The following is a 60,948-nucleotide window of genomic DNA, read 5'->3' as shown; positions in this document are numbered from 1 at the left end:
GATGTTGGGTGGTTAGGGACAAGATTTAGTCAAAACTTTATACAATTTTTTCTTTATCTTTAATGAAATGTGTCTTATAACTTTTCAAAATTGGAACTCAAAAATACAATATTATAACTTCAGTTAATGGAATGATAGTTTTGAAATGAAATTTGAATAATTTGAACTTGAAGAAGTAAAGGTACATAATTATTTAAACATTATTATATCTCTAATTGTTTTTACACAAAAGCTATTATGTAGTTAAAAAATGCAAAAAAGAAGGGACCAGGGATTTAAATTCAGCAAATTAATTCGAAGACTACACAGAAAAATTTCCGTTAGCAACAGTACTAATAATTGAAACTTTTTAGATTCCTTCTCCTTCTTTTAGAAGGAATCAAAGCTACAGAAAACAATTTTCTGACTTTTATATGTAAGTTTTTAACTGCTATCACTATCTGCCAAAAAAAAAAAATCTTTACTATGAATATTTTAGTGATAAATAATCTATGAATAATCATAAAACCAAATTTAACTTAAAACAAACTTTTCTAAATAAAAAAAATAAAAAATAAAGAAGCAACATGGATAAGTTGAAGTGACACTGTGCTGATATTCTGAACCAAAAAACAGTAACTGTTTGGCTTCTCTTCTCTGTCTTGGAAGATGGGTGTTATATAAAGAAAACCAAATTCTGATACTTCTTTTCTTTTTTTTCCTTTGTTGACTGTTAACTTTTGACCGCAAGAAATGGAATATATCAGATTTACACTTCTGATATAACACTTTCATCTGCAACAAAAATTTTATATTATTTGCAGAAGTAGAAAAAAAATCAAAAACTAAGTGTTCCTAGATATATTCTGTATTTCGTATGTTGTTTCCTTAAAAAGGATTTAGAATAAATGGTGTTTTATCTTGCAACCTCGTAATTAAACAGTGTTACAGACATAAATATAACAGTGGGATATTTGGACCAATACATTCGCGTGCTTAAACTATGAGAACTTTGTGGTAGTGGATATTATCATGTTCTGGTGTAGTGATACATTTGGATTTGACTATTTCTCCATCCATAATGGAAGAACATATCTAAAAGCAAAAACCATTGAAGTTCTGCAGAGATTGTTGTTGTGTTGTTGCATATATTGCGAAATTCATGAAATGACTAAACATCGATATCTGGCATCAAAATTCCAAAAAGTTATATCATCTACTTTATGTAATATATTCTTTAACAATTTTGTATTCTATAAGTTTCTTTCTTTCTTTCTGTCGCTTTTAATTTTTAATTCCATTTTTCTCTTTCTTCTTTTCTTCTCTATCTTTATCGTTCTATCACGAAAGTTTACAAATACATTTTCTCCGATATTCCAAATGCTTCCAAATCAAGCTAAAGGGAAGCACAGTTTACACGTTTCTTGATTTTACTCTGCCCATATTTTATTATTGGGTCATAGTTTTTTCACAGCTTCTGCTAGAAATTATATTTCTTTCTTTTTATTTTATATATTAAAGTTATATTTGAAAATTCTCTTATGAATTATGTTTATCTACTTATTTTATATCATTTTTAAATTATTCACCTTATAAATTATAAATAATAAATATTTAGGTATTCAAACTGTGATGTGTCTAATATGGTATTTATATTTCTCTTTGCTTGAAAATCAGTATAGATAAAAAATCTGTAGTTAAGTTTATTTATATTTTAAAGTTTTTGTATTAGAAATAAAATAATTATTAGTCAAAATTGTTTATGTACACAATTAGTAAATGTTGATAAACATAAAAATATAAATCCTATCCTTGTACAGAGCAAAACTTTTCAATTCGTAGTTAAATTTTTTAAGTTAAAGGTAAGAAATTTTCTGTGAATTTGTTTATCTTTTCAACGTATTAGTAGTAAAGATACCGGTTATATCATTTAAGGATTGCTTTTTATATTGTTTTATTTAGATAAAGTACTTCTAAACTTACGATGTAAAAAGATATTATTGATGACTAATGGTTATGTATGACATGTACTAAATTGATTTTTATTATAATTATCTTTAAAATTGTGCTAATAATTTGTTTTGTAAAACGTTTGCGTAAAATTTGTGTATTGTATATCACTATTATTTCATTATTTTGTTCTATTACTTTGTTTATATCTCTCTTCTTTTTGTATCCTCTCGTGGATAAATAGTTTTTTTTTACAATCATATTTACAGATTCTAAATCGAGAATATTACTTAGCTAGCTGCACCCCCAGAAGAAAGTCGAAGAGAAAAATAGATTGTTCGAATCACATAAGAAAGTTTCTTTAACATTTTTTGTAAAATTAAGGTATATATATATATATATATATATATATATATATATATATATATATATATATATATATATATATATATATATATATATATAAATTTATTTATTTACAATACCAAATATTTTACGCAATAAACCATATTGATAACTTTTTACACTGTCATATATGGTAGTCAACATTTGAATTCCCATGCTTTTTGGCTATTGCACATCAAGTGCCATTAAAGTCAAGTAGTTGCTTTAAATTCATAATATGTGCCATCTTACAATTTACTAATTAAAGACAAGTAAAGTGCATATATAGTTGAAACCCTTAAATAAACACATTGACCACTAATTGTGCATATAAAAAGGCATAATTGAGATAACTACAATTTATTTTAATCGTTTCTGTTTAAGTTGTATTGCTTCATCAAATTGTTATATAAATATAAATGTACACTTCATTCTATCCATTTTTCTTTATAAATTTCTTGTATTATAATTGTTTTCTTCCACCATCAATTGTAATTTTACTATCTATACATGTCAAATGCCAAAGCTTTGATCTTTCAAGATTGTTATCAGATGGGTCAAATAACATTCTTAAAGACATGCTATTTGTTTGGTCTTTGTTTGTGATCCTAAATTATGTGCTATGATCAAGCTTTAATAATCATATTGAAAATTCAAATGGATAAGTTAATCAAAACTTGTTCTGAAAGTGGATATACAGTGGATCATCACCCAAGTGTCAATTCAATCACGTCTATAAAGCTATAAGCTGAATTCACAAATTGGAATACACTTAGGAAGTTATCCACAAACAACTAGAAACATACACACATCTGAGAAGTAACCCTAACACTTTTCCCAGGGATCATTGGACTTTGACAAAAAAAAAAAAAAACCACCACAGCAAATATGTCAGGGTAGCATCAACAAAACTATTATATGTAAAAATGACATGACAGCAATAGCAGCATAAATCCTTTTCTTAATGCATATCCAACCAGAGTTAGGGAAAGGATTCAATTAAGTGTTTTCTTAATTAAAAACACCACCAAGACAATTATGGGACATTAGCAAGAGCTTTTCTCAAACATTGAGGTTAAAAGAAAGATGTAAAATTTTATATATAGAGATAACATACAAATTAGCATTCACGAAATATTTTTCCCATATGGTAGTTGATGGGAAGATACCTTACCACATTACATGCCAAAAGGAAAGTAAAGAAATACATAGCATGATTGTATTTTATTCTGCTGACACAAAAACATGATGGGTGCAATCCAAGTTCAGCGCAAATACTAGATGTGATCGTTGTAGGTTTCCCAAGGTTTTCCCAAGGACTGAAATTCTGCAAATTGATGCTGCAAACAATTTCATCAATGGAACATCAGCAACATTACCGACACTCTTCGTATGAATAGAAAATGCATGGTTTTCATCGAAACAACAACATGCCAATGGTTAAACCAAGCATGCACAGACATATATATGAAATATAGTTTATAACCCAATGGTTTTGCCAACACAAGCTGTTAAATATACAATTGTTGTATCAGTAACCCTCTTTCAATTCGTTTAATTTCTTAACTGGTATTTTCCACAAGGGCTTTGTTAAATCATGGTATTCTTTTGTGTGGATGTGAAGTTAAAAAGTGTGATCGATGAGTTTGAACTTACTTCGTGAAGGATTGCTGAGTTGTTTAGAGAATTGAATATCATGGTTGGGCTCCACTTGTTCATGATCACCAAAGAACTATCTTCATGGCGAGCTATGTCCTCCACGGTTCCCAAATGTTCCTTTGCGTGAGAACTTGGTTCTTCGGTCTCAGGAAGGTGCACATCCAAGGAGGGGTGGTTCACGCTTTGGCTCTGAGTAGCCGCAGAGTCTTCAACCGTTTCAAAGGGGTTCCAAGAACTCAAACGGTTAAGGTTTGAAGCATCTGCAGCAAGCACTCTCCGAGTCCTCATCTTCTCTCTTGTTCTTTCTCTCGCCCTTTCTCTCGCCTTTTCCCTCGATTCCTTATCGATGGTATTGAATGCACTCTTTCTACAAACCTTACTTGTTCTTCTCTTCATGTTGGGTGTCTCCCTCTCTTGCTCCTCGTTAACCCCACTCACAACAACCTCGTCCAAGCTAGACACCCCTTCGCATTCGGAAGTCGATGATGCACTCTTGGCGCCACCAACACTGTTCTTTTCCCTAGCAAGTTGTTTGATTTCGACTTTAGCTTGGTTTAGTAGCCACTCGACGGTTTTGCTGGCCTTGTCAAAGCCTAGCATGTCTTGCAACCCGAAGAACCTCTTTGCAACTTCGAGGGACAACCTCATTCTCCGGTCCCTGAGGCCTCGCGCGGTGTTGATTTTGCTGTGGCGATCTCTCTTGCTGGATCTCTTCCTTGTGGAGTGGTCCATAGGGGCGGCGCCACCTAGTCCAGCGGAGGGAATTGCCGGGATTTCGGCGGCAGCATGAAGGTTTTTGTGTCCGGGGTCGGGTAATAGAGAGGGGTGAAGTAAGAGCAGGTCATGGTGGTGTTCGAGGAAGATATTTTCGTCAAAGGATTGGAGAAAGGACAAAGGAGGAGGAAGAGGAAGAGGAAGAGGAGGAGGAGGAAAATTGGATTGGTCTTTTGAAGAATTTGTTGGGTTGCTTTCAAAGGAAAAAGGCCTAAAGCAAAATGGTTGGCTAGGGTAGGAGAGTAGGTCATTGCCGTTGAGGGAGGTATTTGAGGAATACATATCTGGAATTAATATTAAGCCTGAGACTGCACCAAAATAACCCTACCCTTCAAGATGGAACTGGTTAATGGTTGGGACTTTCAAATTCTTGAGAACGACATGTTTGGTGGCTCTAATGAAAAAGAAAGAGCAGGTATTAATTCCATCATTTTCCAACCTCTCATTATTTTCTGTTTTGGCTGTTTCCCTGCAAGTAAAGGAAGACATAACATGGTTTGAGAAAGACAAGCATGTGAGTATTACTAATCAATACACTTACTAGGAGGTAGTAGTACTGTTATTTATTTTCACCTAGGGGTGAGTCTGGTGAGTGAGAGGGACAAGTGTTTGTGTTTGTGTTCGTGTGTGTGTGTTAGTTTGTGTGAGAGTGGTGGCACAGTGGAATTGGGTTGCTGAAGGAAATACAGTGTGAGAATGACAGCACATAGACAATAATAATATAAGCATGAGAGGGTTGAATTATGAGAGAGGGAGGGAGAGGGAGAGGGAGAGTGGTGTGTGAGTACTGAAGATAATGTGTGAGACAAAGGACCCAACATCAGCAATTTATTGTAGACAAGGGGCATCCTTTTTCTTAATCGTTTCTTTTCAGCAAAAAGTTTTTGTGATCTCTTTAGAACGATAACATAGCAAGAAGAAGTGAGTGGATAGGAAAAAAGTTTTAGTTTGTGCCACTTCACGTGGTGCGCACAGCACAGCACACACGCGACTTGACAGCAAACTAAAACCAACACCTTTAATTCCCTACTCTATATACCAGTTTCCCTTCTCGCACTGTTTCAGCTACAATTTTCTTCCACAAATCACAGAAAAACATTAGAGCATGAAAGAGACATGTTTTGTTATGAAATATATATATATATATATATATATCCGATAATTAATTAAGGAAACTGGTATTGGATAAATATGTTGAAGAAGTAATTGGATTGTTGAAATTAAGGGTACTATACTATTTGCGTTCAACGTTGTCCCACAGAGCATGGTGCGTAGGAGTGGGATGTCACATGCCGTGACTTTTTATGGGAAGATTCACATAACTCAAATAATTTCATTTCTTCTTATTATTCCCTTTGTCTTTTTTAACTATAATTTTGATTCACTGTTGGAAACCTCCACGTGTCCGTGTGTGTCTAACCCTAAAAGTAGATAATGGGGGAAACAAAGTACAATTATTTCCATGGAACGGCTTGCAATGGTAGCCAATGCTCCCTTTGACTGGGGTTGCTCAGGAGGTCACTTTCTCCAAAAAGAGATGCGCTATCATTCTCAATCTCACTATCATCACTCATCACTCATCACTCTCTCTCTCTTCTTTGTGCTGTGTTTTTGTGGTGGATGTCAATGTTTGTGTGAGTATCTATCCATCTTTCTTTCTATCTATCGATATCAGAGTGTGTTAGAGAATGTTGTTGATGTTGGCTGCTTCTCTTCCCATGCGTGCTTATCTTTCTGTGTTGTGCTTACTTTGATATTTATAGTGAAGTAGCTTGTTTCTCTCTCTCTATCTATGTCTGCCTCTGAGTGAAGAAAGAAAGAAAGAAAGAAAGAAAAAGGAAAATGGTACTTGCCACTGGCATGTATGTGTAGAGTATGAGACCCTCCAAGCCCTAATCACCAATTGCAACTTGCCATACATCTAAAAACACCCCATGATCTCTTCCAACTTGTTGTCAAAATGCTAATAGTCCATCAAACACTTGAAAGCACTCTATAGTACTACACCAAAAATTTGCTGTTTTTTCTCCCTTTCTCTTTCTGTCTTTCCATTTATACATGCCGTTCTCCCCACCACTTATATCTCAAACCCTCTCCCACACTATCTCACTATCTCTATCTATCTATCTATAGCTATAGCAGTCTCGATCAACACCACTTTAGATGGCATAATTGCAAGGACCACACGATAGATATATGGCAAAGCAAAGGCTTGTGGTTGGTCTGGGGTTGTTTTCAAGCAGGAGATAACTATGACAACCAAGCACTGGTGAATTTGTGTACTAGTACAAACATGTAGCAGTGCTTCATTATCCTCTATAAAGTCTTGCTTATATTTTCTCATAATGCGTTTATTTCGTTTCCATGTGGATGCCTTCCCTTTTTTTCTGTCTGTACTATATAAGGAAAAAGGAACAAGATAACATTTCTGCTTCAAATTCTATAACCTTTACTTTCAACTCATTTTGTTTCAAAACTTTCCCTCTTTCTTTCCTCTCCTTTTTTTCCCTTTGTATATAAATTTGTGGGCTTATGTATATGATTGATCAACTGTTTATAAATAACATGCCAAACCAACCCAACCCAACCCAACCCACTTGTTCAATACTGTTAAAAAGACAGACAGATGGTTTGGTTAATAATGTTTTTCTCTAGAAAACAATTTATCTGACTCTGTAAACACTTTGTTACCACAAATAAAATGTTTCCTTTCACCCAGAAATTGGTTTTTTACTGTAAAATTGTGGTGGATGATGGGTCTACAATTAGTGCAGTTCTCCTCGTGCTGAAAATATCTGAAGTTCATGAATTAATTCCAACCAAGCATGTGTGATAATTAATGTAGAAGTGGGCCAGAAGTAAAAGGACCTTGGCTAGTGATTAGGGCATTAAATCAAGCAACACAACCTGTTCTGCAAACTTTACATGAATACAGATACTTTTGATGTTGGAGTATTCCATTGGCCCTTCTCCAGAACATGAGAATTTGACTAGGTTGTTTGTGTTCTCTGAAGTTACTAGATACCAAGATAGAGTTGTTTGGTTCTTGTTTTGGAGTTTTTTGGTTGAAGCTGTGTTCATTATTGAAGTATAGCTTTTGACAGAAAGCAGCTTGGTCCATTATGAGAGGAACTTGTCTGGTACCTAGAGTTTTAACTGGAATGAAATGATAAATTATAACAGCAGCTTCTTCATTGTATTAATTACATTATCTTTTTTCTGCTATGATTTGATTAGATGGCCCTAAAGTTTCTTGCACACCCTAGCCAACTTTCCCAAATCAATGTTAATTGGTAGGGCCCCGTGATTTGATGATTAAAATCTACACGCAGTCGTTAGGGTTACTTCCAACGGTAGAATTAAACAGAAGCGACAAAAAAAGGTTTTGATTTTGATTTCTACTGTGGTACTTTGTCCAACGATTGTATTGATTGGATATCTGTAATTAATTACCAGTACATTATGTTCTTGAACATTACAACAATGCTTATTAAAGTAAAATACGGTGGTGAATGACTCTTGTCTTTTTAAAGTTAGGTCTGCAAAGGTTTTGCCATTGTCTTTTTTCATTAGTGAAGCATTAATACTTTGTACCTTTTTTATCTGTATCTATCTATCTATATGTAAACCTAGATATAAAAGTACTTAAAGTTATATACTTATTTTCACAGCTATTTTATAGATTACAAAGATCCGACAAGATTACTGAAAAGAAGCTCTTACATTTATATTACAGTATCTGGTTTATGTTGTCTAAAATTCATGCTGTTACTATATATGTAACCCTCATACTGAAATTGCTCTACTATTTTTTGTGTGATTACTACGTTTTAACTAATCATAACTTGAAAGTCAGATATAGTTAAAGAAATTACACTAAAAAGAAGAATATAATTACCATCTTTTTGTTTCTGATTCAAGAAAAAACTGCATATTCGTGTTTTGAATCAGGCTATAGAGATGTTTTCAAAAGGGTACATGAGACTATAGCACACAATTTTTCAAAAGCTAAATAATACTCATGAGCTAGTGATCCAAATTTTTCATACGTAGAGTGAGAAAAAGTAGTGATCCAAATTAAAGTAAGTAAAGATGTCTATAACCTTCCAATGGTGTAGAAAATTATGTTTGCAATTTGATGGAAAGAGGTATTTTAAAGTGAAGCCAAGAATTAAAGTGAGATGACAGAAGGATAACATCAAGAAAAATGAGGTTTTAAAGTTATCAACAATTTTTTGAATGAAAAAAATTGATGAGTTTTTTGTTAATGTAATTTGTAAAAGTAGATTTGATTTAGGTGGCAGCCAAAATTGACTTTTGAAAATGTTTGATGGTGGTGACTATGATTGTGTGAGTTTAAGTTTGGTTCTATCTTTGTTCCCCAAACTTAGTAGCAGCTGCAGCTTTTGGACCATCACACTACTACTCTACTCTACAATCACTTAGATCTCTTTGCCTACTCTAATATAGTGTTTGAAAACTAGTTAGAATTGAAGAATCACGTTTCAAATATGAATATATATAAAAAATCTTTTAAATCTAACATCTTTCTTTCAAGTGCAATAAAAAAATGGTTAAATAGTTATTATAAAGAACCTCAAAAAAAAAAATATTCAAAGAAAATTACAACATTAAAATAAGACGCAATCATAAATATAAAGTTAATTGAATCGAGACAAGATATACAACCAAACATGTTCTTAATTAGTAACTCTATGTTCTCCGGCTCTTGAAAATGACACTCTTAGCTCATACAGCTTGCGCGCTCCTTCCCATCATTGTTTGGAAAATGTTGAAGTATATCAGGCTGAGCATGCTTTTATAGTAAATAAAAAAGTTTACATAAAAGTAGTACCTCTTAAAAAGATGACAAAAAAGAAAATAAATCAAGGTTTAATTAAATTTTAAGTTTGTCATAAATTTGTATATTTTTTATTTTTTTATTTTTGTGTTTGGGTATTTAAAATTTTATATTTTTTAATTGAATATTCAATTTTTAGTGTAGTTATTATCTTGTATCTTATTCAATTATATATATATATATATATATATATATATATATATATATATATTAATAAATATGAAATTTTATGAATTAATATAAAATAATGTTATAGTTAATATAAAATGATAAATTAGATTTGTTGTTTTAATCTTATTTTATATTAACTCTTTATAATTGAAAGAAAGCAAGATGACCACATAGACAATAGTCGTGTCATCCAATTAAAGAAAACTTAAATATTAGAAATTCAATTAAAAAATTTAAAATTTTTGAATATCAATAAAATAATTTAATAAAAACTCAATTAAAAAATACTAAAACTTATAATGGATTTAAAACTTAATTAAACCTAAAATTAATCCCAGTAAACTCATAAGTAATTAATTTTTTATTTTCTTAAATACTTTTCACATTGTTCTTTTTATTTGCAAAATAATATTTCATTTCCTTATTCTATTAATAAATCAATGATGAAATTCTTATTTTATTTATATTTAAATTTATTAAAATTATATATAAATATGATAATGAATTAATAAATTTAACAGTACATTTTTATAAATATTAATTTCTTTTTGTATTCAAATAGTATTTTGAAAAGATGTAATCATGAAATCGTTGATTGGTTTAGAAAAAAAAATCAATTTGTATATTTAAAACTTTAAATTTTAGTTTTTTGTAATTTTATTATATTTAAATTTTAGTTATATAGTATTTTGAAATAGAATAAGAAAAATGAATATCTATTCCAAAATTAAAAGATGTTTTTAAAAATCACTTAACAACAAAAGACACTTATACAGTCTTTCTACATTTTATTATTAAATAAGAAGTAAAGTAAAAATACATGCATTTTTTTTTTTGAATTAAACTAACAAATCTATTTTTATATAAAGTGCAAAAGTGACCAACCAAAGTTCAAAGTTTTATTAAAGTAAATGCTTACCTTTAATATCATAGACTTCTGATAGAACACATGGATTGGAAGATAATTTAGAAGTGATATCTTCTAATTACACATATAATTTTTTTTTTCAATTACATATAGAATATATGGATTGGAATCTATGATGGTTATTTAATGAAGAATGATTAGTTAATTAATTAGAACTGATAGTAATATTAATAACATGAACATGAATATTTTTTTACTGTCTCTCCATGATTAAGAGTAGTGACACTCTAAACTCTCTTTTTTGTGGAAAGATGGTAAAAGAAAATGGTACACTGTAATCATAGGTACTTATAAAAGAGTTCTGTCATTTCATGTCTATACGAAAGGGTATTGTGTCTTTCACTTCTTCTTTCATGTTTCGTCTCATACGCAGACAAATTACAGCACAAGTTCAAATTTATTTCACAAAATCAAGCACTAACTATTGGAACCACATTGTTAGTTAGAACAACAAAATGCTGAGTTATATATTCATGGAATTCGTTATTGGTTCTATGTAAAATATTGGCTTTGTTCTTAAGCTAAATTTATTATCTTTATTTTATTGAATATACTATGAATATATGAATTGATACCCTTTTATATTATTATTATTATTTCTTTGTTCATTTAATTTTTTCATCTATATGAATACGGACAAAAAATTCAAAAAGAAAATTATCTTCCATCCAAGCCCGAAAAGGGTTCAATTTAAATAATGTAAAATAATAAAATGGTGATATTTGTTTTTAGTTTCTAAAATTTGACAAGAGATTATAAATTATTTTTATTATCAAATTTTAAAAGTGAATAAATATATCTTTTTAATATAATTATGTTAAATATTTTTAACATGTCAAACATATTTTATACTAGTATTTAAGTTATTTGACACATTCACATCTTAATGTTAATGAAAAACATGTCTAACATGTCAAAAAAATTTAACATATAATTGAGTTAAAAAATAGTATATACACTTCTTTTTAGAGTTTAAAAATTAAAATATATCAAAATTTTAAAGAGAAATGAATCTCAATTTTGCGTCAAAATTGAGAAACTAAAAACATACTTAAACATTAAAAAAAATTCTGTATAGTTCTTAATTTTATTTTTAATTAATAAGTAAATCATTTAGAATTTAAAAAAATGATAAATTAATAATGAATTTGAAAAATTATATATATATATATATATATATATATATATATATATATATATATATATATATATATATATAAAGAAATAGACATTAGAATGATAGAGGAGTGTGCACAACACTTATTTTGGAACATTTTCGTTTGACTGATGAAACTAGGTAGATTGGCTAAATGGTCAAACTGGGAGTATTGTCACTTTCAATGTTTCCCGTTTGGATTAACATTCTTATGAGTTTTCTCTAACTAGCTTCCGTAGCAACTGTTTAAAAATTTAAACAATATTCAACATTAATGCATTGAAAATTACAAAATAATGTACACTTTTATTGTATTGCGATGAAAAAAAAAAACTCTTTTAAGTTCTCATTGAATGTCTTATTTTATATTTTAAATATTTTGTTTTGTTTTAATCTGAAAGTGTTAATTACAAAATTCATTTAAATACATATGATATACTTTATACATAAATTGATTTTGACACACTGTCTCTTTGAATATAATTTTTCTCTATTATAATTCAATAAAACATTTTAACTGCAATTTTCAAAATATATTATTAAAATTAAGAAAATTTAATTACATTACAATTCATGGTTAAATGATATTATAAAATACACACACTCACAAACAAAACTACTAATTAAAATAAATCAATGTTACTGATTCAGTCTTATCTGGTTAAGAAAGATTGAAGTAATAAGTTTCAACCTTTTTATTGATTTCATGAATGGGGGTATTCAAAGCAATAATAATCAATGAGTTTTTGGCATCCACCATATGTATTTGATTTAGAAGTACTGTAAATAAAAGGTGATGAGGTTAACATATATAATGCGTATGATATGATGATAAAGATTATGGTATATGCATTAACTTTCTAACAACTTTTTGAGTAGTGATTATGGTTGTGAATGATGAGTGGAAATTATGAGAGTTTTTCTTTATGAACAGAAGAAGAAGAAGAAGAAAGGTATGAGGGGGGGCCATGCCATGCTACTGCTACAAATGTTTAGTTATTGTTTCACAAAAACAGAAACCATTGGAAATATATGTTTAACTCTCTTCTGCATATAATGAATTTGGTGAAGAGTTGTAAAAGGTTAATCACACACAGAATGTGAAAAGTTGATGAATCATGTTGTTGTGGCGTGCATGGAGAAACATAGCAGGGTGGGGACGACAAAGATATGTAGTTATATTCTGCTACAGAGGGATTCGTGATTTAGTTACAACATTGGGATATGTCAACAAAATAATCAAAAAAAGTTGAAGCAGTACACATAAAGTTGTGAAATCTTTTATCTGTTTGTTGTAAGAAATTAATATAAGTATGCTTTTAAAAGAAAAATGAACGTAACTTAAGTTACTTTAGGGTTTTTGGTGAAATTTAAATACATTCATTTGGAGAATCTGAAAAATTATATCATTAATTCTTTTTTTTAATTATCTGTAATTAGAAAATGTGACCAGTTATTTGATATTGATAATGAATTCTTTTTATTCAAATTTTTGGTGTATAGTGCTTCATTTTTGTTATGATATAATAATGATAATAATTTAATTATCCTTAGTTAGGTAAGTATATATTATGTTATAGTCTCTTAATTATAAATGTTTAAAAATCGTAAAGAAGTGGAGTATTAAATTATCCAATAAAAAGAGAAATGCCTTAGCTAATCCTTGGAGTATTAGCTAACATTTTCCTAAATTTATTGTACCAAGAAAAAATTATAAACTAAATGCTGAACGCAAACTGTAAGATCTTACATTATGAAAAGTCACCTACAATTATAACGCATTTCCACATCAATTAACTCTATTAGGTAGAGTGACTACTTACAGAAAAAGACCAACAATATTTGTATCCAAGTGATGTAGCTCATTTTTCCTTTTTTCTCTTTTCACTTTCTCACTTTATCCATTTTCAGAGATAAAATCATGTTTGAGACAAATGAATATAAGCTTTTTCAGTTAAAGTTTAAATCTCGATTCACCATGTTTTGCAAAACTAGCTCTTTTTATGCGGACTCAGCTCCCATTTCCGCTAGTTATACAATTAATTAACACGATTTGCAATGAAAGCACACTTCAATGTAAATATAAAAACTCAAATTAACTTAATTACGCATATAAATCATATTAAATGATATGAAGTAGTTTCACAAAAAAAAAAATCTAACAATATGTTTTGAAAAAAGAAGAGACAAAATAGTAAAAACAACAATGTATAAGTTTACTTTCTTTAATCGAAGATAAAATGGAAGAAACAAAAGTTGACATCAAACAATAATTCAATTTTTTATTTCCTTTCCATCATTTTAAATGCAAGAGCATAAAAAACAAACGCCATCTCTCCTGAGAAAATATCCTTTCCATTTCTTTCGTTAACAAGCTTTTGTGAAAAATAAATGCTACTCCACCGAAAAGCTTCATAATAAAAGTAAATAGAGAGAAGAAAATTAGAAGCCGTTTCCGCTGCTATTTCTGCAGATCCAGACATTTTTTACCACTAATAATACAAATATTTAACGCTTTCTAAAATTTCGAAATTAACAGTTGTTCCATGCATAACATCTCCCTCAAAAAAATTGATACCAAGATTAATTATATTCAGACAGTCATGAAAAGCCATAATAAAATATGCAACTGAAGTACAAGTTTGGTTGTCCAACACATGAAGGCATCACCTTTTAGTGCGATCAGAGTACTAAACTTAATGAAAACTGATCTCAAAAGGCGTATCTAAGTGGAATACGACATTTGCAAAGGATCGGTGCAAGCATTATCCCACAATTTCCCCAAAAAAAGTTGAATACTTGACCACAACAAAATTATAAATTTACAACTTCAAGTTACAAATTTACAACAATATCCTAAACAAAACCGTGATACGCATCATTTACATCGATAACAAATATTGTATGATTGAAATTGCAATCATAGACATCTCAAATCATAGTTAAGAACTAACAACGAATGAAGCTCATCGAATCAATATTTGTAAAGACCTAATCCGTGTACCCCGGGTAAGGAAAAGAAAAATACAACCCAGAAAATATGAAGGCGTTGTAATTTTCATTCTAACATCTACAAATTAATGGACATTTTATTGTCTATGACTTGTTGAGCATTCGGTTTTTAATTTTAATTCGAATTTTTGGTGCGCCAGACGTGCCTTCAGATGGATCCGGTTTGCTATCAATCTTTTTGGTTTCTAATTTAGAATTATATCCACCGCTGGGCTCAACAGATTTAATCTGTCTAGTGACGTCCACTACAGGTTCCTCTTTCTTACTTGACAACTCTACAGAGGATCTCTTTGCTTCATCACTCTGAAGTTTTGCCATTTCTTTTTCCCGTCGTTTCTTCTCCTTCTTTAGTCGTTTTCGCTCCAAATATTCTGGATCATCATGGTGTCCTTTACTACTTTCACGTTTTCGTTTCTTTTCCTTGCTCTTGTGCTTTTCCTTGCCACGAGCAGGAATTTCTTTACCTAATGATTCTCCGTCAGGATCAAATCTTGCAACTGAAAGAGTTTGAAGGCTGGCATATCGTCGTGCATCAGCATCCACATTGTTATCCTGTATAATACTAGATGATGACGGATCTTCTGGCTGAGGTTGCGAATAAACTATACTTGAATCAGCAGTGCACTGAAGTTCTTTGACCAATTCATCACCGTCACTCAAAAATTTAGCACTACCAATGCTAGCAGTCATGCGCGAACCACGATCATGCCATGAATTAACTTCGTCTATATTGTGATTACTCATGCTAAGAGTCTCGGCAAAATTCCTCTGGGGTGCATCTACAGAAACTGAACTGCTAGCTCCATGATCCATTTCATTACGACCACCTAAAGAACGTTCAACCACTTGATTATCAGTATCAGCCCTACTGGTAGCAGAAGATTGTTTGACCTTGATTTTGATGAGCCTCTTTCTTTCATGGCTATTGGATACTGTATCAGCTTCCTTGGAAACTTCATTTGGAGCTTCCATTGGTGCTTCCTGTGGAAATTCAGTATATACTTCTTCGGCTTTCTCTAGGGGTGCTTCCTTTAGAGCTTCAATGTGCACCTGTGTCGGAGCTTCATCAGGTGGGTCCTTAGAAGCTTCGTAAAGTGCATCCCTCAAACCATCCAGGCCAAGATTTGGTGTAGGGTTTTGAGTAGAGCTTGGCAGATCCAAAGGTTTGCTATCCGAATCAAGAACAAACATGTTCTTCTGATAGTTACAAGCTTCTGTAAGACTCATATGCAACGTTCTATTTTCCCTGGGAATCCCATGAAGAGTTGGTGGTCTGCAGACAAAAGCACGGAATAAAGTCAGTGAATTTTTCGTTTTTCTTCGAATACAGACAAAACTGCAGTGTAAATATAAACACGGCCAGAACAAATTGTCATTGTTCGGCATCAGTGAAAATGGTTGGTTACTTCAATGTTTGCAAAAATAGCAGCAAAGTGAAAATAGTTACTTACTATAAAATATTAAATAGAGAAAATGTTTTGTTCTCGTCAATAATTACAAAAATATCACATTATTTTCATTTTACTTCATGTTTCCAAATACGTGATTATCAAATGAAAAAAAAACATTTCACCGTCTCTTGTATAGAAAACAGAAAAAGAAAATAAAGGAAACTCAGGAAGTAATATTTCTGTAATTATTAGGTAACATCTGGAAAAACAACATTTTGTCAAATTAAACAGGCCATTATATTCTAGATTAGATTCATTTCTTGGGGAACATTATCAAGCAAAATCAGAAATCGTAAACAGTTCCCGTAAGTACCTCTCCGATTGAAATAAAAAGTTTAAATCCTAAAGAATCACAGTTACTACTATAATCAAATTCCATTGAGTTCAACAAACAACAAAATTGGACAAACTAAAGGTCAAAAAAGGTGAATGGAGGGACTACGACCAATAAAAAAGTTCAGTTCCGAATAAATTATTTTTGAAAGCTAAATGAAAAATTGAAGAGTTAAAAATCCGCTTTTGCTTTATCACGTACATGCAATATTCACACAATACATTAGCTAAAAAATAAGCAAGCATGCATTTCATTTGAATAAGAAACATATACCTTCTTGCAAGTATTTGTAGTATGCAGAACAAATAATGCCGGAGAAAGACATTATTAAAAGCAGTACGCCCTTCCAGTAAATTAAGCATAGAGACAAGAGTTTGGCTGGTAATTTCCTCATCTGAATTCAATCCATCCCTCATCTGACATAGCCTCATAACATGGGTGGCTAGCTTTAACTGTCCTGCACTCAAAAAATGAAATTTTATAGCATAAAAAGGGGCATGTTAAGATGGAAAAAAGGGGAAAATAAATATGAAAATGGAAAGGAAAAATAGATACAGGTCTGATTGTTTCAGAAGGTTGTCAATATTTGAAAAACAAGATAATTATGTGCCACAAGATGAGTTCAAATATATAAAATTTGTATATTAACACTTGTTTTGGTATTGGAGGATCAAAACTAGTTAGGACGATTTCTCAATAAACCTATCTAACGGAAAGAAAAAAAAACAAAAAATGAAATTGAACTTCTTTGAAACCTAAAATTAGCTGAAGCATAAGTTAAATTAAAAAATTGGGGAAATTATAGTGTTTCTGCAAATTAGTTCATGCATAAGCTAATTTTAACTCTAGTTTATGGAACTAATTTCGATTTCTTTTCTTCCTAAAACGAACTTAATATGTTATGAAACTTGTCCAACTTAATAAACATTTCTATAAATATTTTACTTTTAGCATTCTGAACCAATTTCTTAGTTTGACATACATCTATAGATCCTCTGCTAGGGAAAAGATGAACAACCTCTTAAGGAATGCTCCTCCTCTAAGTACTTGATGAATAAAAGCAATGCTGAATCCATGCCCTTGCAGTGGAATTCAAGGTCAAGGAGTGCTCTGCTTGCTTCAATTCGAACTTGCCACAATGTCTTCAAGTCACGAAAAGGCTTTACAAGTTCATAAACTCGTTCCTGTAGTAAAGATGAAGCTTTAAGAATCTTTGTACCAAACTTTGAAAAGAAGTTTGATGCTCAATAAGAAGGTACTTACAAGAGGAATGAACTCCGAAAGCTTCAACGCGATCTGGGTCAATGTTCGGATACAACTGATAGTCAAGATTCCATTATATCTTGGCATGAGACTAGCAAAAGACATTTCAAAAATGTAAATTATAGTTGGAAGTAAAATTGATAAATCCACTACAGTAATCAATGCATCATTTCACCTATCAAATTGTAGAAGCCGGTCAATGCGTTTGAGAAGTGATGACAACAACAGAATACTCTGTCAAAAGTTTGAGTCAGAAAGAAGCCTAATACTCAAATCAGGCTGCTAATAGCTAAGATTATCTTGAAGAAAGTAAGAACCATATCAATTACAAACGTTATTTAACAGCTGTTAAACACACACACACACACACACACACAGAAACACACTTTTCATAGCAAGCAACATTTGCATAGTTGAAATAGAAATGGAAATTGCACAAGCTCAAAATCACACTTTCCATAAACAAATTATTAACTATCAGTACTTCTTTTTCAACAGCTCAAGTTTTAGTTAATAGAAAGGTACTTAAGGAGCTTTGGTAAATGTAAAACAAAACAAACTCAGGAAGCTCAGATCAGTATATTAAATTATTAATTTGCAAAGGTAACAAAGAAAATCAGCAAGAGAAAAATAGTTTATGAACCTGTTGCCCAAACTCAAGCTCACCAACCGATTGGACTAATGCAGAAAGCCAAAAGACATCTGAGTAGGGATTCCCATTGTTGTCATTGTACTGGAAAAATACGAGGATAAAATACATGAGCCCTGAAGCTAATGATGCAACTTCTATATTCCTAGAAGCAAGAAAACTTCCCAATAGAAGTAACCCCACTACCCAAACAACATAATTTGAATCCATAGAGTACTGGTGTATGCAATGAGTAACCAAAAATAGTATAATATTGCAAGAGCCCAAAGGAGAAAAAAACAGATATAATCAGTCATTACCCTTGATTTGGGTAGCTGAATCCTAAATATAAAATAAGGATAAAACTGGCCAGCAAAAATAGCTATAGAATTATAGGGGATGGCATTGTGGCAAATGGTGAAAGCATGACAGCCATGTAAAATAAATGGATTTAAAAAGACTGTACATACAGAAAAAAAAAAAAATGAAGGCAGAACAAAATGTAAAACTACTAGAAATAATCAGAAAAGGAAGACAGTAATGATCACTGAAGGAGAAACCTCTAGTTTCAGCCTGAGTAAGGTTTCACAGAAGAAAATGCAGAGGTTTTTGTCAGAGAGACGGAGCCACTTGAAAAATTAGTGATTTTTCAGTTCCAAAGGTCACAGTTCTAAACCCCATTTTTTTTTTTCAGAATCACAAAAAATTAGCTGTCATTCATCTATTGTCTCCAAAAACTACAATGTGCTCTAACAAATTCAAGTATGGTTCTTAAGAAAGTGGAATTAAAACCTAATGCAACCCAACAAAGTTATCTTGGTAATGGTAAGATTTGCACCCACTTATATATTATAATTTGGTCATATCCTAATACATCCCTTAACATCGAGGACTAGACATCGAGTGCGGGACTACATAATAACTTCATAGTAGATGACACAATAAACTCAACAAACTTGACTACAATAGATATTGAATAACTATGATATCATCTTAAGAAACTGGAGTTTAAACCTACCTCAACCCTACAAAACTGACTTAGTAAAGTGAGTTTTGCACCCACTTGTATATTATAGTTTAGTCATATATTCAATTGATGTGAGATCTCAAGCAAAGGTCATTTCATAATATTATTTTCAGTTCAACTAATTATCCAATCTAACAAATAACTGTTGATAATTACATGATTTAATTATTAGCTTGTAGATTTCTTTCTGTAACCACTATCCATGTTGGTTAGGGAGATTCGTTCATGTTAAAAATATTGGAAATTTGGAATGACCCAAAATGTAGTAAATCAATCTAAATTCTATACCCAATTGTTCAATTAAAGCGTCTCCCGTCATGTGGTCTGCATGAATGATATTGTCAGAACTAAGGGCAAACAATATTTATACTGGGATTCAACGTGCAATGGATCTTCTTGTTTCTTTGGTCATTTAGAAACCAAAAACTAGGGCAGATTTAAATACTTTCAACAGTTTGAAGTTGCACATGATCAAAGAACTGATATCCCCTAAAGAAAGTACGTCCTTGTTAACTCTTTGTGTACAATCATTGAAAATAGGAAACATAGTGAAAAAAATGTGGTTTTTTCATAAGTATTTATGAAAACAGGAAAGAAAAATAATGTTTTTTCCAAACTAAACATGTCCTTGTATTTACAGCAAGCTGCATGCATTGGATTTTTGGAAAATACGTTAGCTATTATACACTTGAACAAATGGGAGGACTGAAAAAAGTGTATTCAACCTACTCTCTTGGACTTTTATTGATGTATATATATAGGGTACAAAGAAGGTACTTGCTTAAAACCCTAACCCTAAAAGCTGGATACACACAAGAAAAATAATAAAAATTACATTTCAACACATACCAAGTACATTAGGTGCATTATAACATAAGAAATAAGATAAGCATTATTAGCCTGTCATTTGTCTCTAGTAAATTGCTTTATTAGCCCAACATTTGATGTTCAGTTGAGTGCTTGTTTCACTAAAATATTCCCTCCTAAAATATCAAGTATAACAGTTGATACCAATGTCACATTAGTTGATAAATAAGAAAGTAATCCATACAGCAAGAAGTAAATAATAACCTTCAATAGCTGTAGAACAAACTCAATAGCCTCTCTTGGGCTTTTCTTGTCAGCGGCTCTAACCATGGCAACAGCATGTGGAATAGCCTACAACAGCAATTTATTAAACCAAAAATGACTTGCCAAGTTTTAAAAGCAAATCAATAAACAATTATTTGTTATCTAGCCACAAGAAGAATATGCATACTAGTTCAGAATTAGTATCACAAAAGGTAACAGACAAAAACATATCATAAACAAGACATTCAATATTCAATTGTAAAACACAACAAACCATTGTAAAAGAAAAGAATGTAAATGATCACAGATAAGGGTCGAGTTCATGGATAACATTATAATTTGAAAAGGGGGTATTTCATGGATGACATCAAGGTTGTCAAACTCGAGAGTTTACGTAAACTCGTGAGAGCCCAGTAAACTCGAATCGTAAACTCGTAAGAGTTTACTTCACAAAGAAAAAACAATTGATATAAATAATATCCTAATTCAAACAAGTCCATAAAATTATATAGCTTAAAAGTATTTGAAATAAATATGTTCATACAAATACTGTAAAACATAAATTCAAATATCAAATGTCTATGTTTAATCCTCTAATCCTCTAATGATATCATCATCTCCATCATCATCTTCATCTTCATCCAGCTCCTCCCCTGATGAAACATGTGCATCCTCATTGGCATCAAAAGTTATATTATCAAGATCAAGAGCATCTAGAGCTGGATCTGTTGTTGGTCCATCTAAAGGAACATTTTGAACATCAATTTCACCTTCAGCTTGCTCAATCTCAACAACGTCATTTGCCTCTTCAGTTATCCATTCATCATCTGATTCAATGTCATCAAATGGTAGAGCAACAGTTTTTCGAAGTTGTCTACTTTTCAACTTCAAGTTATACATCACATAAACTAAATCATTCATCTTTTTCTGATGCAAACGGTTCCTTCTCTTTGTATGAACCTAAAATGAAATATTAAATTTTAGTAGATATAAACCTAATAAAGAAAATTATAAATGAGAAATAATTTAAATTACCATCTCGAATGAGCTCCAATTACGCTCACAACCCGAAGAACTACAAGTCAAGCTTAGAATTCGAATAGCAAATCTCTTCAACTCCGGAGTTGCATCACCAAACATCTCCCACCATTCACCAGGATTTAATTCTTTCCTGCATTCCTTTGCATCTTCCATTCCAAAAAGTCCTCTAGCAAAATGAAATTGAACAATTTGCAAATTAATTTTTCTTCTTTCTGCAATATCTGGCACCATTCTTCTCATGCACTCATACAGTCCTTCTTTAACCTCTCCACCATCATCACATCTAAAGTTAGGTTCATAGTGGAAGTGGGGGTTGAGAAAATAGGTAGCTGCATGTAAAGGCCTATGAAGTTGACTATCCCATCGAGCATCAATTATTCTCCAAACCTCTTCATAACTACATTCAATACCAAACAAATTTCAGACATAAGGAATTAAACTTTTAATGAGTTTAAGTTTGGAAGTTTACCTCTTCTGAATATTGTTAAAATTGTTTCTAATCTTTTCTTTTGCACAATCCATCTCTTCATAAATGAAACCCATTGCGGGTTTTACATCTGAGTCCACCAATCTTAAGACCACCATAAGAGGGGCAGTGGCCTTCAAGCATGTGGAGACATTCTTCCAAAACCGGCTGTCTAATACCACGCGTTCTATTCTTTTCCCCTCTTGTGAAGTTCCAAATTTGCTTGTCGTCCACTCATCGGAGTTAAACATGGTCAATAATGATGCCTTCAATTCATGAAGACAACCAAGAGTTAAATATGCCGTTGCAAATCTAGTCACACCCGGTCTTATCAAGTCTCTACCTTTAGTGAACTTTTTCAACATCGAAATCAACATTGTTCTTCCATAAATTTAAGTGGTAATCTTTCTTCCCTTCTTGATTGTCAATTCATGGACCTTCAAATTCTTTTCAAAATCTTCAAAGATCAAATCAATACAATGTGCAGCACATGGAGTCCAATACAATCGTTCTCTTTTTTGCATCAACAAATCTCCAGCTGCCTTGAAATTTGCAGCATTATCAGTGACAACTTGAACTACATTTTCTTCTCCAACATACTCAACAACATCATCTAACATCTTAAAAACTTTATCAGCTGTTTTTGAAATGTCTGAGGTGTCAAGAGAATAAAGAAAAACCGTCCCTTTAGGACTATTGACCAAGAAGTTGCAAATAGAACGTCTTTTTTTGTCCGTCCAACCATCAGACATAATGGTACAACCAGTTCTCTTCCACTCCTCCTTGTATTCTTCAAGCATTAAATCTGTTTTGCTCACAGCTTGCAGCTTCTCTCTAATATCATGATAAGAGGGTGGTTTGTAGCCAACTCCATATTTACCAATCATTTCACACATCTTTGCAAATGCTGGATTTCTAATCACATTGAAAGGAATGGCACTAGTGTAAAAGACTTCAGCCACTTGAGCATCAACCTCTTCTTTGAATCCTTTTTTCATCATCTGATTTATAGTTGCTTGGACTCCCCCTTTACTAGCATTGGCAACTCTTTGTTTTCCTTTAAAGCCAAACAGCATATGTCCTCCTTCAACACTTTCACTTTCTTCATCTTCTTCATCAATGATATTCAACTTCCTTCTCTTTAATGCTGCATGCTTAGCTTCTGCAACTATCTTTATCATCAAATTTTTTATTTCGTCCGAAACAGAAGCACAAGGTTCAGAATCCTCCCTAGTTCCAGCAAGATGTTGTTTGAATCTAAATATCCCTCCACTCACAATCTTTGAGCAATAGTTACATTTGACTTTTCTACCATTGCCATTAATATCAAATCCGTGTTTCCATCCAATATCAGAGCGGTTCCCCGGAGCATTTTTACTTCTACTTTTGATAGATGAGGATGCACTTGGATTAGTATCCACTGAATTTGATGCATTTCCAGACATTGTAAAAAATCTGTATTGTAAAATAATTTTGTATTTAAAAAAAAAATACTAATCGTAAAATAAAAGTGATGGTCACACGAGAAAGAGAAAAAACCAGTACTGAAGGACAATCTGCTGCCGACGACGAGGGGAGAGGAGACGCGACGATCACTGCTGCCGACGACGAGGCGAGGCGTTGACGACGGCCAGGCAAGACAGAGGCAACACGAACGCGACGGCGGCGCGACAGAAACACGACGGTGACGCGAAACGAGCGCGACAGTGAGGCGACCTGGACGCGACGGCGAGGAGACCTGGACGCGACGGCGAGGTGAAGCAGAAGCAGAAAAACGATGGCGAACAACAGTGAATGGAAACGCGATGGCGAGCGCGAGGAAGAACAGCTCCAGAAGCGCCACTGAACGACAACCCTAAATCGCGAAAAATTAGGTTAGTTCTCCCCCCCCAAAACGACCTCGTTCCCCTTTAAATTTTTCAGCCATTCGAACTCGCTCACGCCGCAGAATCGCGATTTTACGCGAGTTTAACGATCCCACTTCCGATTCCACCGATTTTACTCCAAAAACGAGTTAGCTTCCGAGTTAACTCGGAAACCAGGTGTAGGAACGCAAACTCGTCCGAGTTAACGAGTTAACTCGCGAGTTTGATAACCATGGATGACATTATAGTTTGTAAAAGGGATATGGGAATCTTAGTTAATGGATGGCATTATAATTAGCACAAGGGCAGAAAGGTTCATGAGGGTGGAGCAACCATGCTATCAAAGATAAAGCTTCAAGATTCCAATAGAGAAGGCCATAGGATCACCAGCTGATGACAACACAAATTGTAAGTTTGAATTTATTTAATTCATAATGCCCACAAGTTTAACACCATAAAACTAGACAGTAGAAGAAATCGAAATAGAGCTCATTGAAAGTAGGTTGTAGGAGGTTAGAAGCATTCTAGGTGTCAAAGACATATCAGAACCACAACAGTCATTATGAGAAGTTTGTGTCTTTTGCATTGAGACTCAAAATATCACTCCGCAGATATAATTCCCAAAGCAATCATTTATTCATTCAGAATGATCATTGTCTCCAAATGAAACCCAGAGACTACCGTTTTGTATTTTATTTTTCACAAACCATGGAATCAAACTGAAAAGGTTTAATCATTTGGGTTTACAGGTACAACTAACATAGACATATTCCCTCCTACTTAAACTTTATACAGTACATATCTGGTCTCATTAATGCATTACGATAATTAAGGAAATGAATACAGCTAAGCACACCAAACTGACCACTCTATCAATAATAAGCAATGTAAAACTGCCTACAGAGAACAGCTACCAAAGTTCAATAACCTGGCATGTACACACTATCATGGAAATCAGACAAATATATTGCACTAGATCATAAAGGAAGATATTGGCACATGGATATATAATAACCACACGCATCCATTTACCAAAAAAAAAAAAAAAACTCTATTAAAAATTATAAAAACTGAAACAACACTTGATGGAACACCACAAATATTCAAACACAATAAATAACAAACATATTACAAAATCACATCACATCAAGCGTAACTTACACATCCTACCTCCTTGCATTACCTCAAGAACAAAATACTCAGCAAAATCATGAAAATCATTCGGCCTGGCAATAATAGTAGAACAAAATTTGTCACTGGATATTGCCAAAGTTAAATGAGAAAAGGTGAACAATAATTTTCAGAATCTTACTTTGGGAGTCCAATGTCAGGATCAAACCTTCGACTCTTATAAAATTTCACCAAATGGAGTAGACCAGAAAAATCAGTTTCCTGTCAGACAATTAAATGACAACATTATTCACATTTCAAATTATTACACCCATTAACTACACTGCTACAGTGATACGTATGCAACAAATAGTAGTCATATATATGGCATCCCAGTTACTCCTGAACATGAACAACTCTTGAATGGATTTCAAAGTTGTAATGGCCACCAGATGTAGGCATGCTTAAACTTATAGGCAGAGATTAGCAAGTTATTACAGTTCATCTATTGTCTCAAAACCAGATGCCACGGCTGGGGTATATTGGAGATCACAAGAGACATTTTATAACATATAAATGGGTGTAAAGATCACTCTACAAGCCGGTTTTATAGGACTATGATAGGCTTAAAGTCCACTTATTGAGAGTTAGCATTAATTAATTGTACCTAACTCTTTCACAACATAAACTTCTTTTTAAACCACCCTTCCTTGAAAATTAATACAAAAATATAGAGTCATTGGAAATAAAACCTCAATTAAATGAAGGTATTTTGGAAAGAATCTCATAAGTTAAACTTAGTTAATACATCTAATATTTGAGACCAATAGATAAGAGATTTTTTATTTTGTTTGCTTATATTCAAGACAGGAGGAGGTATATCATAAAGTTAAATGCAACAAGTAACATAGCATTTGAATACCTCAGATGCTGAATTTGCCAATGCAAATGCCGCTTCAATCCGTACTCTCCAGAAAGCCTAGAGAACCAAAAGACTACAGATATTAATTTTGTATTTAAAAGCTACTACTGAATATACATTAAAGAAAGGAAATCACCTTGGAGTCACTAAGAAAATTGTTTAGGGCATTTACAATAGAAAATGATAGTTGTGGTGATGCCTCAAGGGCTGCAATTGCTTGTGCCTGAGCAATAACATCTTTGTCCTTCTCTAATTGATTGATCTAAATAAAAAAATTAAATATCTAGAATCAATAAACATAACCAACAAAATACTAAATATGATAATGAAAGATGCAAATACGAACCCACACAAATGAATGAGCATGATTTGTTAATGAAGGCAAAAAGGTGAATGCGTATGATTACAAAACATTGCATCATTGCACGTTTTATGTAATTAGGTCTTCTAGATTCCCCAATAGAATAAAAAAAGTTCAAGAAATAGGTGCCTGATGTAAAACTAAGAAAGGAACTTAAACAAAGAGAGATGATTCAGGTAGACACTCGATCTTAATTTTCAAAGAACTTCATACCAACTATTCAAACATCACAAATGCTAAAAGACAGAAAAGGAAAGTATTTGAACATTCACTTTAATATAAGACAACAAAGATTAAAAATCTGAAACCAGGGTATGATGTTAAGATCAAATAGTCAGGTATGGAATTTGAGTTCCACATGGAAGTATGACTTCTGGTGTTTGGATTTATAAACTCTCAATTGGACAATACTTTTCAATATGTGATGCAAAACAAGTACCAAGAATGGGATAAGGCTACTCCACAGCCAGCTTATGTGTGTCAAGGCAGTGATCATGGTAGGATGCTAGTGTTCAGTGGCAAGGTATTACTAATGAGTTCCACATTCAAAATATAGACTCCTAGAGTGGGTTGAGGCCCTAGGCTTTTCAATTGCAACGGTTAGCTTTTGTCAAGTGATAAATAAACTAGTTGTATACACATCACATATAAAAGTCAGAAAAAGACCAAAAAAATTGAAACATGTGGTGCGTCTAATAGCATAGCAAAATACTATATCACAATAACCCAAATAAAATCAACTGGCTGTAACAATTCATCCTTACCCACATCTGAACAGGTTGGTTAAAATGAACCTCGGCAAGGTACTCCATATCAGGATCTGCTCTGATCCATAATAAAGGGGACTCAGTACTGCCATAACAGAAAAATTGTCAGAAACTAAATCATAACAACCACAAATTAAAACAAATAAGATATGAAACTGATAAATACTTTGAGCGCACATCCATGGAAGGCACGTCACCATTATCATCAGATCCATCATGTTTTAACCCTTTCTTGGGCTTCTGAAAGCGTCTAGCTGCAAGCTTTGAGTGGCATTGTATTTCCAATAGTTGCCATGCTTCTCCAGCCATTGGCAGAATAGGATGGTCATACATACCATCAAGTTCATATACCCTGATGCTCATCATACCAGGCCATCCAGTATCTCCATCTCTATTTTCTGTCTCTGGATTAATATCAAGAGTGGATGTAGTTGAAGTCTGCAATGCTGTACATCCTCGCAACACAGCCAATTCAACCATATTCTTCCTTTTGTTATAGGAAAACCCCATCCTTAGCAACAGCAAGAGGTAACCCATCACAATACATGTATAGATAGCGTTCCAAAAATGAAATCAAGAGTAACAAATAAATCCTTTCTTATACCTTAAAACAGGACATCCACAAGAACCAACCCACCGTGGAAAGAAATCCTTAAGAAATGGACGTTCAAGATTCCCAACCTTATTGGCAAAATGTCGAAACTGTGTATTGAAAAAATTTATCAGATCCACCTTACATTGTCCAAAGAAAAAACCGTCAAGATACTTCAGCTATCATTGCATTGAAGATTAAACTACATTTATACTTCTCAGCTCTACGTGAGATTACAAGGACAAAAATATTTACTACCAAAGCAATTCAAAGCAAATTTCATCAATTTGCTTGTCCCCCTTTTATGCATATTGTTTCATCAATTAAACGCATAAGATAGAGCAACATGGCAAGGCCCATGATGGTCAGATACTCAAATGTAAAATGCGTAATGCCTAGTCTGGCACTCCCGTTGAGATATGACAGTTAATTACTCTGTATATCCAAGAGGTACTAATACCATAACAATGTCTTTTTTCAGAAAATAAAGTATAAGTTCACAACTGAAATTGGAAAGAGAAGAAAATTGGAATCATATTAATGAAAAATGAAAATTTGGAAAAATTTGTAAATCTAAAAAATACCCATAACCAAACAATCTAGATGATTGCAAACTGAAAGGAGGGAATATTGATGGGCAAGTCACATAACAATGAAGCTTGGTCGATGAAATGAATAAATATTTCAGGCTTAATTATGATTGCAAAAGTATATTGAACTCAAAGGAAAATTCTATGGAACTATAATACAATGAATCTATGGTACTGACTCACTGTAGGCCAATTTTTCCCCAACCGAAGATTCAACACTCCTTCCAGGGCGCAAAAAAAGAAAGGTGCATCCAAGTTTAAGATGTGGCATATTAGTGAAAATACCAAAAACCCAACACTTCAAACTGCTAGGACAGAAAACAAGAGAATTATTTAGGGAGAGTCGAGAGCAGTTGGGGGGAGACTATAAGATGAAACGGACAAGACAAGAAAAACAAAATACAGAAGAAATTAAATAGGTGAAATAAAAAGGAGGCCAAAATACTGAAGCGGAAAGCTTGAAATTCTTCAGTGTTTGCTTCTCTAAAAGCATTTCTTTGTGTCTTATGTGTTAAACAAGAGAATTCCTGCACTCCCGCTCATGGCTCACAATTTGAAAAAATTCCTTGAAATCGGATGAATTCTAACTCTTTGAAGTTTTCTAAATGATAGAAACTCTTACAATAAACTAGTCGAATGTTATGCATTTTTTATTCCATCGTCCAATGACACTAATTATGTCCCATGCTCCTATCCTCCCTTTTCTCATTTGCATCAATTTGGCACAATCTACTTATCCTATAGCTGTCATATTCATGACAATGCAATTTTATAGATAGATAAACCTAAAAGAAGTTGTTATGACACATTATATCATTTATCGGACTCAGCCAACTATGCATAGATAATTGTCAATGTCTCAGAAGCTACATTTCAGTAATATGCCACATATTGTACAGAACCAAAAGTACATTACCTCCTTAGTACTTAGAGTCTTCATGGAACGTGTTTTATCTTGAGCCCGAGAAACAATCGTTTGCAAAATCTATACATTGATAGCAAGCAAAAAATATCACCAAAGAGTTAGAATACATTGATAGAAAAAGAAAATTTCATAAATAATGGTAAGAAAAACAAAAACCACTAAAAGGATCAAGGCAGATGATGAACAATGGGAAAAGGTGTTGAATGCAAGGAGACCACCAAAAATATCTCCAAGGAAGGGATGCCTATTGCCTAAGTTGATAAGAACATTCTAGAATACATGCCTGAACATTGCTACACTACATTCCACAACTATTATTTGACATCCGTCACTATCTAACAGGTTGAGTGGCAGAGGGTGGTTGGTCGCATGAAACCATTGCAGCTAAACAGAAAAGAAAGAATAAAGAATTGTACAGTTTTTATCAGAAGTTGCAGGTTATGTTGGTATCGCCACCGGAAACCTCATTGGAAATCCTACCAGAAATGGAGAGGAAAGATGCGGCAAGACAGGAAGAAAGTAGAGAAGCAGAATGTGGGGGAGAAGGACTGGGGTGCAAATTGTGTATTATAGGTTAAAATAGAAAGTTCCCCTTTTATCACGAAAATAAACAGAAACACAAAAGATCCTGTTTCCAGCCAGGAATTGAATCCCTTATGTTAAACCTATATCATGTCAGCAGGAGCAATATGTTGCAGTTTTGGCCTCACAACCCACAAAACAGTCAGAATCCTGAGGTGCAACATCATGCAACCTTTTGGTGCAGGGGGAGCCACTCCACACCAGCACAAAACTGGCGTGAAAGCACACTATTGACTACCATATTAAGACACATTCAGCATATATGTAGAATGGTTAGAAGCATAAATATTGCAAATGTCAAGGACTTACTCTACGGAAAGATTCAGGACCCATTTGCTTTTCCAACATCTGAAGAACGGCCACCTGAAAAGGGGAAAATAATATTTATATAATTCAATAGTGATTAAGGAAACACACTAATGTACTTGCTCAATGCTATAAGATGACAGGTAGGGGGAGAAGAAAAGGAAAGGAAAATACTTACAGACTTCCACGATCTTATTTTTCCATACAAACCAATACACTGAGTTCCATATAAATCCTTGCAGGAAGCTGAACAGCTCAGAGCTGTCGCTCCACCATTATCAACTTTGCAAACAGCACAATTTGCCTGTAGAGTGATTTACATTAGCACGCAAAAAAATGCAATCACCATATTAACTGTTGCACTTTCAACTCAGAATAGTGTCCTCAACCTAGAGTGACAGATCAACCACCATGTTTAAATATTGCATGAGTTTGTATGACTCATGTGAAGCTGATCACTTGGTTTTTTCACTTCATTCTTCATCTAGCATGTATATCTATCTTACTGTATATGTTGATTACATTGTCATTAATGGAGATGACTTTAATTGCATTCTTTGACTCAAGTATCACCTTTTCATGTGGGATTAAATACCATTTACAATAGAGAAACTCTTAAAACAAATCTGTAGAGAAGGAAAAATAAAAACTAAGAGGGGATAAAAAAATGGTTATAAACAGCACCATCCTCAAGAATACTTATGAGAATACATGAACATTACAAACTACAAAGCATCCAGACCCCAATAACATGTTGAACCACAAACTTTTATATACACCCATAAAGAGAACACGTTCATTAATTTATAATATAATGCACAACGAGTTAGCCTTCACATAGACCAGTCTAACCCAAAAAGAAAAACAAACCTTGTATCTCCGGTATCGTGCCTCATTATTTCCCAAATGTTTCTTGATATAAAAATCTGTCAAGAAGCCAGCAAGTCCATCCAAGAGCCACTCTGCAATGTGCAAATAAGAATTCATCAATCACACTAGAGGAAGCACAAAATTTGCTGAATTCCCAAAGAATCGATTCAAATTAAAACAGAAATCGAAATATCCTCTGATAAGTTACCATCATTTGGTGTCTCAGGAGTGATATACACCCCAAACCACTGTCTTGCAAGAGCATATGCAAGTTTTACCCTAGTATCAATAGTCTGCCAATAAAGACATAAGCTGATCATTAAGCTGGCATGGTAGTAAAATCATAAGCATAAAAACCCTCAAGTACAAGAGGAACAATTTCTTTATTCATTCAGAATGAGTATAATTAGAAAAAAGGCAATCAACTAAAAGAGTTGAAGTAATGAACTGACCTGATCAATAACCTTCTCATCAAACATAACTTGTGAACTAAATATACTCATAGAGGCTCCTAAACTTAATGCAGACACAGCCGTCTCTGGCTCTATGAAAACTTGCGTGTATGAGTCAAATGGAAAGTCTACAGCAAGATAATCCTTATAGCAGCTGCTCACCAATAAAAGTCCAACTATCCAATCATTATACAATTGTGATTAAAAGCAACCTGCTAGTTAAATTGAACTATCACGTGTCATACCTGAAGGCAGTGTGGAAAAATTCCACTGTATTCCGCATCTTTGACAGATTAGGCATCAAACACATGTGTGATATGAGACTAAATTGGTGATCAGGAAGAATTTCAAATGGGGCAACAGCCAAAGATATCCATCTTGCAGCTACTGGAACATCCAATTTATAGACATATGTTTTCCGAGGAGGATTGTCCTTGCTTAACACCTGAAAAAGAAAGGAGGTTCAAACAAAAACATATTTAACTATGCAAGGCGTATAACACAAGATAAATTTTCATATCGAACTATAAATTTAAATAAAGACAAAAGTGAAGCATAACAACAAAGGAGAGGGTCAAGCAATTTCGCTGAAATGAGGGTGGTCAGCGGAACAGGGTATCATATATAATCTATATTCCATTGCATGTACAGAATGCAACCAAGTAAAGGAATGCGTCAATAATAATAACAATAATTATGTTTTCCAACTTAGACAAAGGGTACTTTTCCTTTATCTTCCCTTCCATGAAATGGTAGCAGAAGACAAAAATGCAAAACTGCTTCTAAATTTTGTAAAAATTAAATGAATTATTCAACCCAAAGATCTAAACAAGAAGTGACCAATTCCTTAGATGAGAACTTTGATTAAACCGATCCATGACCCTGGAGGTGCGGTGAGCATGGATTGAACATGCGACCTTCAGATCTTCAATCTGATGCTCTCCCAACTAAGCTATCACCGCAAATCAAAGATGCCACCAACAAGAAACCAATATCCAGCCAATAGTGTTGCAGAGTTGCATTAACCCCACACCCCTTCGCAAAAAATTGACAGTGATAACCATATATGGCTGACTGATTAAACCCGCGAATCATGCATCAGCAACAAATTGGAATCCATGTCATATCACTATGTTGATGTTTTGTCCCAGATGACAAGAGTATTTTGCAGATGAATTTTATCATTTAAGAGAGAGAAGACAAGAAACAGGGTACAGAAAAGAGAAAGGTTGCATCTGATCCAAAGAGGAAAGGAAAAAACAGAACAGTGAGCTCGATCTCCAAAAGTTCACTGGGCCTCACAATATGCAAGAACACAATTTAAGGATAAGCAGATCAAATTCAACACTGTAGAAGATTCTTCCTTTAAGGTATTTCAAGGGTCCAGTGAACAAATTATGAATAAATGGACTAGAAAACGACAATATGCAGCGCATAAAATCAAAATCAGCAGATAATTCACTGTTCTACCAGACATCTCAAGCTTAATTATTTGGCAGCAAAACACTAATCATGTGTAGGAAATCACTATTTCCAATATTTTTTAGATAACCAATAACTTTAACATTCATTTTATGTAGAAAACTAGTGATTTTTAGTTTTCTAAAGTTCTATCATAGCAGTCAGTCATTTTCAGCAATGAATATTCCCAAAAAGAATATTGATTGACTTTGAAGCCAATCATCATCTAACACCTGTGGAACATAAGAAAAGAAAAACCAAAGTAGGCATACTCCAATTGCCGGGGATTACAAACAAAGGAAATTCCAATTTCCAACCTGACTTGACTTGAAAGAACATTAAATGTGCTTATCAATAGAAACAGCTTCAAAATGTTATCAGCTTATGTAAAAATAGTATTGCTTGTGCTTTCATAACTTAAATAACAGAATATTAGTATCACTCATTGCTACCTGATAAAGCAAGAATCCCGTACTAACAGCCACAAGATTGTGTGCTACGGTGAACTCCAGGTCATAACTGAACATTAACAAAACAACAATAATTACTTCAAGCTCACACGATGAACAGTAAATAAATTTACAATGAAATGTAAGCATGGATATGGACACACAAATGGGGGAGTGTTAGCCCATACCAGCATCGTTGTGAATTGTCATCTATACAGGGGAACCAACATCTAGCTCTCCTTATCTGATTATCAGTATGAAGAAGATTATTTCTGAAGTGGATTCCTGTCTCTGCCTTTTCTATCCAATAGTCAATACGAACAATTCTCACATTCTGCACCCAACATCAACCTACATGAGAAAACACCAATAGTAAACCTCACCAAAACTACTCATTCTCACATTTCACTGCCATATTCTCATGGAACAATGTTGCACTATCTCAACCATTAAAAAATAACCTATTTCCTACGATGAGTGGGCCAAAAATATATAGAAATAAAAATACAAAAATAAGATGAAAATTTAGAAAGGACACAATAAAATAGCACTTGTGGTGACACATCACAATTTCATCAGTGCAACATCTAAATAACACGTGCAAAGTCCAAGCAAGCAGAGGACAATGTTCATAAATGGGTTGATAGTCCTTAGTATGAACATGGGTCCAAAGTTTCATAAAATAGTCGGTAGCTTCACCAGCAACGGCAAGGTTTTCTAACTCAATGACAGCCTTGCAACTGCATCAGTCTGCAATTTCCCATAATGTGAAGGATGTGATATCAACATCAAGGCTTTTGGACTCTCCATGACCACAATTGTTGCTGACATTGTCCACTATTTCCCAGAACGTAAAGGATAACCATAACCACAATTTAATTTCAGGTAGGTCATACTGAACCCAAACCCATGGCAGCAAGTCTATTAAATAATACAAGCATATTATAATTAAATATATTATATATTAAAAAATACATGCTAACCAGCATCCTAAGAGCGTTGAATAAGGAATTAAAAGAGGAAAGTTTACTATTGCTATATGAAGAAATGTGCTCTAATGTGATTTTCAATAAAAAAAATCTTTTCAATTCCTTAAACAGTGCCCTTAGGCACTTATCAAGACCCCTAGGTAAATAAATATATAAATACAATATAAATTCAATTCAGCAAATACTTCTATATAAATAATTATAAAATCCACTCAGTGCCTAATTACTTCCAATAAACGATAATTACAGGTATGAACACAATGTTTATCCATATAGACAATTTAGCCCCAGTAGTGATTTGCTAATCAAACTGTCACTCCTGTTCCTAGAACTAAAAAAAATCAAAAAGCAGTTGAAACCGCAATATGTCCCTCAGATGGTGGTATAAGGTTACTGTAATGTAAAAATTTAGGTGATAATATTAACCTAAATCAAAAGGCCAAAATGTCGGTGTGTGGTAAAATATCGCAGTAGCAGGGACCTTATTTTAATTACACTAAATATAAGAGTAAAGTAAAAAACTAATCACATTTTCAGGAGCTAAATTAGTCATTGGCTATATTATTTACAATTCAGTTGCTACGCCTAGGGTTTTCAAGTCTCGTTTAACATAACTCTCTAAATTGCTCAGCTAGGGGCTAGCGCTGAAACCTAGAGTTCATAGACAGCAACTATAACCTGTTTGGGCTCGGCCGTGGAGTGAAACCCGTTCTCCGGAACTAGTTGCTCCTGCTGTTGTTCACTTTCAGTCTTGGAAGGTTTACAGCAGTTAATAAGTAAATTGGGCACCAGCTCCTTCTCCAGAGAGGACATGTACACTGAGACAGCAGCATCGGCAGCAGAGCTAGGAGAACACACAGAACTAAACCTCTTATCATCTTCCACCTGCTGCTGCTGATGCGGGTAATACTCGAACTCCGTGGGCTCACCATCGACCCAAACACTCTCAATCCCTAAATTCTCCGCGTGCAACCCTACGATCCCAATCTCCGGCACCGCAATCTCCAATTCAGTGTACCTACAAGTGAAATCAACACAAATAAAATTCTAGATCGATTTTAAACACGGGATAGCGGTAACAAAACCTAATTTACAACAGCAGCGTATAGTAGAGATGCTAATTATGGAGTAACGGAAGGGAAAAAGATAATTGCGAACCCGTGGACTAGGCGTTTGTCGATGTCGATTGAGAGGCATATCTTCTGGTGGTGAACTAGGGCACCAGAGTTCTCGGGCTTGGGGTCTTCGTTGTTCTTGGTCTTGCGAGGTTTCGCCATAGGGAAAAGAGTGAGAAACGATAATCGAATTCAAATCGAGGTATCTTTCTCTCTCTTCGAGTTTGTCTCCCTCTGAGATAGCTGAAGTGATGCTTTATTTATAGAGATATAGAGCAGTAGTATTGTGCTTGAGTCAGGCCTGGACGAGCAATGACGATATAATGCCCTATCTGCAATTGCTTTCAATGTCTGCTAAATTAATTTTAGGAGTAAATAAAGCTACTATAGAACCCATGTCCCCTTCCATTCGGAGAGTACTGATATACATTAAAAACAAATGAATAATTTTTTGAAGATAGATAAAATCGTATTAACATAATTATTGAAACATAATATGCAATAGTATTAATAAGCTTAAACTTAAGATTAAACCTATTGTAATTAATTGTTTTAAATATATAAATAAAATATAAGTAACATGATTTAAAAATTGTCATTAGAAGCTTGATTTTGAAGATGAAGTTTAAATTTTATATAAAATTAGTAACCTAAGATTTTATATATAATTTTGTAAATTTATAATAGTAATATCATAAATTTAAAATTACATAATTGTATATTTTGGCACATCTAAGAGTCCTACCATTTTGGTTTGTCCCGCTTGACTTGTAAAAAGTTACATTGAAAACGAAAACTAATTTATCTTATAGACCGACCTAACTTTTTAATAACTTCTTTTTATTCAATTAAATCAGTAGAAACAGTGATTTATATAAAAAAAAAAACTTTAAATAAGAAATATTCATAATTTTATAATTTATAACTTTTATGTTCATAATTATTGAAAATAAACATTATTTTAGAGTAGACTGAAATTAGAGAAGAAAGGTACAATAAGAAACCAGTTTTGGCACGAAATGAACAATGTACTTTTAAATGGATTGCAGAATAAACGCGAATGAACAAATTATTTAAAATACACATGTTTTTCTAGCGCCATTAAAATTTACAAATTTAATCGATGTGAGTTATCCAGTCCAAATGCGGATCAATCTGTTGTTAACCTACGTGAATTGTGTATTATGCGGGACAGACCTAAACAAGTTAAATCCACATCTTTACTTGCGAGCTTTTATGCTGACTTACATGATTTAGTTCAGTTTGCATCATCATTCGTACCATAATCTATACTTATATATAAAAGATTTCATTTTTAGTATCACATATTTTTTAATTTTAATGTTTAAATAATTTATTTTTAAATTAAAATAATTATTTTATCAATTTTATCCTTTAAGTCACTTTGAATTTAACATTTTTTCAATTTGACCTTTGTTTAAACTTTCATTTTCTTAATCATAAAGCTACCTACAAAATAAATAAAAATTATTTATAATAAAATAATAAAAGTTAATTATATTTAATTTTATAAGAGTAATAAAAACAATAATAATAATATGTTCACTTTTTCAATTATCATAACACATATATTTTTACTATTAATTATATAAAGTAAGTTGGGTTCTGACTTTTGTAGAAAAAGGTAATACGACAAAAACGTTGAATATCGGATTTTGTCAGTTAGGTTTTAATGTTATGAAAAATGTAAAAATAATGTATCAATATACACATTATAAACAAAGATGATATTATATTTGTACGGAATTTTAAAATATAGATTATTTATATTAATAGATGATATTATAATATTATTAAATTAATATATAAAATAAATTTCAAATTATTAAAAATAAAATAAAATGAATTGAAAAAATATGAAAAAATAATTATATTGAATAAAAAAATAGAAGATAGATAATTTTATGTAAAATAAATAAAAGAAACGGATAATTTTAAAAACTTTAATAAATAATTATATTATATCGTTAGAATTTAAAATATAAATTTTATTTTATATTTAATAAGAATGAAAACAAAAAGTGTCATAAAGAAATAATATTTACATGTCCACTATTTTAAAAAAATTCATTTATTTTTAGTATAAAATGTTCATAATTAATAGTATCGAACTCCCAACTTTCCTCTTAAAAACAACTCAAAAACTAAAATTTTCATGTAAAGTAAACAAGAGAGGAAAGATATTATTGATTTGACTTTATGAAACTGACTTATTTTATAAACTAATGTTGGTTAATTATGGTGTTGATACTTAATCGACCTTAAGTCATTTGCAATAATTTTCGAGAAATAAAATTTTAACGAACTAAATTCGAATTTTCTAAATATTTTAGAACTTAAATCAAACTAACTCAATAAAAAATATTATTTATTTTTAATCAACAAAATCCATGTTATACAGACATGCAAAATTATGTTTTGAGAAAAAATGTACGGTTTTGTAAAAAAAAGTGTCATTTTTTAAAATGTAAACAATGTATTAAGTGATATATATATATATATATATATATATATATATATATATATATATATATATATATATATATATATATATATATATATATATATACTAACTAGTGGTAATTGAGAAAAAAAAATTATGACACAACATTTTATCTGTATACCAACTAATTTTAATTTTTAAAGATGTTTATTTTATTTATTTATTTTTTACTGAATTCTCTATGAATAAATTTATTCAACTAGATATACAGCTAAACGTCCATAAACCAACAAAAAAGTCTATAGTATTAATACGAGCCCAGCATGAAGTAAGTATATTAAATGTTGATTGTTTTGATGATCTTCCCGTTATAATAAATATATTCAGATTATACAAGTTTAATTTTAACTTAGTTAAACTCTACCATTATATTTGTTATTTATTTTATATATTTTGAACAATAGATACAAGGGTATTAAATGACTTTCCTTTACCCTTCCAATCCTTTCACCTGTATCATAATTTTTAAAATAGGCTATATTTTAACTATGTTTTTTGTTTTTCAATTAAGATTTTCTCATTTTTCTTTAATGGTGACATGAAATAACGTACAATGTATTTTGAAAATTATTCAATGTCAACAATGATTTTACATTGATTTTTAAATTCTTTTTTCTTTTTATAGTTTCATCATATGTAAAGTATATTTCGAATTTTTTGTTGTTGTTAGTAGAATTATAGTAATATATAAAAATTCCAAAAGATATTGTTAAAAAAAAACACTCCACATTAAATTTCTCAAATTTTATTATTATAATATTAAAAACAAAATAATGTTATTATTTTGAAATAAATGTTAGGACTACCAAATCTAAAAGTTAGTTTTCAGATAGCAATTGTTCATAAAAGAAATCTAACACCATATTCGATATAATTTAAAAAAAAAATTAATGTTTGTAGGGTATTTTGTATACATTGTGAAACTTTCTTTGTAATGGGATATTCAATTTATACTTTAATTATGAAATCGTATATTTCTTTAAAAATATTCGTTCAAAATGTTTTTTACACCTGTTAAAACAAAATGTTTTGAACAGAAGAGAAAAAATAGAATATAATAAAATAAGAAAAAAAATAAACATTATATTAAGGATGTGATATTAGTGAAATTTGAAATTAGTTATTCTTTCAAATTTAACCCAAATTAGTTTCTCCATTTTATAAATGCGTTAATTTATTTATTTTAATTAAATTTTATGAAATTTATTTAATGTTTTCAACGCATTTCATATAATATTTCGACTAACATTAAAGTAAAAACATGTTAAATGATATAAACAACTTAGATGTTACCATAAAACACGTTGTCAAATAAATCTAACAAGTTTTGATTAAAAGTAATAAATACATATATTTATAAAGTTAAGAGACTAAAATAGATAAAAGTCTCGAGGAAAGACTAATTACACATTTCAATAGTAAAGGATTAAAAACATATTTAATTATAAAAATAATAGTTTAATTATTTCAAAAATTACTTTTATTATTATTACTAATATATATCCATTTCCTTACATTGATAAAAATAATCATATGACTAGAAAGTATTTACCACAATAAAAATAATTTAGAAGTATGACTAAAGTTTATTTTAAAGTCGTACAAAATGTGTAGATAAACATAATTACAAAATTGTTTTTCATTGATTTTTACGATGCTATAATTATATAATAAAAATATATTGTAACTGTTATTAAAATTAAAATCACATGATAAGATATTTGTTTTTGTTAATTGTTATAATCAAATAATAAATATATTTGTAATATTTATAGTTATTTGTTTTTTAACTAACTGAAAAAATGAATTATAAATCATAGAGATAAAAAGTGTTAAAACATTTAAAATTAATCGGGTTAAATATGTTTTTGAGTCATTAATTTTCAGTGAAATTTGAAATTAGTTTATTTTCGAAACTTTAACCAAATTTAGTCATTCAACTCTATAAAATATATAGAATTAGTAATTTCAACCAAATTTTGTTAAATTTAATTGACATTTCAGGATACATTGAAGCTAATATGTATCAAATAGTGTAAACAACTCAAATATTATTTTGAAATGCGTTTGAAATATCAAGTAAATTTAACAAAATTTTTTTATTCAAAAAACTAATTCCATGCATTCATAAATTTTAGTGAAAATTAAGGGAGAGAAACATATTTAACTCATAATTATTTATACTATTTTTTATCATATACATTTAATTTAAAAAAAAACAGTTTTTTAAAATTAAATTAATATTTTATTTTTTAAACGATATTTTTTAAACTTTAACTGTTTTTCTTATTTAACTATTTTCTTTTAAAATTAATTATTTTTGAAACTAAAATAATTATTTATAAGAAAAATTTACATAAAATTCACTTGTAATAAAAATATAAGATGTACTTATGTCTATTTTTTTGTAATTATAAAAATAAAAATAATTTTATTATTTTTTATTATAAAAAAAAAAAGCGAACATAATTTTATACTGGTGGTGTTCATAAAGACTATTACAAGATCCAATTTTATTATTTATGGCTATAAATTAATTGTCAATTAGTTTACATTAGAAAGAGGTTATCTAACTACTTTTTAGTGGAACCGCCCTGCTGGTTCAATTCATCTCTCTATAAATAGCACTGACAAGGTCCAAGTACTTTGTTGCAGCAATTATTGAATTGTTGGGAGCAGATTTGTTTAGACCTCAACTCACTCTAGTCAACTAATTTCAGTCACGGTGCCCTCGGGAACCCTAACAACCGTGCTAAAACCCAAGCCACGTCGAATCGATGATTGAACCCTATAACAAGTAACACATTCTTCTACCTCTCTTTAGTTCGAGTGCATCTAAGTTGCGTTTAGTCAAATAAAAGTACAAACGAAGAAGAATAAGCGGCTTTTGAAGTGCATGCAATATTGTGTATGACTATGCTAATTTTTGTTTCAATTCGTTTGTTGAATGAATTTGCGTAGGTTGGTTAAACTAGCTGCTAGGGCTTTCTACGATGATCTTACCAGCAAAGGAGATAATCAGCCTAAAACAGGAAGGAGTGATAACAGGGGAATTGCTGTAGTGGTACTTGACGCGCTCACGAGGTTCGAGTTTTCTTCTTGTTTATACTCTTCTGGAGGCATGCCTGTGTGTTATTCTGTTGAAAGTGATTTTGAATTTTGGTAGTTGAGTAGTTAAATTGCGAGTAATTCTGGACAAATGCTGATATTGCTGCTGCAATGCTATTTTGTGAGGCCTTAAGAAGCTAAATATTGAGTTGGTTACTGAATTTAGAACCATGGAACTGATACCTGTGTACAAAGGAGCGAAAACCAGAAGAGAGCGAAGTTATTTGAACTTTCAAGTGCAAAGCATAGAAAGAACGAGAAAGCCGTGAAAATGGAATGAAAAATAAATAAAAAAAGAAATGGGTTAAATGATATATTGGTTGAACTTGACTCTAGTGTATTTGGGAAAACGCATGTCAGTTATTATTTATTTAATTTGGTGTTTGATGGTATTCATTAATATTTGTTTCAGACGGCAATGGGTTAGAGAAGAAGACTTGGCAAAGGACCTTAAACTGCATACGAAACAACTTCGTCGAACTTTGCGGTACTTTGAAGAAGAAAAGATCATTACTCGCGATCATAGGAGAGAGGTAACTATTTGTTTCTGCCTATGCATTAGCCACTAAAGTAGATAATTTCCTTTGTTGGTTCATATTTTGATTGAGAACACAAATAGCTTAACATTGCTCTTTTGAATGGACTTAAGAGACTCATTTGATGAATTGTGTTAAGTCATATCTCTTGACCATTAAAATCACCTGTCCCAGTTTCTTTTTTGTCTTCTTTCTTGTCCCTCCAATAAGTTTCTGCCACGTCAATTAGAAATGTTAATTCCATTTAATGCTTATGGGTTATATTAATTGACATAGAAAGAAATTGTTCGAGGGACAAGGAAGGAGACACATAATGAATGGAGGTGATTTTAATCCATACCTTGACATAGCAATTTGACAGATTATTTAGGATTGTTTTTTTAAATAAGTTGAAATAGGCAACACAGTTCAATAAACGAAATAAAACGGTATATTTCATTTGATAACAATCTGGTATTTTCTTAATGCTTATCATAACTTTTTCTTTTTCACTATAATCTGATGAAGAATATAACTTAAGATACTTGAGAGTTTCACTACATAAAGTATAGAACCACCTGCAAGATTATTATCCAAATATCCATAAGGTGCAACAAACTTTTAAGGTTTAGTTATGCTGCTGTTTATGGGGGAAAACGCCATAGTTATCATTTTTCAATACTGTGCTAACGTGGCAAAGTGGCCTTGGACCACTACAAAGTTTGAATAGTAATGCATTTTGTGCCCAAAATAGTGCTTGTAGCAGCACAAGCGAGGCTTTTTGATAGTCCATCTACCCTTTGAAACAGAGTCATTTATGTGCCAGGTGTTGGGAGGGATAGTGGCAAACCTAAGATCTCCCTCCACCTTTTCAGAATTCAAGATACCCCTGTAGGGAGGAAAAGGGCTACTGTCCAGGTGTTACTTTGCTTCAGAGTAGTGAATTCAGCTTGCATGGAAGCAAGCCAAGTCTCATCTTGTAAGGCCTGTTTGACATTCTTTGGTTCAGTTTGAGCAATGAGTCAAGTGAGATTGAGTCCAGGAACTACATGAACAGAATGGGATCTATCCTACATGTGGTGAGTATTGACAGGACAATAAATTGGTGAAGACATCAGAAGATGTTTGAAAGAAGGAGGAAATAGACTTTGAATTTGAATGACTGAAGAGGAAGAAAGAGGGGGAAGAGCTGAAGGAGGGGATAGTGACTTGTAGGGAAACTAGAGGTACTTGGGATGCATCCAGAGAGTGGGGTGGAGAAGAGAGTAAGATATAGAGAAGAGATCTTTATAGGGAAAACAATTCATAAACACCACATCTTTGGATATGAATAACTTGCCATCCCGAGAAAGAGAATTATAGAATTTATGAACAATGGATTATTCTAGGAATAGGTACTCTTGGATTTGAAATGTAATTTGTGTTTTTTATATGGACGTAAGAAGGGAACACGAGAGCTCTCAGACATACAGAAAGCTGTAACTTGGTGAGTATTTGAACATTGCTTGATATGGAACTTCAAACTTAAGAGAAAATGTAGGGAGCCTATTTACAAGGTAATAGAGTGTACTTCTATATGTAGATTGCTGAGTCAGCACTTAGTCAGAGTTATTAACTAACTGTCATTCTGTTATGACAGTTGGAGTTAGTTGGGTTAGCCAATTGTCATTCTATTATGATGGCTGGAGTGTATGGTTTGTAGCCTAACCTGTTCCTCTGTAAAAATAACTGAAATAGCTCTGTTGGAGTAATCAGTTCATTTTTACAGTTTAATAAAGTTTCACTTTCATTTTTCTTTTTGTTTCTCTGGATTCCTTACAAGACAAACAGAAGCAACAAACATATGATCCCAGAATTTTTTAAAGGAAGGGAAGTGATGGAGACCGAGTCTGAAATCCATATTCCATGACGTGTCTACGTTTGCAATTCAACATCTGGATTTTGATGATGTAAATGGGGGCATTGGCATATTAATCTACAAAATCTATAATCATGAAGGAATTTAGTCAAAGGACAAAATTGAAGGTATAGCCAAATTGAAGTTCAACCATTTTCTGAATTGTATAGAAACTGAAAAAATATTAGCCTTGTGTTTGAGTAAGTACAGCCACATAAACATGGAGTATGTATCAATGAATGTTAAGCATAGCATTTTTGGATCAGCTGCCAACTACGTCTAAACTAAAATCTTCTCAAAAGAAATGCTGAAGTAATTAGTTTTTTTGTCAATTATCAGCTGAATGAGAACTGTTAAATTTTGAGCTTTTGTGAAATTGATGGGAAACTAATTCCGAGTAAACTTTTTTACTGCACTGACTGAGTTTTGGAATCTGTAGTGGAGAGATGTTGCTACTGGATCAATGCAACAATAGATTCATAATCCTTGGGTAAACCTTCATGCAAAAACATGCGCAACTTGGAGTGACCTGATAGTAAGTGGCAAGATAGCCCAAAAAACTTCAATAGAATATACTTCAATACTATCTTTAAAATTGACTTTAAATTTAACTCAATCTCACAAAATTGGTTTGTAAAGGAAGGTTTACACCCATTCATATATTATCATTTGACTATCATATTTTTAGTCAATGTGAGATTTCTAACAAATAGGTTTGGTTAACTTTTGATATTCCTTGGAATAACTTCTAAATTTTAAAATAAATATGAAATAAAAAAAGTTATATTGTGTTTAGAAAATAATGTCCCCACATTTTCCCTGGGCATGCAACTTCCTCACCTCCTTAGCATGATAATAAAAATTGTATAGACATGGAAATATAACTTTTTTGGGAATAAAAGATACCTATGAATACTTTTTTGATAACCTTTTAACAAATGTGAGAAGAAATATTATTACTTTCATTATTCTGGGAATGCAAAAAGATTTCGTGAAACAAATGATCCTTAGAGTTCCCTAAGATTCAACACAACCAATAACTTCAGTCAGAATTCTACTATTTACCGTAGATTATCACAGTGAAATCATAGGTAATCAGTTATAACAGAAAACTGAAAACCCTAGCCAAAAACTATCATGCTAAATCAGAGGGAAAAACACTTAGAAAACAACTAGATAACCTGGAGAAGATTACTTTCTGAGTTTTTTTTTTTTTTCTTTCTGAATTATGATGAATGAAGAGTAGGTAAGCTCCTTTAAGATCATTATTTTAGAACACTCCCTCTTTTGGATGCATTTCATATTATTTTCTCTATCATGTAAAGTTTCCTTTCATCTATTATGGTAAGTTTAAATTCTGCTTAACTAGTTATTTATATTTAGGGTCTATAAGTCTCATCTGTTGATGTGTGTTTTATAGAGTTGTTTTAGTTATTTTTTATTGTTAGATTTGGTTCTATGGGAGAGTTGTGGTTGACTGTGTTCAAGATTTGACCTCAGACAGCAAAAGGTGCAAAAATTTATAGTGCTGCTGTAGCTGCTACGGCTGATGGTCATCAGGCAGCAAAAGAGGGAGAAGAAAAGGTCAAGCTGCACACACACTCTTACTGTTGTCTAGATTATGCTCAGGTCCATCTCTGCACTCTAATTCTTCCATAATTGTGGTTTAAGAAGTATACTTGGTTGTTTATTTGCAGGGAGAAGGAAAAAACAATGGTATTTTACCTTTTTATTGATATTTTATTTGAAACATTACAAATGTACAACCAATTTATGCCCCTTTCATATATAGAAAACTCTTATGTTAAATTTCATTGCAGATTTATGATGTGATTAGGTACAGACTACATCGCATGAAACATAAGCTGAAAGATGAGTTAGAGAACAAAAATACACTTCAGGAATATATATGTCCAAACTGTGGAAAAAGGTTTCAATAATTCCTTTTAGTATCAACATCGTATATGTCATATTTATTTTGTATTGATGCATTTTTATTCTATAATACTTGTGCATATGGATTATGATAGATACAATGCTTTGGATGCTCTACGGTTAGTATCGTTTGAAGATGAAGACTTCCACTGTGAAAGTTGTGATGGACAACTAGAGGTTGAAATTGATAAGATAGCTGCTCAAGACGGGGGAGATGGAGATGACAATGCAAGAAGACGCAGGCGTGAAAAGTTAAAGGACATGCTTCAAAAGATGGAGGTTCTTATCTGATTTTACTATGCTGTTTATTCATATTTGTGGCGTCTTATGATGTGGATCATTTCACTTAATTTAGTTGGTTTCATTGTTCTTTCCAATAACTGGGAAGCTTAGCAAATTTAGTTTATAACAATAAATGATTATTTCCTGATTGCATGTATCATTAAACTATCTCTCTGATTCTTTATCTTATTGTTAAGATAAGCTGTCTAATAATGTGATTCCCATTTAAAGATTCATTTCGGGTCTAGGAACTATCAGTTAGTTTGTAAGGTTAATCTCTTATCAGTTAGTTTGTAAGGTTAATCTCTTCTAATTGATTTTATGCTACAAAAAAGTTAATTAATTTTATTTATTTATTTTTTATTTTATAAATTAATGTTTAAGATAAAAAATTGAAAGTATATTATTAAAAATTTGACTTTAAGTTTAATTCAATTTCACGAAATTAGTATGTAAAGTGAGATTTATGTCCACTTATATACTAGTAATTTAGCTATATGTCTAGTGAATGTGGGATTTTCTATATGTATAAACCCTGTAAACCTGCTCTCATGTGTTCTAAAGAGCAAAAGTAGGAGCCCTAATCTAATGAATGCTTGATAATTTCCTAAAACCTTACACTCAATGACAAAGTATCATTTTGGAATTTGATACTGCTAAATTCAACTGAAAGCCAAATTATGAAAAGTAAAAAAAAAATAAAATTGACATGTGTAGATGCCTGTTAGGTTTCAGGCGTTTGCACCTTACTACTGTTGTTACTGTAAAATGATGATCCCTGTTTGAGATGAAGACAGAAATCTCATTGTAGCCGGGCTGGGGAAGTTGCGACAACATCAATTTTCAAATAAGAGAGAAATAGATGACCTAACTCAATCTTACAAAACTGATTCGTACGATGATGTTTGTGCTCACTTATATATAATAACTAGTATGAAATGTGAGATTTCCAACCGCATGAAATGATCTGCTGTAGTTTAGAAATGGGGAAAGAGAAGTTGATAACCCTGAACTAAATGTGACATGCAAGTCTTTAGTAGGTCAACTACTTTACTATTTTTGGGCATCTTTTGTTGGGTAAGTATTCTCGAGAGGTGCAAAACTGAGGCTAGCTAATGAATGATAGTACATTGCCTACAGGTTCTTAATCTCATTTGAATTTTGTGATATATTGTTATAATTTACTCAATATGGCCTTTACTATTTTTGTTGCTACTGGTCCACAACCTAGTGCTTGTGCAGGCACAGCTCAAACCTTTAATGGATCAACTCAGTCGGGTAAAAGACTTGCCTGTTCCAGAATTTGGCAGTCTTCAAGCATGGGAAGCTCGAGCTAGTGCTGCTGTCCGTGCAGCTAGTGGAGATATCAATGTTGGAGATTCTAAAATGTCGCAACTAGGATATAATGGAGTGCCAATGCCATACAGTGGAGACACTAAGGTAACATTCTCCTGTTGAAGGGTGCTATGTTTTTTGCACGTGGAGTGACAGGGAAACCATGGTACTTCTTCCCCCACCCCCCTCAACCATCAGTAGGAACAGTGTTAAAAGTGAGGATGATTGTTTGCATTTAGATTGTGTTTTGAATTTCTTCAGCCAATATTTAATAGGTGGAATTTCTATCTTTGAACTGTATAAGAAAACCTGCAAAATGTTGGTAAAAACGACTTAAAAGTTTGATAGATGTATCATGTATCTTATAATAAAAAGTTTATAGTACTTCTATATGATCTATTATGATTATATTTCTGTACAGCTTCCTTTATTCAAAGAGGATCATTGTTGAGTTGAATACAAAGTGAAAGCCTTTTGAACTTACTTACCTTTTCCCAAAGCAATATAGACCGAAGAGAACTACTGAAAGACTGAAATGAATGCAAATAGGATCTTTTTCTGTTTGTGGTGGTAGCATGATAGTTTGTATGTCCATGCTTATCATGAATGTACTTGCCAACTTGCTAGATTGTCTTCGTTTCATGCTTGTTTTCCGTTCTCCTCATTCTGTTTGTTGTTAAATTTGTTTAACTTTTCATTTTATCTTGAAACAAGTTACATGTGAATAAATATGGCCTACAAATCTTCTTTAATGCTTTTCAATTCTTTGCATTGAGCGTATATTCCTTAAATAGTTTTAACTACTTAACAGTCTATTGATGAATGTGTCAGGTTGTAGTTGACTTCAACAATACTGAAGGAAAAGGAGAGGGCTTTAAGTCTGAAACTGACAGTACAACTTTAAAGGTTTTGCCTCCCTGGATGATTACATCAGGTATGAATCTTACAAAGGAACAACGTGGGGAGGTGAAGGAGGAAACAAAGTTGGATGGGACTTCAACTTCCATTGTAGCACAGGACATAGATGACAAGAAGTCAACAATTGCCCATGACCATAATAAAAATATACAGGTTCATAACATTAAATAAACTTTTTGTCCCTTTCTGTTTGTCTTCATTTTCCTTTCCTCCCAAATGTATAAGACAGTTTTTGTTCACTAAATTTTCTGCTTCCTCCTATTTGTTATTATTACAGGATGAGTATATTAAGGCTTACTATGCTGCTTTACTTAAACAACAACATGATATGGAAGAAGCTGCAAAAAAACAATTGTCAAATACACTTGCTGCAGACAATCCTTCTAGCAGTACTTCCAATCGTCAGGTTGGCAAGAAATCCAAACGTGAGGAAGATGATGATGGTACTGAGTGGGAGGAGACTCCTATTGCAGGTAACATTGTAGTCTTTTAATTTGATATGACTAAGATTTGGATCCTCAAGTTTAAATCCCTAATGTTTCAGAATTTTGAGTTTAATACTCCCTCCCAAATTCCTAAAGAATAAAAAAGGCAAGGCATAAAATTTTAAACAATAACTTTCGAAGTTCATGTGATTACTTGTGAGTTTGACTATATTATTGCTCGAATTTTTTTGTCTGTATCTAAATTATGTTCTTAATACACATGGTCATCACCCTGGATTCATCAAGTCTAGAACTTATTATGATTGTGGTTTTGAGATTATTAGGTGCTACAACGGTGACATTTACTTGGAATGAATGATGGAGATACCCAACTTCATATAAAAAGTGATTTGGTAAAAACTAACAAATGGGGCTAATCTCCTTTTAGTATATATCATCCTAGTAGAAATAGGTCTACGCCTAATCAAACGTTTGAAACATGTCCTGTTCTTTACTAAAAGGTTATAAACCTCTTTTTTCTTTTCAGTAAAGGGAATATGCATAAAGCAGAACTTGGAGGAATTGAAGTAGTTTGCTAGGAACCAATAATTGAAAAGAGAAAGAAAATAATTTTTTTTATCGAATAGAATGAAAACAAGAAATAGGAGAGCACTCTCTTCTCCAAGGATTTCCCATTCACCAAGAGATAGTGCTCAATCTACAAAACTAACACCCTTTATATCTAACACCTCAAGTGACTAACTCATTAGTATTCTAACTATCTTAACTAAGTTCTCTTCTTCTTATACCCTCACATAGTTCAAGGGATACCTAGGCTGGTTAGTTTTGGGGGATGGTGAAGCAAACTCAAATATTTAACTGTTAAGTGGGGAAAGGATAAGGATCAGAAAAAAATTGAGAGGAGATAATTTATTGTTTAAAACTCAAGCTGCTTGGAAGATCTTACTTAGCCATTCAATGCAAGCTGAAAGGGGTTTGTTGAGGCATGTCAAGTTATAATTACTGTGCAAAGTGAAACAGAAAAACTACAGGCATGGTTTGAAGTAGTTTTGATTGAGTTTGATGATCTCTTCCACGAGCCAACTGGTACCTCCTAAGAGAGATCAAGATCACACATCCCAAATACGCGCCCTTACCAATACCCTCACTGGCAAAAAAAAAAAAAGAGAGAGAAAGAATTATTAGAGGGATGTTACAAGCTGGGAGATATTTGACCCAGAACCAGCCCTTTTAGTAGTCCTGTCATTTTGGTCAAGAAGAAAGATGGTGTGTAGCAATTCTGTGTGGATTAAAGGGCACTAAATAGGCTAGCTGTTCTTGATAAATTGCTGATCCATGTGATTGATGAATTGTTAGTGAGCTTGGAGGTGCTGTAATTTTTTCAAAGTTGGATTTGAAGTCTAGATATCACCTGATTTGGATAAACAAGGAAGAAGAAATAAAATAAACTCTCGTTAGGCACTTTGAGAAGCCTGAACTCTCTCAGGGTTCCAAATTCTACTAAATTCCAGCCTCCCCACTTCCTACCCTCTTCTGTTATCACATTTTTCGCCCACTCATCTCCCCATTTCCACTGATTTGGCTATAATGAGGTGTTTTACATTTTCTTCTCAAGGTCATCCAAGGAACAATAACAGCTTTAATTACTTTGCTCAGGCTCGTTTCCAATTACCATACTGGGATTTTCAATTGAAGTTGCAGTACGGGCTGCCGAAGTTGCAAGATAACAATCTGTACTCTTCGTAATATGGTTGTGACTTTTTGTGCAATAGAGTTATAGTGCTGCATCAAGTGATGTGGTCTGCTGTTTAAATCCTTGGTGTTTGGTTTGTGTTTGACTGGGTGGTGCCTGTTGGACTAGCATAAAAGTCAACTCCCTTCAACACTTTGAAAAATATGGAAGGAATTACTGGAAAGAAATTGTGTTGGGTGAATGTTATTGTGAACAGGAAGGATTACTTTGTTATTTGAGGTGGTCTATTACTAGTAACAATTATAATTATGTAGTCACGTCTTCTAGTCTGATCTATGGACCCATTTAATTTAGGTTATTAAGTTGATGTTTCCGTAGCATTCTGGTACTTATGCTGTGTTTTTCAAATTGATTAGACACTTCATTGGAATTAGAAAATTAAGACTTTTCTTTTCACAGACTACACTGATCCAATTGAGGATCAATTTTGTGATGAATGTTTGTGATTGTGATAGAATATCAAATTAAATCTGAAAACATTTATTGAAACAATCTGAAATTATACACTATACCAGTGGTATTCTCCGTGCCATAGCTCTCCTGCATATTGTATTCTAACTACTCTCTGTTCTTATACTAAAAACAGAAAGTCATAACTTTGCACGCTGTTCCGAAATTAAGAAAATACACTACAAACACAAAGCATACCTATTAAATGGCATAAGAACCATTCACTACAAAGAATAACCGCTGTTTGAATACAACTACTGGAATAAACATTTCAAATAGGAGATTTTGGACCATGGTCTGGACCTGTGTCTGAACCAGACGCATGCCCAATAATCTGAGATCCATTATTCTGTTTCCATCAGATTGATTATATCCTATTTGATTGGTGGAAGTTTTTGGTTTGCCGGAGTATAAACTTTTCAAGAATCTCGATGCATGAATTATTTTTTCCTGTTGTGACCTATGAAGTCGGGATAAGGACACGGACATGAAGATACGGCTAAATTGAAAAAACATAGGATACGGGAAACGATATGTATATACATATTAGTTTTAAACTTTCAATTAACACATTGTCATCTAACATAAAAATGAATATAATTTATCTATCTAATATCCAAAAAAGTGAATAATAGTGATCATATAAGATCTTTTCCTTATTTTTATAATCATAATAGAAACTTATGTGATAAGTTTACAAGTTTATGGATTTTTTAGAAAATCATTGAATTTACGGTTATTAACATTGTGTTGGAGTTATGTCAAAAACAAAAAGATGTCTTTCAAATTGGACACTTTACTGACATGTATGTCAGTGTCCGATATGTGTTGGGCACGGGACACGCCATTGATATGGCGTGTCGGGCTTCATAGGTTGTGACTATTACTACTCTGGTGGCAAAGTCCAGTTAAAGGGCTTGGTGGTGTTTAGTACGAAACTGCCAGTTGCAATAGTGGCATAGCATCAGTGTTGGTAATGACTGCTATCAAAATTTTGATAGGAGAGGGAAATCAGACCTTAGTTGATGAGGCCAAACATCAGAGTTCAAAGAATAGGATTTGGCTTCCATGAAAATGTGCCATTTTATGAGAATTGACAAAAGATATACATGGTGGTTTCTATGTATACCAACTATCGAGTATTCATAACAAGGAACAAACAATTACAAACTAAATAAAAGATATTTAATCTCCTAATTCTCCTAATAACTGGTATAAATAGGGTAGACATAAACTTGTCATCCGACTAAAATTGGAGAATAGTGGAGAATGACAAGACAATTGCTGTGGCTGATGTTGTGGAAGTGGTAACAAGTGTAATGGTAGAAGGAAGAGGTGAGACAAGTATATTTTCTTGTTAGTTTTTTAGTACTATTCAGTCTGGAAAATTTTACTAATGTGGAGTCGATAGAGGCAGGTGTATTTTTCGTATAAAGTTAATTGGGCTCTGTATACTAATTTGTCCCACTATTAATGCGTTGATCTTAATTCTATCCGACCTTTTTTTAAATTCACAATTTGGTCCATTTTTTTAAAGTGGATCAATGTGTCTTTCTATCAATTTGAGCATAACGCAATTAAGTGAGTGGATGATAATATGACAATTTGGTTTATTAAGTGTCAAACGAGTTGGCAACTGATGACATTGTCCGTTTGCATCCCTCTTTTATGCGTGACACAACATCACAAGAGTCCTTCTCCCGTCTGAAGTAATGACCCAACCTCATGAGTTTAGCTATTCCCTTTGTTCCACTTTTTCCTTCTTATTTCATTGTTGGGGTGGGGTTGTGTTCCCGGATAAAAGGGTTTGGAGAGGAAGATTGGAGAGGAAGAAACTATCGTCTGCTGTTAACTCGTGTGGCACAATCAACTGAACTGCCACCCACTTAAACTCAAATTTGTGGAAGGACCACATGAATACGTTTTACAAGATGGGACACAATAGAGAGTAATCCAATAATAGTGGGACAAATTAATATATTAAGTCAATTAATTATAATAGGAATCGTTATGTGAGGACTAGACATTATGATTTGCTTGATAGAGCTGAGTCGTAGTTTGTTTGTTATTGATCTGAACGCCTCCCCTTCCAGATTTAACTGGCCCGAGAAGTATTAAAATTTAATAAACCTTTTCTTTGTATTATTAACATTGCTAAGTCCCCTTCTGAAATTTCCTTTTTAGCAGTTACGATTTTATTTTATTTTTTCTTTTGATTGAAATGTTTTATGTGTCAACTGATTTATGCGCTGGGTGTAATATTTAACAGGCAATGGAAATGGAGGTTACAAGGTCAGGGATTTGAATGTTGAAGCTGAGAAAGTTCCAGCAGATGATGACGACGACGATGATGTAGACTGGGAGGAAGGTTGATGAAAAATTATCTGGTCAGTAGTGTGTAATGGGCCTATTCTGATTTCCGAAGGCAAGTGCTCATATAGTAAGGCCGCTGCAAAGTACAAGACCGGAATTAACTGTTCACATATTCTTGCTTGTGCATCTTATTGTGGTTATGCCTCCGTGTGGCTTCAGATAAGGTGCGCAGTTGACTTTTTAGTTGTTAATCGTATATTGGATGAAAAATACTACTCGGAAACTTTTCATGCTATATCCGTCCAAAAATAGTGTCACCAACTTTATTTTATTGTCATTGCATTACTATATTCCAGTGGATACCTAGATTTGTGAGTAATGTGCATTCCAACATTTTACCAGGCAGCTTCTTCCTGTACCTCCATAAATTTCCCTGTAACCCAATAGTAAAAAAAAAAAAAATCCCTTTCCGGATCGAGTAATGTGAAAGTAAAAAATGATTTTCAAAAGTAGAAGATTAATAAAAAAAACAGTTTCGGATTACAAATCCGGAAGTCATTTTACTTTTGGATTACACAATCTAAAAGTCAATTTTAACTTCTGAATTGTATAATTTAGGAGTTCTATTGAGGAAAAATATAACTTTCGAATTTCAAAAGTCATTTTACCTGTGTTGTTGCTCACACGGCTGAAGAAAATGGTGAGCCCTGAATTATATCTCCTCCAAAGCGGGTTCTTCCTAAAGTTCCATATTTTCATCCTATAGTCCCATAAACTTGAAAATTCCAATTTTATTCTTTAGTTTAAGATTTTCATTTCGAGTGCTGGAATGTACAATCTAGAGATGTTCTGGAATTTAAAATATGGAGATGTTCCGAATGTACAACCTGAAATACAAATTTTGTATTTCGAAGTATATATTTCAGAACACGATACAAACTTTGTACTTCAGATTTTGCATTTTGAAATGCAAAAGTAAAAAGTGTGTTTTAGATTGCACAGTTTGTATTTCGAAATGGACAATTTAAAATATATTATACATTCTGGAATGCAAAATGAAAAATACATTCTATATCGCACAATTCAAAATATATTTTTCAATGGAAAGAAAATGCACAGAGAAAGGTGTGGAACTTGAGTAGGAAGAAGATGAAGAGTGGGAGAGAGGGATGTGGGATTGTGTAGGAAGAAGAAAATGAAGCATGGTGAAGAGGGGTGTGGGTTGGAGGAAGAAGGTGAAATATGGGGAAAAGGAGTGTGGTGGACTGGCGGAGGAAGAAGAAAATGAAAGAAAATAAAATAAAGATAAATGAATTATTTCACAACTCTATGGGAGTGTAGGTTGAAATGTATGGAGGTGCAGAAAGAAGCTGCCCTCTCCGGCCATTCCCGACAGAGGGCCCAAACACATCCAAGTTGTGATGAGAGATGGGCAGTGTCGTCGTTGCCTTGCCTGGCATCTACAATTGAAGTCAAAATTGATATCCCATGAAATTCGAATACTTTTAATTTTTATAATACTTTTAAAATTCTAAGCTTTTTTTTTTTTTCAAATCACCGAAAATAATTTGTATGTGACCGTGGTTTTTAACTTTCGTGATCATTTTAAGAAAAAAAATACCGCATTTAACCCGGATTCCTTTCTTTTGGGTGTCTTATATTTTGGGTTACCCTATAAAAGAATCAAGTTGCAGATTTTGGTGCATTTATCAGCGGACTGTGAAGTATGGAGGTCAAAATATATATGTAGTATTTGGTGATAACATGGTTCCTTAACTCAAAAGTCAGAGAAAGCTAGAAAAGTTTTTAAGACCCACATCCACATGTCCAAGTCCATTAGAAGAGATATATGGAAACATATTTTATGAAGTCATTTGTCAGCGTAAATCAAAACAAACAATATATTTGAAAGAGGACGGGAGAAAGAGTCTAATTGAAGCAAGTGTTTTCAGCTCTCCTATGCAACTTTAGCGTGTTCCAACGTATATGTATATATATAATGTAGAGTACAGAAGTGTGAAATGGCATAATATTGTTTACATGATTGTTATAATTATATTTAAATTTTGATGAAACGTATCCGAATATTTAATGCCAGCTCTTTTGTGCTGAAGCTGAGCTAAAGGTCAAATACCAATGACATTTTATAATTATACATATGGTTGAAAATAGAAAATATTAGAGGGAATTCAAATGTTGGTATAACTTTATTTTCTATATTTTAAATCAATTGTCGGTCAATATCCATAAAACAAAAATCTTAGTCAAAATAATCTCACACCTCTTTTTTTCTGCCGGTTTCTATACATCATGTTGCCATTACCCGCGTTCAGACGAAGAATATGTTCATAATAGATATTTAACTTAACCCGGGAAAACAGGGGGGAAGATACATGGAATTAAATGTATTCATCTTGCATTAATAATGTGTTTCTATTTTACCTTCTTACCATTTTAGATTGCTCCACTTCTGTTGTACACAAGAGTACTGAAGGGAGGTGTCGCTGTTTTTCATACATGAGTGTTGAAAACTAGATTTGATGGTTTTGAGGACTTTAAGAAGCCACCGAATTTTACTAGACAAAGCACCTTTTCAAGACCTCCCCTAACTCTTTCCGTCTCTATCTTTTTAGGCTATAAGCGATCATGTTTCAGCTTTTTATCAGAAGTCACATAACCCCTCATTACAATACTAATAAAATAATTGAAAATTTGGCATTATGTAAATATTTATATCCAATAAAATAAATAGATGAACGTAATATTTAATTATAATTATAGAGGCCTAGGCTAGTTAGAAATTAAAGTGTAAATATATATAATAGAAGGTTTGACAAAGTGGTCTTAATGACTCTTTGTTCCTTGAACGCAAAGGAAGCTTCATTGGAAGAAGAATGCTCGACAATTCTGCCCCCTCTCCGCATCTACTGGACCTTCCAAATTAATTATATAAAAAACAAATACGCTATAGTCTATAATGGAAGCAAACACTTCCCATGCCAAGCTTCCGTAACAGCATTTCTTATGCATGCTTACCATCTTCAAGCTGTCAAACCTTCAAAACTCACACTTCATCTTCTTCTAAAGCCTCATTGTTTCTCTTCCCAAAAACCTCTCTCCATGCAATCATTCCGATCTCTTTCTACTTCATCATGGCCCTCATCATCAGACTCCGACATCTACTAACCTTCATTCTCTGGCTCTTCCTCTTCTCTCTACTCTTCCATCGCTGCTTTCATTTCAAATCCAACCAACTCCACCCTAACAGAAAAATCCTGGCTACTCCCGCCACAGGTTTTGACTTCACTCCATTTCTCCACAACCACCACCACCGCCACCATCACCGGCGTCACCGCCACCGGACTCACATGCCCGACGCAAACCAACCCGAGATTGATCCGCGTTACGGTGTTGAGAAACGCCTCGTTCCAACCGGTCCAAACCCATTGCACCATTAACGAGGTTCACATATTTTTTTTTTTTCTTTTTATTCTTCACCGTCATATATATTGTAATTTTTATGTATTCATAAAGGAGAATTTGTCTAGTTCGGGTAAAAAAAAAATTGTTATATATACATATTTTCCGCTCTTCATAAACTCGTTATTATTTATATTATATCTTTTTGTGTACATGTGTGCGATGAATATTATTATATATATATCATTCATATATAAATGTATACTTCTCTGATCTGTTCATGTTTTTAATTTAGAATTTGCGCCATGATTGATCCAACGAGAAGCATTAATTTTGGAACTATATAGTTAGGTTTTGATGTCCTAAAGCAGCATACTAGATACATCGATATCGAGATGCTTAAATATTATGCGATATTGATAGAAGAAATAAAAAAATACTATATTCATATTCATTGGTAGTGGTTGCGACGGCACGGCACATCAAGGAAGAAGAAATTTACAATGTATCGGAAAAGAAATGCATTTTAATATTGGTGTTAGTTATGATAATAAGGGTGTTTGAAAAAAAAAATACATGTGATCGTGCAGGGATGTTAGAAAAGGGTTGACTTTAAAGTTCTTATACATGATAGTCATTTTACCATAAAATTCACAGTTTTTAGGGCTCAATGTCACATTCCATCATTTTCTATAGTATTTTATTTTGCTCTTTCTAATTTCAACTGGGTGGGTATTAGATTGAAGAAGTTTAACCACTTCATTTTGATCCCCACAATTTCCATGTGAGCTTTAAAGCTGAATGGTTGAGCGATTGGAAGGACAGTGAAATTAGGCCTCTTTTTGGTCTGTTTGGTGGAGTGGTTAATTGTGGTATTATTGTGCTCTTATTGTGCCTGGGGACCTCTCTCCTTTCTTTTTTTTCATTCACCCTCTCAAAACCCTTTCAAATTTTGTTACTTCAAATAATATATTCAAATTAAACAAAGTTTTAATATATAATTTTTATGCAAATTAGTGTGATAAACTTTTCTTCTTCTCGCAATGTACGATTCTTGTTTTACACATAAATAAATGATATGAAATAAAATATAACTTAATCACCAATAACATCAATTTTTTGTCTTGTAAAAAAGTAACGTCAAAAGTTGAGAGAGTTGGGATTCAAAATATGCATTTGACCCTCCAAGAATGGAGACTCCACTTTTGGGTTTTGATATATTTTTTCTTAATGTTTTTATGATTTTATTACTATCACTTTACTGTGCCTCGTGTCTTGAAGCTTTAGATGTTGAGCTAACCCATTTTCATAGATTAATTGGACTAGTTTTAAGTTATATAGTTAAAAAAATTAAGCATACTTATAGGCCCAAGTCAACACGTAAACATGTAACACAAATAATTACCAATTTTATCTTTTTCAATTATTTAATGTATTATAAAAATAATAATTGAATGGAGGAATAAATACCAGACATGTCAAAGTAAGCTAATCTGACTCACCACCACGATCTGCTTTGAAAATGAGAGAACTTAATCCGGCTCACTTTATAGTGAGTTGGAAATTTTGTAACCTAACTCAACCCATCACGGATTGATATGGGTTAAGTAGGTTGACTCACCAATTCAATAAAAAAATATTTATTTATTTATTTTTAAGTATTCAAATATTTAAATAATTTTTTAAGCAACTCATGAGATGATAATCACAATAAAATCACTAATCAATGTCTTAACTATACTCACCACTAATATATGATGAATTATTTCCAAAACAAATGTTCATAAAGTTCAAGAAAACATACTAATATTACATATTTTCTGTCATATTAATATATCAACAAAATATTACATATTTTATTTATATCAACAAAATATAAATAAAAGAACTACACATTTTTGTCATGCTACTTTAAAAAAATTGTTTATAAGACGATTGCTTGAGTAATTTATTATAAAAATTATTGTTAGAGATTAAAATATCAACGTATATAACTTGTCAATCAAATTAATTAAACATTCAAACTATTCAAATATTATTGAACAACATTCTAGCATTTAAAAATATGAATTTGTAAACTTATAAAATTAGGAGTAGTAAATAACTATTAAAAAAAATAAAAAATAAAAAATGTAAAAAAATATTGGTGGGTTTAAAGAGTCAACCCACTTTCAACTCGACTCGAACCCGTGGGTTAATTGAGCTGGGTTGAGTTCAACCCACTTTTGAAAAAACTAAAGTTTTCTAAATCCAACCCAACTTAAACTCATAGTGAGCCGGTTTGGCTTACGGGTTGAAACTCATTTTCACATCTCTAATAAATACATAAAATATTTAATAATATGTTCAATTACTAGATCAATTATCTTAAAAAGATATAATTATGTACAGAGAATAATTAAGTTATTCTTTTTTAGTAATTTAAAGAGTGTTGTTTTTCATCTTCACCATCAATGTTCTTAAAATCTAATGGTTTTAGTAAGTAATATTGATTTATATAGAACTTTAAGGTAAATTTATACATCTAGTCATTACAGTTAGTGGTATTAGTTGATTTTTATTTATTTTTATACATTTTCTCTCTATTTAAGATTGATGTAGGTAACTAATTCATTAGTTACATCCCTAAAGTTGAGGTGTTTCCCGTTTTCCTTATTTTTTCACGTTATTATAATAACTTATTCTCTGTGTAACCTTTGGTAAATTACAATAACGACTCCACTTCTAGAATCCAATAAAAGTAACTATTGGGTGAATAACACTTTATATTTATAAGATAAATTATACACTTTTATGTGTGAGATTTCATAAACTTATAGGTAATTATGTTATTTTTAGTATTTTAATCTATCATTTTTACTTATTACTAGTGAGATATGATTTTATACGTATAAATTAAAAAAATGTGAATATTTATTTATTTTAATTTCTAGAGTGTTACATCACGTTTTAATTCAGATTATGTAAACAGGCGTTAGTTTTAGTTATTGCTGTTCAAATAATTTGAACACATACGAGAATGATTGTTTTTTTCAGACACCATTAATGTAAAGATTCTTACATTGTTAATACTGTTGTTAACAAATGTAAAGGAAGTTTATAAATAAGTGAAATGTATCTTGCATTTATTTACAAAAGGCTTTATTGATCATACTCATTTAATTTTTTTTTAAGTATCATTTAAGCTTTTTTTAAAAAATCAGTAAATAAATAAGTTATTTTCAATAAAACATTTATAAAATAATTTTTAATCTTTATTTAAATATCACAATATATCAAGTAGTTAAAAATTAAATAAAAATAAAAAAACAGTTCAAATTGTCTTGAATTTTAAAAATCACTTTGAAAAACGTCAAAGAGTAACACAGTTGGACTACACAGAAACTCATGCACGAACTCATTAAATGTTGGATAACATCTCAAGTCCATGAATTAATACGTGACATAAAACAAATACGTAATGTTTTATGGGTTTTAATATAAAATTGTATTATATTTCCTCTTTCAGTAATTATTTACGGAGAGTGTTGGACACATTTTAAAATTAAAAATTCAAAATAGCGCTTAAATGCCCTTTTAGAATGGAATTCACTTAAAAAAATTAAAGTTTTAACCTGGTTTGTGAATCTTTTTCAGCAAATTAATTTGGAACGTGATAAGAATTTTTTTCAAAATTAAGTTATCATAAAAATACATATTACATATCTAATATTTCCAAATAAATATGTTCATATGTGGTGCAATTAGTTAAATCCAAAAGGTTTGAAGAAACCTCAAACAGTGGCAATCTTTAGTCAACAAAGAATTAGGATTGTCAAAACGGGCCAGATCCGACAGATCGGTCCGTTGGTTCGCAAAAAAACTGGGTCGGGTTAAGAAATAGAATCCGTCAATCCGTATCAATCTAGCTTGTTAACCCGACCGGCCAATCCACGGGTCAAAACGGACCAACCCGCAGGCCATCTAAGTTTTGAAAAAAGTACATATACAACATGTGGTTCAAGGTGAGAAAAAACACCATCTGCTAAAGTGCAAAAAATGTCATAAATATTCATTTACGCCAATTAAATCTAGGAATAAATTTCATTTTGAGTTATATATGTACACAACTACAACATTCAGATCAAGTATAAGTTTTTTAGTATTTTATCTACACTAACCAACAATCATAACAAAAGTTTTGTTTTGTTTTGTTTTTTGTTTTTGCAGGTATGAATCTTCTTAAATTTTACATATTTATTAAATGATTCTAATATTTTTCCTACACTAAATATTGGGTAAAACTATTTTCATTTTTTTTATTTTTGCGATAAACATTTCCATATGTAAAAGCATGTAGGTCTATCTGTATTACTATATCAGATTTTGTCATTACATTAATTAAAATCAACATTGTTAACACAAATAATTGATGAAAAAAAATGATTTGATAAAGAATAAGACAACAATTTTTAGACCTCCAATTTTTTTCTATAAAATAGTCAAAACTGGTATGCAGGCTAGCCCGCCAATTCACAAACTAAATTGAATAAACGAATCTA

General features: G+C 32.2%; 6 protein-coding genes and 1 non-coding gene across 7 annotated transcripts; 2 read left to right on the top strand and 5 right to left on the bottom strand.

The window, feature by feature from the left end:
• Nucleotides 1–3,379: 3,379 nt before the first annotated feature.
• Nucleotides 3,380–5,582, bottom strand: LOC114179732 (transcription factor TEOSINTE BRANCHED 1-like). The gene is made up of 2 exons (XM_028066155.2): nucleotides 3,970–5,582; nucleotides 3,380–3,653 (listed from the first exon to the last, which is right to left on the bottom strand). Exons 1-2 carry the CDS (start codon nucleotides 5,026–5,028, stop codon nucleotides 3,591–3,593), a joined length of 1,122 nt encoding a protein of 373 aa, XP_027921956.1. The 5' UTR covers nucleotides 5,029–5,582; the 3' UTR covers nucleotides 3,380–3,590.
• Nucleotides 5,583–14,661: 9,079 nt separating this feature from the next.
• Nucleotides 14,662–35,841, bottom strand: TAF2 (TBP-associated factor 2). The gene is made up of 25 exons (XM_028064785.2): nucleotides 35,555–35,841; nucleotides 35,075–35,414; nucleotides 33,596–33,741; nucleotides 33,411–33,477; nucleotides 31,743–31,942; nucleotides 31,498–31,651; nucleotides 31,254–31,338; nucleotides 31,046–31,137; nucleotides 30,354–30,479; nucleotides 30,179–30,232; nucleotides 29,279–29,347; nucleotides 27,785–27,882; nucleotides 27,347–27,691; nucleotides 27,178–27,265; nucleotides 26,189–26,314; nucleotides 26,053–26,109; nucleotides 25,333–25,412; nucleotides 25,204–25,246; nucleotides 20,649–20,735; nucleotides 18,566–18,655; nucleotides 18,098–18,156; nucleotides 17,923–18,013; nucleotides 17,678–17,843; nucleotides 16,933–17,116; nucleotides 14,662–16,147 (listed from the first exon to the last, which is right to left on the bottom strand). Exons 1-25 carry the CDS (start codon nucleotides 35,671–35,673, stop codon nucleotides 14,959–14,961), a joined length of 4,155 nt encoding a protein of 1,384 aa, XP_027920586.1. The 5' UTR covers nucleotides 35,674–35,841; the 3' UTR covers nucleotides 14,662–14,958.
• Nucleotides 21,131–22,532, bottom strand: LOC114178727 (uncharacterized). The gene is made up of 3 exons (XM_085671495.1): nucleotides 22,159–22,532; nucleotides 21,684–22,086; nucleotides 21,131–21,608 (listed from the first exon to the last, which is right to left on the bottom strand). The coding sequence occupies exons 1-3, from the start codon at nucleotides 22,530–22,532 to the stop codon at nucleotides 21,234–21,236; spliced, it is 1,152 nt and encodes a 383-aa protein (XP_085527621.1). The 3' UTR covers nucleotides 21,131–21,233.
• Nucleotides 22,548–23,600, bottom strand: LOC146887987 (uncharacterized). The gene has a single exon (XM_085671496.1). It carries the CDS (start codon nucleotides 23,598–23,600, stop codon nucleotides 22,548–22,550), a length of 1,053 nt encoding a protein of 350 aa, XP_085527622.1.
• Nucleotides 32,387–32,459, bottom strand: TRNAF-GAA (transfer RNA phenylalanine (anticodon GAA)). Its single transcript has one exon. It is a non-coding gene; the product is annotated as a tRNA-Phe (tRNA).
• Nucleotides 35,842–40,602: 4,761 nt separating the features above from the next.
• Nucleotides 40,603–53,392, top strand: LOC114178310 (transcription initiation factor IIE subunit alpha-like). Its single transcript, XM_028064141.2, has 10 exons — nucleotides 40,603–40,832; nucleotides 40,997–41,119; nucleotides 41,556–41,676; nucleotides 45,056–45,184; nucleotides 45,376–45,485; nucleotides 45,586–45,769; nucleotides 47,015–47,212; nucleotides 47,939–48,178; nucleotides 48,303–48,498; nucleotides 52,944–53,392. The coding sequence occupies exons 1-10, from the start codon at nucleotides 40,813–40,815 to the stop codon at nucleotides 53,045–53,047; spliced, it is 1,425 nt and encodes a 474-aa protein (XP_027919942.2). The 5' UTR covers nucleotides 40,603–40,812; the 3' UTR covers nucleotides 53,048–53,392.
• A 2,480-nt stretch (nucleotides 53,393–55,872) lies between these two features.
• Nucleotides 55,873–56,682, top strand: CLE13 (CLAVATA3/ESR-RELATED 13). The gene has a single exon (XM_085671076.1). The coding sequence runs from the start codon at nucleotides 55,984–55,986 to the stop codon at nucleotides 56,443–56,445; it is 462 nt and encodes a 153-aa protein (XP_085527202.1). The 5' UTR covers nucleotides 55,873–55,983; the 3' UTR covers nucleotides 56,446–56,682.
• Nucleotides 56,683–60,948: the final 4,266 nt, after the last annotated feature.

Source organism: Vigna unguiculata, chromosome 3, assembly GCF_037176805.1.
Source record: "Vigna unguiculata cultivar grain cowpea cultivar isolate G323 ecotype 2 chromosome 3, ASM3717680v1, whole genome shotgun sequence".
Taxonomy (NCBI): Eukaryota; Viridiplantae; Streptophyta; class Magnoliopsida; order Fabales; family Fabaceae; genus Vigna; species Vigna unguiculata.
This window is presented reverse-complemented; position numbering and strand designations above follow the sequence as displayed.

Coding starts and splice junctions, on each gene's coding strand:
- LOC114179732 (XM_028066155.2), bottom strand. CDS start 5,028: ATGTATTCCTCAAATACCTCCCTCAACGGCAATGACCTACTCTCCTAC. Junction 3,654..3,969: donor ACTCAGCAATCCTTCACGAA/GTAAGTTCAAAC, acceptor AATTGTTTGCAG/CATCAATTTGCAGAATTTCA.
- LOC114178310 (XM_028064141.2), top strand. CDS start 40,813: ATGATTGAACCCTATAACAA. Junction 40,833..40,996: donor ATGATTGAACCCTATAACAA/GTAACACATTCT, acceptor GAATTTGCGTAG/GTTGGTTAAACTAGCTGCTA. Junction 41,120..41,555: donor GTACTTGACGCGCTCACGAG/GTTCGAGTTTTC, acceptor TATTTGTTTCAG/ACGGCAATGGGTTAGAGAAG.
- CLE13 (XM_085671076.1), top strand. CDS start 55,984: ATGCCAAGCTTCCGTAACAGCATTTCTTATGCATGCTTACCATCTTCA.
- LOC114178727 (XM_085671495.1), bottom strand. CDS start 22,532: ATGTTGATTTCGATGTTGAAAAAGTTCACTAAAGGTAGAGACTTGATA. Junction 22,087..22,158: donor TTTAACAATATTCAGAAGAG/GTAAACTTCCAA, acceptor TATTGAATGTAG/TTATGAAGAGGTTTGGAGAA. Junction 21,609..21,683: donor ATTGGAGCTCATTCGAGATG/GTAATTTAAATT, acceptor ATTTCATTTTAG/GTTCATACAAAGAGAAGGAA.
- LOC146887987 (XM_085671496.1), bottom strand. CDS start 23,600: ATGTCTGGAAATGCATCAAATTCAGTGGATACTAATCCAAGTGCATCC.
- TAF2 (XM_028064785.2), bottom strand. CDS start 35,673: ATGGCGAAACCTCGCAAGACCAAGAACAACGAAGACCCCAAGCCCGAG. Junction 31,339..31,497: donor ATGAGAAGGTTATTGATCAG/GTCAGTTCATTA, acceptor CTTTATTGGCAG/ACTATTGATACTAGGGTAAA. Junction 31,138..31,253: donor TCCTGAGACACCAAATGATG/GTAACTTATCAG, acceptor TGCACATTGCAG/AGTGGCTCTTGGATGGACTT.